Source organism: Saccostrea cucullata, unplaced genomic scaffold (assembly GCF_032062105.1).
Source record: "Saccostrea cucullata isolate Sc308-1 unplaced genomic scaffold, CSIRO_AGI_Scuc_v1 ctg510, whole genome shotgun sequence".
In the NCBI taxonomy this organism is placed as follows: domain Eukaryota; kingdom Metazoa; phylum Mollusca; class Bivalvia; order Ostreida; family Ostreidae; genus Saccostrea; species Saccostrea cuccullata.
Window position 1 is genome coordinate 237,973 of NW_026928379.1, and position 72,089 is coordinate 310,061.

General features: G+C 32.4%; 4 protein-coding genes and 1 non-coding gene across 7 annotated transcripts; 3 read left to right on the top strand and 2 right to left on the bottom strand.

Annotated features, from left to right (window-relative positions):
- Nucleotides 1-17,510: 17,510 nt before the first annotated feature.
- Nucleotides 17,511-19,427, top strand: LOC134277409 (serine/threonine-protein kinase TNNI3K-like). The gene is made up of 3 exons (XM_062759743.1): nucleotides 17,511-17,807; nucleotides 18,150-18,373; nucleotides 18,641-19,427. The coding sequence occupies exons 1-3, from the start codon at nucleotides 17,548-17,550 to the stop codon at nucleotides 18,832-18,834; spliced, it is 678 nt and encodes a 225-aa protein (XP_062615727.1). The 5' UTR covers nucleotides 17,511-17,547; the 3' UTR covers nucleotides 18,835-19,427.
- A 26,759-nt stretch (nucleotides 19,428-46,186) lies between these two features.
- LOC134277400 (uncharacterized) lies at nucleotides 46,187-48,913 on the top strand. Its single transcript, XM_062759733.1, has 3 exons — nucleotides 46,187-46,375; nucleotides 47,251-47,520; nucleotides 48,748-48,913. The coding sequence occupies exons 1-3, from the start codon at nucleotides 46,217-46,219 to the stop codon at nucleotides 48,910-48,912; spliced, it is 594 nt and encodes a 197-aa protein (XP_062615717.1). The 5' UTR covers nucleotides 46,187-46,216; the 3' UTR covers nucleotide 48,913.
- A 7,823-nt stretch (nucleotides 48,914-56,736) lies between these two features.
- On the bottom strand, nucleotides 56,737-66,129 carry LOC134277401 (universal stress protein in QAH/OAS sulfhydrylase 3'region-like). Of its 2 annotated transcripts, none has more exons than XM_062759734.1 (4): nucleotides 65,853-66,129; nucleotides 62,214-62,309; nucleotides 61,635-61,741; nucleotides 56,737-57,156 (listed from the first exon to the last, which is right to left on the bottom strand). In XM_062759734.1, the coding sequence occupies exons 1-4, from the start codon at nucleotides 65,935-65,937 to the stop codon at nucleotides 56,956-56,958; spliced, it is 489 nt and encodes a 162-aa protein (XP_062615718.1). In that variant the 5' UTR covers nucleotides 65,938-66,129; the 3' UTR covers nucleotides 56,737-56,955. The 2 variants fall into 2 exon arrangements, with proteins under 2 accessions (XP_062615718.1, XP_062615719.1); XM_062759735.1 differs by having other exon boundaries at nucleotides 62,229-62,309; nucleotides 65,853-66,123.
- Nucleotides 66,130-68,030: 1,901 nt separating this feature from the next.
- On the bottom strand, nucleotides 68,031-68,119 carry Trnay-gua (transfer RNA tyrosine (anticodon GUA)). The gene is given in 2 exon segments: nucleotides 68,031-68,066; nucleotides 68,083-68,119. It is a non-coding gene; the product is annotated as a tRNA-Tyr (tRNA).
- Nucleotides 68,120-68,290: 171 nt separating this feature from the next.
- On the top strand, nucleotides 68,291-71,782 carry LOC134277411 (peroxisome assembly protein 26-like). 2 transcript variants are annotated; one of them, XM_062759745.1, is made up of 6 exons: nucleotides 68,291-68,523; nucleotides 69,207-69,347; nucleotides 69,854-70,073; nucleotides 70,430-70,532; nucleotides 71,341-71,478; nucleotides 71,664-71,782. In XM_062759745.1, the coding sequence occupies exons 1-6, from the start codon at nucleotides 68,333-68,335 to the stop codon at nucleotides 71,699-71,701; spliced, it is 831 nt and encodes a 276-aa protein (XP_062615729.1). In that variant the 5' UTR covers nucleotides 68,291-68,332; the 3' UTR covers nucleotides 71,702-71,782. The 2 variants fall into 2 exon arrangements, with proteins under 2 accessions (XP_062615729.1, XP_062615728.1); XM_062759744.1 differs by having other exon boundaries at nucleotides 68,293-68,523; nucleotides 71,651-71,782.
- Nucleotides 71,783-72,089: the final 307 nt, after the last annotated feature.

Consider the following 72,089-nt stretch of genomic DNA (forward strand, 5'->3'; position numbering starts at 1 on the left):
TGAATTTTTTAAATTAATATTTTGTTACATTATTTAACAGTACAGGGTGATCAATCAAATTCAGGCCATATATAAAATGCACTTGTTACATAACAGGAGTTTGTAGAAGGTTAAGCATTCTAGATCTTATATTCTTATGAGTGATTGCAATTCAGACAAGTCGCTTAATTAAAAGTATTGGTCCTATCCTTGTAATTGTAATCCAATTCAAACCAATTCAAACCAACAATGTACAATTTTTAGATTTACTTGTGTAGGCCAACAGTATAAATATGTATGGACTGTCTCGTTTAAACTTGGATATCGGTAAAATATTAAGAACCAGTCATTTATTTTCAATTTATAAACAAATCATCATCATTATTCCGTAAACCACAAGAACAAGTGACTTGGTTAATTTTAACCTGACATAGACCTGATAATTTGATGTGAAGGTTCCTGACGCTGTCACAGACAGTTACTGCGGTTTTCTTACCAGAAGCTTCAAATCACCTGTAGTCTTCTAACTTACCAGAAACTTCCTTAGCTGTAATTCACCTGTCGAATTGTTACTTACCAGAAACGACTTCCTTACCTGTACGTAACCTACAGGATTGGACTTCTCTCCCCCTGTTAAGACATTGAAGACAAGGAAGAGGGGGTGTGGTGTGGAAACATTGCTTACTATTTGTTTATCTTTTTCCCAGTGCAAAATCTTTACATACATCAGTTTACTTATTTATATTTTCAGAGAATAATGTACTTCTTGTGACTTTTATCCGATTTCATGAGATGACAAAATTATTGGAGGACATAGGACCAGTGAATGTGATGGAATTTTTCAAACTTATATTTTATTTTACATTTAAAAAGATTAAGTGCGGTTGAGTATTCTGTGTAAGGAAATTAACATCTCAACACTAAAATTTTAACTAATTCTGACTTTGCTGTTTTTTTTCAAATAAAAATTTAATATAATAATGTGGTTTTACCAAACTTTCTTTATGTCTAATATGTTCTTTTTATACGCCCTCCCGCTTGAAAAGCGGGAGGGTATATAGTGATCTAGATGTCTGTCCGTCCTTCCGATATGCTTTGGGGTACCCATCTCTTATCTGCAACCCCTTATATACCGCTGAATGAAATTTAGTGAAACTTTCACAGAATCTTTGTTGCTATTGTGCACTTACTATTTTACTTTTTGATCGGACACATATTTCGGGTTTCCCATAGCAATACATTGATAATGCCATTCTTTCTATAGTATTGAAGGGTACCTTTATCTTATCCGCAACTCTTCCAATACCACTGAATACAATTTTATGATGCTTTCACAGATTCTTCATTACATAATTTCATTGTGCACCTTCTATTTAACTTTCTGATCTGATACTTTTTCGCATCTCCCAGAACAAAACATGGACTTTGTCATTATAATCATATGGCAGGCGGGGGTATCATCTATTGAGCTCAGTGCTCACAGTTTCTCTAGTTTTCTCTTCTATATGAGAAGTAGAAAACACTTTTGTAGCCTTAAACTTCAGCTCGACTTTCAGAAATAACAACACTTCATTAAACATCAATAGTTATTTCCATTCAAATGTCGACCCTATATTCCGGTGAACTTCAATTAACAGACACAAACGAGTCTGGCTCATCTTTCTTTATAATTGAGTATGTTAATTACTTTAGACGACAAGGCCTCCAAACAACTAAATTCTATGAAAAACGAGTCGAAGACTCTCTTTCCATCATCGACTTTCCTTTTCGTTTGGTAATATTCTGCTATTACCTGCATATGGTGTTTATATTGCCCAACCTTTTCGCTAATCAAGAGCCTTGTTTGATTACGATCAAACAGGGATTTATCTGTTTAGCTCAGCTAGCTTTTATAGTCATTATAATGACCTTATAACCAAAAAATATATATATATCTGTGTTGTATTACCTATGCCTTATTTAATACCAATTGTTAGGCCTCTGCTTTATATTGACTATGGAATGTGTCCCGTTTGCTTGATCAATAAAAAGAGCTTACGACATGTGTGATAGGTCAACAGCAAGAGATACTGTTACTCCACCTAGACCTGATCCCCCCCCTCCCCTCTGGGAATTTCCGGGGGACTGTGGTGTCCTGTTCAAAATTTTGTACGGTTTATAGTTTTTTTTTAATGAGACCGTCACTGATTGGTGTCTTCACCTTTTTGCATTATAATGAAATATAAATAACATTTATTCAAGAAATTTATTGTATAAATTTATAATATAAACAATTAAATTACTGGAACCAACATTCACGTGGAGGTTATTGAACCAGCAAAGAGAACACCTTATTTTGACCGACATTTGGTCGAATCTTCTCATTATGATGAATAAATTTCTATTCACTAAGGGGCTCTGTACTTTCACGAATCACATTCTAACGTTATGAATGACAAGGTTTGGGGTTTTCTTGACCTATTTAATGGATATTTAAATGAGGAAGAATGTTTTTATAACAAATAAGATGTGAAGTAAGCTTGGTATACTGAACAATATACTTGAAAGTTTTTAATAGGCTAAATAAAGTGCATAACAATGTTCTGAACACCATAAGAACTGTATATTCATGTAAATTATCAGACTGGGGTTTTTATTTAGTGGAAAATACACTTGCATGATGAAATAATATTTACATAATGTACATAATTATACTAAAAAATAATTTGACCCTAACTCAATTTTTTCAAATGAATATATATGAAAGATGTAATAACTTTTGTTTAATTGGTTAGCGTATTACAGAATTTGGTTAATTTTAGTTTAATATTAATCTATTATTGGAACGTTGTTTTTTTTCTCGGTTACACCCTTACAAATAATTTCTTTTTATATTAAAAGTAAACATTTTGATCTAATTCCTCAAGTGAATACAAAGTGACCTGATGCATTAAAAAAAATACTTTGATTTACTTTTAAGTCAAAGCTTTATATAATTTTGGTAAATTTATGTAAACACATTGATTAATTACATGTATAGTGAAAACTATTTCAACTTTTTTCTTTGCCAATCTTCTTAATTTACACAACAATATCCCGTTATCATCTACATACAGCGTTAACATCTCCCAAATTATTCGCTACTCCTCAGCATGCCCTGAGTACCATCAGTTTTTAAATCGAGGCAGGCTACTGAAAGATCGATTGACGTTACAAGTATTTCAATAACGTCCTTTGTAGCAAGCATATGGTAAATTTTATAATCGTTTCATGTTTAATGACCTTGTTGGCAATATAAACTTTAACTGGATTGCATTGTCAATACAAAATATTCCGTCTACCCGTTCAATATACAGGGCTTTCTGGGATTGTGTAAGGTCGAGTGGGGTTGTTTATTCCTTTTAGGCACGTGATTCACTGATTCTACCTCTGGAATTTACGGTGGGACCATGTTTATGCCTTCTTTACATATTTTTTTTAGATCGATCACTATTCGTTATCCTTACCTTAATTGCCTATTTCTCTTACACATCATACTATCACTAGAACTCATAACAAATTTTCAAAAAACAAATGTTTATACTAAGATCCTGCATATATGTCTGTGTATTTTGACATATGGATACAAATGCCTAAAATTTCGTAGAATTTTCGTAAGGAATTCGAATAAAGATTTTTTATGCATATGAATCCAGGTTTTTTATTACAAGAATAAAGTATATTATTAAGTTATTCTGCATTTTGTCACTCTGATATACATGTACGTGCATATATATATACATGTAGATAAATAGGGAGATAGAGGGTGTAACGAAGGTAAATATATAATACCTCCATAAATGTAAAGCAATATGTTAAAGTAGTTAGATCAATACCAAATAAAATCCTGTTTCGGGGAAGCAACAAGATTTTGAACGACGGATAAGATAAGTGATAATGTTCCATTAATTCAAAGAACGCGTTTTACATGTTTAGGATTTTGGAAACCACAAACACGCGAAAGTTACACTCAACATTTACTTATCATATACCTGTAAATTGGTAAAAATAAAATATATTTCCCACAATAATTCTATTCCAGGTTTTATGGATATTTAATAAAAGCTTGCCTACGGGAACTCGTACCAGCTGTTAGTTAAGTCAACACGGAAGAGAGTATAAGTTTAGGAATTCTATAGGGATATTTGTATATCCGGATGTCGGGAAGGTTTTATGTAAAATAGAATTCTATATCTCTTTTCGGATATCAGTATGTCATTTCTAGAAACACAGTGTGTTCCTTGTTTAGACATGTGGGTATTGAATAGGAAGAAGTTGCTATTGGCTAACAGTGGGCCTGTATCTTATAACAGATCATATGTTAATGATAAATAAATAATCTTATTTACTTAGAAAAAAAGTAAAAGAATGTGTTAAATTTAATAACCATAAAGAGAGGATTCTAATTATGATACTGTCGAATTAAAACATTGATAAATTGTTATTCTAGAAACTTATGTTTGCTTTAGACGTTTTTTCTTTTTATAACATTAATATTGTTTGTGTTATGTCCTTTGATGAATCCTGGTGTCAGCAAGACATTTATTGCAATAATACATGTAATATCTTTTAACAATCACTCATTTTCTTGTTTCGTTTAGTTAACTAAATTTTCGAGACTTCAATAATCAACAATGCATTATTTCTGCAGCGTTTAAACTATTATTTCTTGTTTTGCTATGTTCAGATTTATCTAGTTGTGTAAATCTAAAAGATGGTTAAAATGGGTAAAGTAAATTTCTAAATTGTTGAACTTACATGCGGTAAGTGTATTGAAATTTTTTTTCTCATACAACCTCCTTAATGCTTAGTGTGACGTCATAAACTATTTTTCTCTTTTTTGTGAATTGTAGAAGAGATAATTTTTTCTTTCAGATAAAAGAACCACATGTATCGCCGACAAAAAATTTAAAAATGGGAATTTTTAAAGGATGTTACTAAACATCTCTATTGGAGAGGACGGTGAATTGTCACAGTTATCTTAAAGGAAATAACCCCTAAAATAAGTGATTTTGATGCCTTTTCTGTCCAACTTAGAAATGAACCAAATTAATGACGTAGAATGGTTCCCCTTCATGCCATATTTTTTTATGATTTTCATGATAAGCGCATATTTGATTTAATTTGATATCGTTAAGAAAGCAAGAATTTTTTAGAGGCTCAACAAAACCCAAAACGCGGCTGTGATTTTCTAAAATATTTCAGAAATGTACAGGATTTTTATATTATTTTAAACAACACTCTCTAGGAGAATTTGATTTGTTATTTCTGAAAAAGAAATCCCTATTAAAGAAACAAAGCGAAAAGTACTGATTTTTTTGCTTCATTTTCTACCTATAATAGAATACTTAGAATTAACGCTTTCCGTATTGAAGAATGTCAGTGCTTCTATTCGATGATTTATAAAAAAAAATTAAATATTTTTGTTTCTCAGATTCTCTTATAATTATTATAAGACTATGACTAAGAATAAGATATAAAACTATTTGTACACTTTTATACCACTTCTAGTGGTACCGCTAGATCATGCAGCACTTCAAACTAAGTTTTAAAACAAAAAAATACACATAAATGAAGATAAAATTGCGTAAGAAAGTGTAAAATTTTTAAATGTCAAGGAGATGAAATTTATGTCCTTATTCTTACATTCTTAGAAAAATTTGCTTGATTTTGCAATGCATTTTTTTTATATTTGAGTAATCTGTTTATCCAAATTGAAAGTTGTATCATTTATTGGAGACCACTTGTAAGTGTAAGGAAAATCATAATAGATGATTTTTTGACTTCATTTGTCTACCTATTGCCAAGTTTACGTTTTCGAATTGTAGGCTTTCATGAATACATTGACACCTATTGAATTTTGATTGAAAACTTGTTTAGGAATTATTATCTTGCATGTCTCCGTTTCCCTTTCTTTTCCTTTATAAGTGGATTAAAGGGTTTTAAAAAATTCATAAAAGAAATATTTGCAACTAAAAATTATCTAAATTTTAATTTAATGACAAAACAAAACTGCTGTGCTTAGTTTGGGTCCCACAAGAAGGATTTCTACCTCATTTTTGACTCCTTATTGATCGTTAATTATCTTTGTATGGCATGATTGTGATTTAAGAACTAACTTATGATAATACAAATAACTTTCATCAAAACACACCAATAATGTTATTTCAATACCGATTCTAGTATATTTTGAAGTAGTATTTTTTCTGTATGATGCGTTAAAGTGCAAAGCATTTTTATCAGTTAGCAATGAAAGAACTTTTCGTGTAGAGGGGTTTGGAAATGTTCGACAAAAGTACATAAGGGTGTGTTTACTCAAGATTTGAGTTGAAAGAAAGGCATTGCTATAAAGTACAATATGTTATATGAAAACTGTTCTTAATGGACAATAACCTTAAGTTTGTATAATTCAATATCAATATTTTAACAAAAATTAAAGAAAATACGGATTAAATTTTATTATTTAGGCAATATTAATCATAATAAGTTTCTATGTGTATTTTTTTTCTAAAGAGGATTGTTACTGCAAATATTTTGTTAATAAAGAAAATTCTTGAAGTAGTGTGAAAAATTGAGATACTTTTGAGAAATATCCAGCAGGGGTCAATAACATATTAAGAGAAGGTCATCAACCTTGTTTTTAAAAGTGATCCATAAAGCTACAATAATAGTTCTACACTGTACAAAAGGTGGTTTTCAGTCTTGTCAGTAGATGTATTTGTCATTTGAGTAAAGGTCTTTCTTAAACTTATCAATATATACAGTTTTACGTTTGTTCTAAAACCTTATTGGTCAACAGGGTCAAAGTTTGCAAAATGATCGTCAGAGACTGCGTCTTTTCTGTTAACAGAATAAGTCTCTTAAATTATATCAGATAGTGATAGAGGGATTTGACCAATTATATACAGAAAACTGACAGGAATAATATTTTTTTGAAAATACTAAAAACCCTTATTAAATTGAAATTAATGAATAACCAACTAGCTATTGTTAAGACAAGTTAAGTTTTTTTCTATTTCACTAGAAGAAAATATAAAGTTTCCTAATCAAAGATTCGCATTTTATCCCAAAGATTTCGAAAACTAAGACGATATGCATACGAATATGTAAAGCAATCTTTATTTTTTTTTTATTCAGTGTCAAGTGTGTTTCCTTGATTAGACTTCCTCTTTGACTAAGCGGGGAATCATTAGGTCTTAGTGAATATTACATTGATTTTACTATGGTGATAGATATTCCTAATCTAATCTACAGTCTGCGTTTTATTGGAAGACGCTTTCAAGCAACAAAAAACTAAAGAAAATTGCCTTTTCCGACTAGGTACGCTCACCTGTTAATTGCTAGTTTTAGTGCAAGTTTGTTTTTGGATATTTTTTTCATCATTGATATTATTTTTTCTCTGGCAAAAACTCGAAAATGAAGACATAATCATCAAATTGCACATATAGTCTCACAGCCCTAACAAAAAGTACTAATATTAACTATGGTTTACCTTAAATCAAAGTTTTCACTATAGTAAATCAAAGTATATTTATAAAGAATTTCAGATTTATATATATATATATATCACTTTTTTATTTCCTACAAGTAATTTTCTTGTAAAAACGTATAACTATAGTTAACTACAGTAAACTAAAGTTAACTATAATAAATTTTTGTTTGGGAAAATACAACTTAATAATTTGTAATTTCTTTTATGAAATCCGGATCCCTTATGAAAAAAATATTATTGTTATAACTTTAGATAAAAAGTGATAGCATATTTAAAACATACAAAAAATAATACTAACTTTATTTTAATGAGGTTTTATTTAGCTAAAGAAACAGGTCCAAGAAATTCCTAGCGCCAACAATCCAAAAGGTATATCTATTGTTAATTTTTTTTTATGTCGAAGGTAGATGTTTTTCAAAAGTAGGCATAAATTAAAAGTTTTGATACCAAATTGTTGTTACCCCAAGAAATAAAGTCACCAGAAATCCAATTTTTATATAATTTAGAATCTTTATACCTTTTCAAACGTTTTGGTCAAAGTTAAAAATTTTTGCAGACAAAAAGACTTGATTACTTATAGATTTCTAATCCAAAAATCCTACAGTACGTTCTAATTCTTATCTCAATTATTATTCTTACACACGACGGATGTGACCGGTTGGCAGGGAATGCTGACTCCTCCATGGCACCTGATCCCACCTCTGATGTTTTGGAGGTCCGTGTTTGCTCTGCTCCTATTTTGTATTGTTTTATGGACTTTTGATCTGAAATATTATTCGTTGTCTCCATGTGTTTCACTCAATGCATTTCAAATGTTTACTGAAAAGCAAGAAATTTAAAGCTGCATTAGAGCAACACCTGTTTTCAACAAACCAAACCCTCACCATTGAAGAGACTCCTCGACTACTTTTTGGTCATAAAGTATCTTTGTGATTTTAGAACACATGCTAGAAAACAGAAATATCTTTCTTAAAGAATGACACCAGAAATGTTTATTTCAATACTGATATCAATCAAAACATCGATTGTTCTATCATCCAAGATATTATCGTAAAGATTCTTCGTGCAATTTTATAAAATTGGAGTGCAAAGCATATTTAACATTTATATTTAACATACATGTATTCTCGCAATTAATTTGAAAATGAAATGTTTTTTTAAAAATGCCTTAATCCATAAATGAAAGTTTGTGACCCTATCTGTCTAAAAAAAATAGTCAAAGCTTAATATTTGTGTCCCTTTCTAGATGCCTTTTCAAATTCGATCAGGAAATAAAATAGGGATTTCACAATGACACATGCAAACCAGAATTCTGACAGAACGACAATCAAGTATGCTTTTCAAAATGATTGGAACATTAAAATGAACACTCAAAATGCTAGAAAAAATTTAATTTTTCAGTAATTTCCTTATATGTTCATTCTACCTAAGACAAAGACAGAAACTTCATACGTTTTTGTTCCTTGACTTAGAAAAGTTCAAGGTTTTCCATTGAATGTATTGATATAAGATATCAGTTTTTTGGGTCACAAACTAAAAACACAGTGTCACGTGTTGTTCCTTAAACAGACTTCCGTGTTGCTTTGGCGGGAAATCGACATTTATTCTGAATATGACATAGATTAAACATAGATAATATTTATCTAATCTCCAGAATGTGTATTATTGGATGAAGATGCTTAAATGCAGCGACCAACTGAAATAATGAAATATATGCAGATAACGAACAGTATTCAAGCTGAAAAGTCCATAAAAAAATACAAAATCACAGTATCATGATCGGGAAAAAAAAACCCCGAAAATTTGTCGTCAATTCAGTGTGTAAATAATGTCCTGACTTTTACGGGGAGCACTTACTTTTACACTTGTCTGCTTACTTTTTCACTAGGACAAGCTGAAGCTCTCTTACGATATTAATACTTATCTAGACATTTAATTAAACGAAAATAATGGGTACGTTCAATGCAAAAATATGTTACCCTTGAACAAAAACGACAACCACCCTATCCTTAACTCCCGGCTTTCAGATGTTAACGCCCCTAATACCATACCTATGTTCAATAGAAAGGTTTAATTTCTTATCTAATATCAATGCTGTACCTCCGTACATTATCCAAATTAACCGTCATCTGTAAAAGTCAGCGCCTCTCGTAAAAATTCAATAGCATGAAGATTGATTGATTGTATACTGTTTAACGTCCCTCTCCAGAATATTTCACTGATATGGAGACGTCACCATTGCCGGTGAAAGGCAAGTCAGTCGGCATTTGTCTCAATGATCAATTATATTTGCTAACAAGGTCATTGTATCCACCATAGAACTTACGAAATAATGACTTTATACGAGACTGTTGATATTTTTGTTTTATCAACTTGTTTGGCGATAATTAACATCGTTTTAGAAATTGTTCATACGTACAGTATGCTCTTGCGTATCAAATCAACTGAGATATAAACCCCGTTGCAGGTGATGAAGGCATATTGCTGCTTAAGTAAGGGAAGTTAACGATTGGAAAGTTAAAGACATAATTATTAAACAACTACTGTTGTTAGTTTAAGTGCGAATTCGCTTTATAAAATGTATTTTAATTTGACATTTTGATTGAATGAAATCCATTTTATTATTACAGAAATTTTACATGTAGATTAAAATGATGCTTCATTCCTTAAATCATTTTATCATTATATGTACAGAAATATGGATAAGAATGATGCCATTTGAATTGAATCCAGCATTTTTTAAACAAAGACATAGATATGGACATGGAAAATCTACTACTACTCATTTTCGGCATCAGTGACTGTAGAAACTATAATAAAACAAATAGCATAAGGGTAATGATCCGTTTGAAAAGCTCATGGTCAAATTCTTCAAAACTTGACAATGAATTTTTACACAGATACAAATAAAGATGTCTGTAAAGCAATATGAGCTGCATTTTTGAAAAAAAATATTTTGATGCTAAAATGTGGTATTATGATAAATTTGTATGTAACTAAAACCCTTAGGATCAATGAGACTAAAATAAAGCAGAAGAGAGACTTCTATATACAGTCCAATATACAGTTTTATATAAGAAATTATTATACAGGACGACAATAATGTAATTTTGATTCAATCGAAGCTTATAAATAGTTCTTTCTTCGCTAATACGAATAACAAAAGTTTATGAACGCTTTTTTTCTGCCACTGAAATAGTTATTTACAATTTTGCTAAAACACATTCCGACATCAAAGTTGCAGCTCATATATTTTGCTTTAATTTGTGAAATACTGATGCCCCCGTATGACAGGTTTTGGCGAAAGTTGACATTTCTCAAATGGATGCCAAACTCCAGGACAAGGGATGAAAAAGTTTCAACCAAAGAATCAAACGACTTGTTCTCAATTGATATACCTGTGAAATATAAAAGCCGAAACACTGACCATTAAAAAGTTATGGAAAATATACGTGTGAAATATTAAAGCCTATAGCTAAAACAAATGTTTAAAAATTATGACCAATTTTTTTGCAGTATGTCAAAATGAAGGGTCAAGGCCATAGGTCAAAATTGTTGCTATCCAATGAAGGCCTTGTCACATGGAATACATGAACATCTGTGAAATATGAATGCCTTTGTATTAACTGTCCATCAAAAACAATGTCGAAGTTAAAAGTTTTTTTTCCAAGTAGTCCAAACTCTAAGGTCAAGATCAAAAGTATCTTTCTCCAAATCTCAAGAAAAAGGTCAAAGTCGTTGATACATGTACGAGATCTAGAGGAAGGTCTTGTCGCAAGGAATATACCTACAAAATAAAAAAAAAGACATAGTATTTAGTGATCGAAAGTTGTTGCCATGTTTGTAAAATGGATCAAACTTTACGGTCATGGTCAAAAAGTTAAAAATATCTAAAATAATTTTAAAGGTGTTATCACAATGAATACACAAGTGTGAAGCATAAAAGTTATGGTCAGGGATAAAAATTGGTATTTTTGCCAAGATCAAAAATTGGTATTGTTTGTAAAAAGTGAGTCAAGCATCAAGGTCAAAGTCAAGAGGTTAAATTAGCTGGCACTCGAAAAAATCTTGTCACTAGGAATACACCTGTTAAATATGAAAGCCATAGCACCACCTACTCAAAACTTAATTATGGGCAAGAGGTTAAAAATTTAACGGATAAACAGACAGATAGACAAACAGACACACTGAATGACGGACAGAGCAAAAAACTATATGACCCCTAATCTTTGAAAATGGGAGCATAAAAATACGGTTCAATGTTAAGAATGGTCTTTCTATATGTTTTGTCACCTCTGATCAAACTCTGATACTTGACCAAAACTAACCTTAGGCTGAGAGACTTTGCCTTATGATATGAACTGCTTTATTCTTTGAGCAGTTCTTAAATCCATTGATAAATCTGAAAGGTTTGATTAACATTTCAATCTATTTTTATAAATTCGTATATTTGTCAATATTTACATTTGCAAATGTTTGCCCTTATATAACACTATTTGCACAAGGTGTTTTTACATCTTGGTAAAACATGTTTGTCATGTGACCATAAACGATCTACGTAATTTCATAGTGACGTCCTAAGTGATCGACGTGTTCAACCATTCAAATATTGCCGTTAAGTTTTGAAAAAATGTAAATTTCTTATGGATTTAAAATTTTGCCTTACCCATTTTTACAAAACATGGACTTTATGACATTATATTCATATACAAACCCGTTTTCAATCCCAATAAAACTCAAAATATGATACCTTATTTCTTAAATATTATTTACCATATGATTTTATTGTGGCAATTGTACTTAATGTATTTACTAACACCGTGAGAGGATCTCTTAAGCTGTAAGAACATTTGTTCGATCCTTTTGTGTGTTACATGTACACAACAGAATATGTTTAAATTAAACAAAACATGACTAAAAGTAATTTGTCATAAGCAATACATTGCTCTCTCCAAGAACAATTTTATCAACTACATGTACTCAGTAGTAAATACACACATCTATGGCACTCCAAATTCACGAAAGTGAGCTAAAGATAGTTTCACAATTGATAAACTCTCTAGTTTACAAACCGTGAACTAATTTTATCTTAAAATAAAAGTACATTACAGAAAATATATAAAAATTAATTATAAGATTGATTTATTAGTTTATTACAACAATCCTTACATGGAAAACATAGTGTGAACATGACGGGAAGTTAAGATCTGTTTTGAAGTCACCTTTGAAAAAAATACTTTTATCGGTTATATCTAATTATGACCATATTTTTTTTTTCCATTAGTAGAATCCTAAGTCATGATATATCTTTTAAAAATTAAGAAATTAACTGAATATAATCCATAGTAATTTTTATATTAATGTGCAAAAATTCATATCAATTGCCCGTGTAGACTTTGTTGTGGAAAAAATGTGACATTATACAGGATAAATTTAATTTTTCGGTGATTTATAATGTGATTATTTTTTTGTGTGACCTAACAAAAATTATTTTTTAAACTTTTGAATTTTGATATCTTTAAAGAGAAAAAGACTTTGGGGATATAATTTGACAAAATACAATTTTTTTCAAGAAGAAAAACGAATATCTTTTTTTAGCGATTAGAACACAGCTTTAACAATTTATTAACTGATTTTTTTAAACAGGGTAAACTTTTGAGGTGAATTAAATTTTCAGGTTTTTAATTAACTTTTAAAATCATCTTTAAGAGCATTTGATTAAAATGCATGATGAGCCTCAAAAATTTGAACATCATTTGTCTCTTGATGGATTTCGCATGGAATTTCATCAGAGTGAGATCTTTCAAACCCTGGCTATGTATCAATGTAAACACGGCGTGCGCATGCGTGAATACCTTGCTCAAAAAACCAAATTTTGTTTTCTTTCAAATTTCGTATGAATGTAATGATTATACTCGTCTACTGTATAAATGGCTGTTTTTTTTAAACAAAACGAATAAGATTCAGTAAACCCTCTCGACAACGGGTAACAAGTTTTATGGGGGAAAATTTAGAAACTGCTTAGTAAACCGTTGGCCTTTTTCATTAATTAGGCAATTTACATTGAACTTCCATCAACTGTGCCAAGATTGAAAAAAATAATGCTTAATTTGAAAAACGATGTGCATACCTCATATATATAATTTTTGTAGACAAACTCGTCCTTATCAAATTGCACGTGTATCGTTTTTCTTCATAAATTTTTTGAGTTAACTGATGACAGTAACTTAACTTGGCTCTGTTCAAAGTTTTAGGTTTCTTTTTCCTTTCAGTATATATTTAACGGTTGCTTACTATAGTTTACGAATGCTTATCTAATTTTATCTGTCTGTAATTGAACATTAACAATAGATTTTGTTGGTAAACATAGATTCACGTCTGTTAACTATATTTGACAATCGTGAATTATAGTTAAGAGTTGTAAACCATGCATAGTTTACAAATCTTGAAGCTGTATTTATCAGATAATATATGTTTTGCAATCGCAAATGATTGTTTTCTGTGTTAAGTATAGTTTACAATTCTGAAACATAGATTATCGCGTTAACTTTAGTTTACAATGCATATAAATGATTACAATCCGTAAACATTATATAAACCTAGTTTATCGACTATGAAACTATGAATATTTTTGAATTTGGCGTGCCATATATATATACACAAAAATGCTACAATACAAATGATAAACTAGGTTTATCGACAGAAAACTATAGTTTATAAATCGTGAACTATAGTTAACAATTCGTTAACTGTAGTTTTCATCTGTAAAACTATATTTAACGGTTGTTTACTATTTTATCGACTGTGAAACTATGTTTAGCTCATTTTTGTGAATTTGGCGTGCCATACACATCCCGCACAGTGAGAAATGGATGACGTCACAATACCCATATCAATGACCTGGCCAAGTAGCCATTACGTATCAGACCAGCATGCAAAAATTCATATCAAGCCGGTAGTTACATTTACAGGTACGATGTATAATGTTAGTTTTATAGAAAAATACAATCATGTTTAATAATTTTGGTTCTTAGATAAAATTCATCGTTGCTTGTTTTGAAATGACCTAAATTGGTTCTGTTAAGTTTTAAAGAGAGGGTAATGTATATAAATGCACGAAACATTATGTGAAATCACATATTGAATATTTTAAAAACATTAACAGAATACAATATGTTTTCAAATCAACACTCCAGCCTTCGGCCTTCGGGCTGATTTAGGCCACACGGTTGATATGACATATCAACAGTTCCATATTGACTTTTGTCTGTTTGTGAGGGAGTTTTTTTAATCGTTAATATTTTGATTTAACAAATTTTAAAAGACGGTATTTGACAAGATACAGCTTTTGGTGGAAATTGTTTTGATCTAAAAGCCACGATAAACATCATGTCTTTCTAAGAGGTATCTACAGACCAGTATTCAGTGTGATACATGTTATAATAAAGCAAGTTATAATTGTAAAAATGATACAGTAAAATTTGAAGATTTCAGAGAAATTAAATGTATATTCTGTAATAAACCAAGTAAAAGTTGAAAACACGAGAAATTGGTATAAAAATACTGGTAAGAGTTTACTTTTTTATCAAGAAGAATTTTAACTGGGGTGGACCCCCATGGGGACCACGATAAAAACTTCTGGTTGTGTGTTTTTATAACCTGCACATTGACTTTTAATCTTAGTTCATATGAACTTTAAGTGCTATTCAAAATTGTCGAAAAGGTACTTAATTTTCTCCGATTTTAGCTATCTCCTATCAAATGAAAATCGTCTAAATCGTCTTCCGCGTTGGTTTTTGTTTGATTGAACTAAATCTACCTCGGCCACGGGATCGAAGGAGTAATTTACATGTTAACTTCAATTTAATGGTGGTTTTATGTTGCCCTGGGGTCATGTTTTAATAATTTTTTATGTAAACCGTATCTCTCAAAGTCCTAGCTGCGTGCATAATTGAAAAAATATTCAAATTTCACATATCTTCTCTTTTTAATTCTGTTAAATTGTAAATTTATTCAAATTCCATATATATCTTTTCGTTTTAGTTATGTTAAGTTGTAATATATATTTAAGTCCGCTAGCTAGCTTTTTTTGCGGGAAAGTATATTTATCGATTCTAGACGAAACCACATTTTCTATTCAAACATAAATTTCAATTAAATCGGAAAGACCAAAGGTTGAATGGAATCCAAAGGAAATTTTGAATTGATATTTTTTTAATGTTACTTTCTTTTCTTTAAATTGTACAAAGGTTAGTCAAAAAGGTGAATTGGAAAACTACAAAATAGAAATGTTCAAAGAGATTATATGTGTATTTCCTTGTAAATCAATCTAAACGTAACCAATATGTTGCATACTAATCAATATAAAGACAAGTGCAAAAAGTATAATGCTAACAAATCAATGATTTTGATACAAACATGCATATCAATTTATTTTTTTCTGCAAACTCATCTCAAAATCCAACTTACACGATGACATGTATTCAGAGGTTAGTAAAATGCTCAGATTTATTCCTATTGTCATATAGCCTTGGCATTAACTAACTGGATAGTTCGAATGAACAGAGTATCTTTTAGTAAGCTCTTGAAATGTTTTGACGTAGAATTTGTACTTGGACGTCGGATTTTAACCTTCCTTTATCCGATTAAAGAAGCATAATCATACATATCCCCCTTTTATTTCTTTATTTCCGAACTGCGTATTTTGAGGAATTCCTGGAAAGTGCTGAGCGATCATTTCCCTTCCAACACACAACAAAATAAACAAACAACTTGAATCAATATCGTAAGGCCTTTATCGATTCGGTGTTACATTCTTCCGCGTTCAGAGAAGTGCGCGTAATCTGCTGTAGCAGGCGACAGAGTGCGATTCAGATCTTACTAATAAATAAGCGAGATCGATTTCCCGCCAAATTCTGCTGATACAGGAAGTATATTACTGAATGATGCCGATTTTTTTTCTTTCTTTCTTGCACTTACTAGCAGTAGCAATTAAATATTTATACAAATGCAGGTTAAGCGACTGAAATTGTTTTTGCTCATTTGAGTCATGCAGTCTTCCTTGAAGTCATATTTATTTAGAGAGAGGGGGGGGGGGATGGGGTTAAAATCCTACTTTGTTTTACTGTAACTGTTTTAATTGAATTCTCAAACAATTGTTAATTGCAAACATCCAATTAAATTAAAAAGGTGCAAATAATGTATAATCTTTGGGAAACACGGATATCCTGAATTTCCAGACAAATATATCTAATTGTTTATCCAAGAAAGTTGTTTGAGGTAAAGGGCCTTTATTAGTTTTATGAAGTGTGGTTAAAGTTGATCGGTAAACAGGAATATGATCGATCAGACAAGAAAATAGGCTCGCCTTTTGATGTAAATTTTCATATCTAAAGCTCCGATCATATTAATACAACTTAATTACGTATTATCTTCATGTATTTTAAAGGCTCATTTTTTGTCGGGGCCAACAAAATGAACCTGAGAAATAAATCTCTAACCCTATGAAATTAATTTTTTTCTTAAAAAAACGTTTTTGCTATAGAACATAAATGTAATCTGAATGTTAATGTCATGTTGTTTGCGGTTAAAATTGATAACCCAAGGTCATGTAAAATAGCAAACAAATGCCGATCAAATGCATTTTAAAATACATGCCGCGGTGTGTGAATGAATACATTAAAATGAAGGCACACAGTAAATATCAAGGATACACAAAACAGAATATACATAAAAATTGTTTTTGAAGTCAAGGATGCACAAAACTCGCGGAGAGCACTTCGCATTTATGTAATACTTCCAAACTGGCAAAAACAACTGTGCTTGTCCTATCAATGAGTTTATTCTTATCGAAAACAACCGACCCTTTATTTTACTTACAAGTGTTTGTCATATATATCGACATTCTTACATCTGTGACCCACTTCCATATCATTGGTTAAAGGGCACGCTAATGATAGCGGTATTTTTTTTCAAGCTCCGCCCACTTTCTAGATTATAAACGTAATATCTGGCGTTTTGATGACAGAACAGTTAATGTTAGAGAGAGAGAGAGAAGGATGGCTATTTCGTTAATCGAAGCTATTCGTAGTGGCAATGTTACATTAGCAAAAAAATTACTTGCACAGAGGAAATTTTCGTGTTTGAATTCACAAACTGCACGGAACGACGGGACTGCTTTATACTGGGCGTGTTGTCTTGGATATTTGGAATTAGCACAGTCTTTATTGGAACAAGGGGCAAATCCTAACATACTTACCTCGTGGAAAGGATCCCCCTTACACGCGGCCTGTGACAATGATCAAGTGAAAGTGGCACAGTAAGTTCAATATTTTTATTTTAATTAGGTAAAAATTCATATCTGAACCAAAATGCATTAATTGCAGTTTAATGATTATATCCATTGCTACAGGGCAAATTTTATAACGAGCTATAAATAAAACTTACAATAAGACTCAAGTGTAGGCTATATTTTAAGGTTAAAATGTAACCTTCATTAATTTATAGATACTTTTTAATATGCATATGATGACTGAATAGAAAAAAAAGTGCATGCTCGATTTTTTTAACACGACAGCCAAGAATCGCTGAATATGTATATTTTACCCAGATTTGGTTATTTCCACTGTAATTTATATGTTTCTTTTTTATCGCTTTCCAGGCTGCTTTTAAGATACGGAGCAAACATTAATCAACAGACGAAAAGCGGGGATACCCCCTGTCACCTAGCAGCCTATAGGGGGTTTTCCCTCCTGGTTCAACTCCTCGTGGAAAGTGGTGCATCCCTCCGTATTGTCAACAATAAATCCAGAACCCCGCTAAATGAAGCTCAAAATAAGGGGCACCAAGATATTGTCCGCTACATCTCGGCCGTTAATAATATACGTAAGTATCATTTGGATCTTTGGATCCTCCTCCTTCTTTTGTAATGTTAAACTTGTAAATCTTTTTTGATCCTCGCCTGGTGGGGGATGAATTGCTAAAATCGTGTACCTTGCATATGATATTATTGATATAGCATTGAACAATAAAACTTTTTAAAAATCAGTTTTTACTTTAAACATATTCTGTGGTTGATAATACAAATTAAATGTATGTCAGCATCATTTCTCAAATCCTTCAGGCATTGATTTTTTCTTTATTGCTTTGCAGGCTCTGAATCTCAGTACTCATACTCAAAGACAGATTGGGAGTCACAAATAACGGTGCAGCATCTATACGCCTCCGACAACGGGAACGGATTTTACTGGGCACCAAATCCGGATTTTTCAGTTCCACCAGAAAATAATTTATCGCTTTTATCCCATAATGGGCCTTCCTCACAAATGACTTTCCGGAATCTTTAAATCTTTTCCTGGAGTCAGTAACATTAACAATTTATTATTTTGTGGAAACATTCGAGCGAAAACGCTCCAGGATTCTATAACAGGTAGTTTGTTGATATTTTCCGGATCGGTATTGGATGAAGTTACTCAATTGTGTACAACAAGGATGTTAAAAGAGCTGCGATTGGTTGGATTTTTCCAATTCATTTCCTGGTTTAAGAGTGATCTTTCGCGGCACTACATAATGAGACTCATTGATTATTTGATCAATGGCACAAGTCATTCCCCTTTTGATTTCGCGGTGCAGGAGAAAATACTCTTTGGGGAGACTGCTCTGTGATTTGTTTTCGACATTTGTCGAATTTTTCCCTCTCTTTGGATGTTGTTATTTTCTTGTTGTTTTTAATGGTGCTAACATTTTATATGAAGAGTCCCAGACAGCCTTGTATTTTAATGCTACATGAGGCCCTTGTCTTTCAATGTGTATATTCTAAGTCAGTTGAATTCCGATGTTGATATATATTTATTGTATTTATTGGATACACAATGTGTGTTCGTATTGTTGTTATTAATTGAACATATTGTTACACGTATAAATAAAAATTTAAAATTTATTTCTTTGTCTTGAATTAAATTCTTTACAAAAGCACTAGATGCCAGGTCGTCGTCGGTTTTCGCTAGACATTGACTTGTAGATTTTACATTTATTGTTTTTGGCCGGTAGTATTTTGATGAATATATTTTCAATCCTTCCTTAATTTAGCTAGACAATTAGCTTTTAATTATTGTCTATTATAAATTTTGAGCCTATTACATTGAAGAACGGAAGTCGTGACTTTTAATAAAAGCATTTAATGAAAGGAACACGTGAAAATTGTTCTTAATGTAAGATATATGGAGATATATTAATGAATATTGTGACCTACTTAACAGCTTTGCTAAACCACGTTGGTGTTTTGTCACATGTATAATTCACGCGTCACATAAAATACGGCCTATCAAATACATGTACATTCATAAATATTTAGTCATCAACAAATTGCTTAAGTGCTAAAGAATTATTTTGTTCTGTTCTGCAAAAAATTAAAAGGATCTCATACCTGTAATGAAATTTAACATGCAGTTATATATAATTTTGATGAGAATAAAATACTTAACTGAGAATAGAACGTTTTCTCCATTTGTAGGTATGTTTCTGCCAAAGTGGGAATTTCTCTTGATGTATCATTGATTATTAAGTTACTTATAAACAATTTCTGAAATAAGCACTTAAATTAGCAAATAAACTTTCTAGCATATACTTGAAAACTAATTATGAGTATGTGCCCTCCTAATCAGCCCCTATAGCTCCCTCAACGTTTCAAATAAAAGAAGTCCAAAAGAAGTAATTAGCAGGGCAGCGAAATCGCACAGCTCCTTACAAGTACGAAGAGAGTACTGCAAAGGTATTATCGTACCCCCCACTTGAAAAGTGGGAGGGTTTATAGTAATCGGTATGTCCGTCCGTCTGTTACGCTTTTGGGTACCCATCTCTTATCCGCAACTCATCTCATACCACTGAATGAAATTTGATGAGACTTTCACAGAAACTTTATTACATATTGCCATCGTGCACCTACTATTTTACTTTTTGGTCTGACACATATTTTGGGTTTCCCATAGCAAAACATGTACACTGCCATTATATGGGAGGCGGGGGGGGGGGTTATTTAGTGCGGTGATTGCTCACAGTACCTCTAGTTTCCATTAAAACGACAAAATAGAATACTCCTCTAAATGAAATTCGTTTAAATGCATGTATGGGCATTGCATGTCTATTTGTCCAATTTATACAGTTTTCGAAATAAATATTGTTTAAAAGAAATCATATTGAGCCTTAGTTTCACAAAAGCATCACTGAATATTGGTTTAACTAATACCAGTTAAAGTAACAGACTTGCCGCTCTGTTAATCTTGTGTATAAATATGTGTGTGGGCGAGAAGGGGATATGTTCTGTTAAAAATGCACAAACACATGCACATAGTTCAATTTCACTATTAATCATATGCTTGATTTGAAATACATCTTAATGATAGGAAACCAATACTAGTATTATTTTACACTATAGTTTTGACTTCATTAGTTTCTGTTTGGTTGTGACCCCAAAACTTTGCTTCCTACGTGCTTACATGTAATTAACAGAAAAGAATGTATGAGTATACAGAATTTCCATTCGATGAAAGAGTGTAGACATGCTAATATCTACGCGCCTACATATGACTATGACACAATTATCTCTCAATCTTAGCGAAATAAGGTACCACTTTTAAATAGGACAAACTACCTACATGATATCTAAAATATTCATTCACTTTAGCATTTAAATATAAACTAGACGTACTGTGAGCAATGAGCTAATTAAATGATACACCCGCCTCCCATATGAGTATAATTGGAGTGTCCCTGTTTCCCAAAATATGTATCGGATCGAAAAATAGAAAAGGAGTTGCACAGTGGCAAAATGTAATAAAGATTCTGTGAAAGTTTCATCAAATGTCATTCAGTGGTATGGGAGGAGTTGCGGATAAGAGATGGGTACCCCAAAGCGTAACAGACAGACGGATGGACGTTCAGCTAGACGGATATACAGATGGACGGACGGACGGACATACCGATTACTATATACACTCCCGCTTTTCAAGCGGGAGGGGGGTATAATGACGCCCTCATGTCAAAATCATCGGAAACATAGAATTTATGAACAAATGTACATTTAAAATTTTTAAAACATATTTTTGATTTAAAGAGTAGTACGCCCTCGTATATGGTATATGGGTAGACTGGGCGATTCCCATTGTATATTAATATTAATATTTTTGCAAGAATGATCTCCTACTGGTTAAAATTGCTTACCCCGAATTCTTCAGAAAACAAAATAGTTTGTGTTTTGTATAAATATCTATGTTCTCAATATTTTCAAGGAGGTCCTAAAAACCCATGGGTAGATTTCATTTATAAAATTTTAACCTCTTGTGGGTTCTCTAACATTTGGTATGAACAAAGTTCCATTGACAAAAATTGGATACTTGCAGCAGTGAAGCAAAGATTAAGAGATCAGTTTATTCAAAAATGGCATAGTGATATTAATAATCCATCAAAAGGTCAAATTAACAAAATTTTTAAGAATGATTTTGGATGTGAAAAATATCTAAGTAATTTACCTAGTAAACTCCAAAAAATATTAATAAAATTTAGAACCTCAAACAACTTCCTCCCAATTGAAACTGGTAGATGGTCAAATATTCCATTAGATGAAAGAGTTTGTAAATTGTGTAATACAGGGCAAATAGCAGACGAATTTCACTTCATTTTAGAATGTAAAACATTGAATAGTATCAGAAAGAATCTTTTACAACCCAGATATTGTAAAACGCCAAATACACTTAAGTTTTGTGAAATTATGTCAACGACAAATTTAAAATCTTTAAAAAACCTTTGTATATTTATATCTAAGATAAACGACACCGTCTGTCCTCCATAATTTAAATGTTACCATACCCTCTGTTCTTTTTTTTAATTATTTTTTTTATTGTATGTTTACTGCTACATGTATACTTTGCACATATTTACGCTATTGTATCATAATTATATTTATCATTTTTCTTACAATTATGACGACTAATTCATATATTGTACCTCATGTACCACTGATATTGGTGTGAGTGAAATAAATGAAATTGAACTTGAACTTGAACCTTTATATATTAAGAGTAATATTATCTTTAATTAATGTTTTTCTATCTAATTTGTCATGTAATCATTTTCAACTTTGGATTAAAAATTAATAAAAGACAATATATTTCCATTCTTTACTGGTAATTTGTTTCTCTTGGGAAATTTTGAATGCCGTTTTAACTCAATACAAAGTATATCATGACAACTTCATAATTATAACTAATATTAATTATTAACTTTATATCAATGTATTATTTAGTGTTGCATATTTTGTAACTTTGATCATAAATGGGGCTTGTTTAATCAACTCAATCCATCTTTTTTAGTTACTGTATTATGAATATGCCTTTAAGATGCCTTTTGTTTGGTTTTTTTTTCAATACAGCATCACGAGTTTATTTTCTTTTATACACTTCAATTGAAACTATTGTAAACATGTTTTGTTAAAACTTTCAATTTAGGCGAGGTAAAAAATATCAAAAGAAATTCAAATTCAACCCATTTACAAATAATCATTTAAAAAACACTTGAAATTGGTCTGACATGTTTTAAATGTTGAATTTACTGCCACCCAGTCAATTTAAAATCTAAAGCGTTCAAGTTTCACCAACATAAAGCTGAAAAATTACAAGTTTGCTGCTAAATTTTGAACTTCTTATTTCTATGTAACAAGGATCTGGTGAAAAAAAGATAAAAATTGTTTTGTGAAACATTGATGCCCCCGTATGGCAGCGCTTATAGAAAAGATTGAAGTTTCTCAAATGTAAGTTTAATCCCAAGGTCATGGTGAAAAGGTCAAAATTGTTTTTATTCAGAATAGAAAACCTTGTCACAAGAAACACATCTGTCAAATATGAAAGCCCTAGAACAAACTGTTCAAAAGTTATCGCCAGGGTTAAAGTTTGTTAACACAATGTGTCAAACTCTAAGGTCAAAGTCAAAAGGTCAAATATATTTTTACCCTTAGAAAGATATTGTCACAATGAATACTGATGTAAAGTATGAAAATTCCCGCATCAACTGTTCATAAGTTAAGGCGAAGGTTAAGGTTTGGAAATTTTTGGTAAAAGTGGGTCAAACCCCAACGTCAAGATCAAGAAGTCAAATTTGGTGGTGCCCTATGAAAGAACGCACCTGTGAATTGTAAAAGCCAAAAGCCGCAGTCTAATGCATTAAAAAGTTATCGGCAATGTCAACGTTTTTACGGACAGACAACAAGATGAACAGACAGAGAGACAGACGGACAGGACAAATGCTATTTACCCCGAATCTTCGATTACGGGGACATAAAAAATGTCAGAAACTTAAAAAGGGTCTGCATACTGAATCTATGTCATTTTGAATAAAATTTCCAATTTGGTGTTTTAATTAATTTGTTACCTCCTTATATATATACATGTACATGTACACTAATGTCATGTTTTAAACCTTGAATTTACAGGGTGGTAGTAAATACGAAATTTACAATATGACTGTTAATTTACCGGATGGCAGAGAATTTTACAAAATGACAACATTCAGCACGGACTGACAATACTGGATGGGCTGGGTTTGCTTTCTAAAATCTTTGGGTAATATTCATTATATTTCTTTCATTAATGCAAAAAATCCACTTTTTAGATATTGAAAATCAAGTATAATTACAGGGATATTTGGTCAATTAAACGCGTCCTGAAATTCGTTGTTTTAATTTTGTATCATGTAAATTTTGATTTTACTAGGGGGAGGTAAATGCAAATCATCATGTTGTTAATTTTGTATTTACCTAACCCTAGTAAATTTAAATTTACAACATGATTTATGAATGCCTTATGCAACGTCGTCCAACATCTTTTTTTTATTCAATGAAATGTTTTTATTCAAACCATAAGCACACTATTCGTGATATTTTTCCCCATAAAGGAGTATACGAGGGTTGTTCAATAAATAATGTCCTCGGTTCTCGTAAATTTTTTTAATGATTTAGTCCTTATGATTTCACTTAAATATTCACTTTTAATTAAAACACATCTCCAAAACATTTTTATCCAACTTCTGATTGTTTAAGAACACATTTTTGAGTATGACCTTTTGTATACTGGAATATGGCAGATCCTTCGATTTCCTGGACTTGTTTCTTCTTTCTGAAAGGTGTTTTTATAAAGTTTGGAAAATAAAACAAGTCAAATGGTGAAAGATCTGGCGAATAGTGTAGGTGTGACAAAACATTATGTATCCGTTTATCCCCAAAACTCCTGTACTCCTCATGGCGTCTGTGTTTGGACGCTGTCATGAAGAAATTTAATGGATTGGATTCCTGATTCTGGTTCCATCCTCTCATAATTATAAGCCTTTCAATCTTTTTGCAAAAATTTGCTTTCTATACTTCTCCAGAATTGAACTGTTTCCCTGAATATGAATTTGAACAACAAAACCACTAATACTTAAGAAAGTGGCATATAAAACTTGTTTTGTGCCTCCACAATTCTCTTTTCTCAGACCATTACTGTTTTTGTCAAGTGTATATTACTGTTAATTTGTTTTGAGGGTATAGATCAATGCATTTCAAGTTTAATTATCTGTTTGAATTTGAGACAAACGCTGATTACTACAATTTTTTTTATTTTTTTTTTAGAATAATTGTTTAGATATTCTTACACACTGTTGTTTTCACTCATTTTTTCAAAACATATAGGGTGATCATTGAGTACCAAGCTTTTTACTATCAAATGTTTCTTTAAAACAGTGTAAACTACCCCCCAAATGAGGCATATCAATTTTGTTATGTGTCTTAAGGTCAATCAAACATAGTCAGTGATAATTTGTTTACTTTTGGCAAACCTTATATTGGTTGTTGTAAGTCCTTGTTGCCAAGGACTGTACCCATTTTTGATGCACATTATATCATTTTTGTTCATTGAAATCCACCTGCTCATGAGTCTATAAAACAGATTGCTGTAATTTTCACGTTTCAGTGAATATTTCTTTGGGATTCTGAACGAGTTTTACAGCAGCTCTAATGAAGCGTTTAATTTCATTCTACTTTACTCATCTTGAATCCAGTGTCATGAATAGCACTTGTTTTCTAGCTTCTTACAATGAAACCATGTGATGAAAAGTGATCACTTTTTAAAGTAAACTGTAATCAATTTATTAAGATTCAATCATGAGTAAAAATCAAGCTTATGTCAAATGAGATTACTATATTGTATGTCAAAGAGCTCAGGACATTATTTATTGAACAGCCCTAGTAGATACATTTACGAACTAAAGAATTCGTATGTGTTCGGCTAAATGAAGACATAGTGAAGAGTAAATGTCTGTAAAATCGTCATTCTTGTGCACTGAAATTACGTACACGTATACTTGTAACAAATAATTTTAAAAAACTTATTCATAACATACACATTAGGTGCTGAAAGACAGATTGCTCAATGTCTATGCGCCCACATGTGTCATATTATGCTGACTATTCCCTGTACCATTACACAGAGCGCTACCAGTGCTTATGCGTCATATGTAAAACACCCTATCAAATTCATGTGTGTAGTGACATCAAAAACACTAATAAGCAGTCAGTCGTTGATATTTTGTTTACATGCACTTATCTGTGTAAACAATCCACTAACCATACAACTCATAAAAAGAGCGTGGATTTAAAACTACGTATCTGAGAGCGACATTTCAAAGGTTGAAAAGTTTTGAACAGTCATACCCCTATACTACGGTTTGAAAAGTTTCACTAATCCCCTTTTTCTCGTATCTGTGGAATTTTTGTGAAGTACCGACTCCCCCATTTTGTTTTTTTTGTTTTTATAGATTTCGTAACGTGCAGTGCTCTGACGCGGTCAAATGGAGGAGGTGTTTGTATATTCAGTGAAGAAAAAATGATAATATGAAAATGAAAGAAGTAAAGAATTTGATTTTGAAATGTTTTATTTTTGATCATTTTTTAATTTTTTTTATTTTCTGGGTGGAGGTGGATTCAGAATTTACGAAACAATCATTAGATTTTCAACACATTCTTCACATTCACAAATAACCTTTTCTAAAAAAAAAAATTCTACGCAACTTCGTTTCATGTAAAGCTTAGAAAACACAAGAAAGGTTATGTAATTTGGCAATTTATGGTTAAAGAAACGAGATGTGTTTGTGAAACACTGATGCCAATGTATGGTAGCTAATGGCGAGGGTTGAAGTTTTTCAGATACAAGTCAAACTCCAAAGGCCAAAAAGGCCAAAATTGTTGGTATCCACAAAAAGGTCTTGTCATATAAAATACACCTGTGAAATATGAAAGCTCTAGTTCTAATTGTTCTACAGTTATGGTCGAGATTAAAGTTATTTTGTCTTTTGAATTGTCAAACTCTAAATTCAAGGTCAAAATGTAAAAAACATTTATATTCATTGAAAAGTCTTGTAAAAATGAATGCACATGTAGTGTGGTAATGTTTTGTATAAGTGGGCCAAACTCTAAGGTCAAGAGGTCAAATTGGATAGTACCCAAAATAAAGATCTTGTCAAAGGAAATCACTTGTGAAATATGAATGCCATACATCCATTGACTTAAAAGTTATAGACAACGTTAAAAGTTTTGCAGACAAACAGAGAGATAAAAAGACAAACAAAAAGGGCATTGATACAGAAAATATGGTTTTCGATTTTGGGTATTTTTCAATTGTTTTATTTATTTATTTATTATACCTTTTTTTAAAAAACGCTTTGTTAGCGGATTTGGAACAAAAAAATTTTGACAATATGAGCTGCAACTTTGTTGTCGGTTTTTTTTTTTTTTTTTTTTTTTTTTTGAAAATTGTAAATAATTATTTCAATGACAGAAAAAATAGCGTTAATAAACTTCTGCTGTTCATATTTGCGATGGAAGAACTATTTATAAGCTTCGATTGAATCAAAATTACATTATTGTCGTGCTGTACAATATGATTTCTTATATAAAACTGTATATTAGATTGTATATAGAAGTGTTTCTTCTGCTTTATTGTTGTCGAATTGATCACAAACTTAAGGTTTAAGTTACATACAAATTGATTATAATAACATATTTTAACATCAAAATATTTTCTTTCAAACATGCAGCTCATATTGCTTTAAGGCAAAATGAGCTTCATTTTTTGAGAACTTAATTTTGCTATTAAACTCGTAATTATGATAAATTTGTAAGCATTTAAACCTTTATGATAAATCAGACAAAAAAAGTATTAAATTGTTTTAAAAGAAAGACTTCGGAATGTTAAAGCAAATATTTAGTACATGTATTTTGAAAGCAATATCGTACAGGACGACAGTTATGATATTTTGCATTCTAAGAGCTTGTAAATAGTTCTTCCAATACAAAAATGAACAACAGAACTTTATATAGATGTTCATTTTCTCTGTCCTTAAAATAGTTAATGACAATTTTGCAACAGAAAATTTTGACACCAAAGTTGCAGCTGATATTGCTTTATACTGCGACTGAAGGGGAACCCTTTTACAAGTGTATCAATTCAGCCTTGGACGTCAAAAATCGTTGTAAAGTGGTGACGAGGAGAAAGCAGGGGAGAGATTCTCCGTCTCCGAATCTTTTTTTTTTTTTTTTTTTTTGTATTTTTGATGAATGAGAACATTTTTGTTAGGATCTTTCATAGTATGGGTCATTGAAAAAAAAAAATAAAAGCCTACAAGCATAATTCTTCAAAGATATTAATTATTCATTTATTTCATCATTAGTATAATAGAACTGGGTGCGTATTATTACCGCTACATTTTCGAAATTTTCATTACCGCTACATAGTCATTACCCATAGAACTGTACATCACTGACGATAGAGACTTGCATTGTTTATTACATGTATTTATTAAATTTTTTGGATTTACCTGTTTTAAATATATAACGTACTTGTAAAATATAAAGCGGGGGTGTTTGACAAAAAAAAAATCTAATGCTGAATAAACCTTTAAACATCGGGTTCTCATTGCAGCATTTATACAAAGTTCACTTAAAGTTGAAAAAATTCTTATATAGATTTTGGATTTTCTTCGCTGATAAAGTTATGAGTTTGCATTTTTGACCTATGCATATTTATTATTTATACACTATAGATCTAGACTGACACATTTCTTGTACAAGTTCAATTACGTTATTTACTGTACTTGAAATAGAAAATTATACAACTTTAACAGGTGATGGGGATATGAAGCGTGTTAACTCTCTCCCAATTATCACCTCCTGATAATAGTTTGTAACATCTCGTCCTGCTCCCATTGGCTAATTCATCAGCCAATCAGCGAGGAGATGCTGACTGGTCATTACACCCGGTGTTCTGATATCCTATGGGATGCTTTCGTACACGTGTGTTTTATGTGTTTCTTTAAAATTCGTTTGCGAACTGACATTCATATTTTACTTTCTTATCCTGAATAATTTTTAAAAATATATTATGCTTTACATTTCTTGTGGTCATTTTGTTGAAGTGGAATCAATGGAAAGAATTAAATTTTTAGTATTTTTAGTACACTAATATATCTCTCCCAAAGTATATCTACATATGTCATTTGCGTATTTTATAAGGGCATGACACAGTAAAAAAAAATTTACAGGTGAAACAATGCTGTTTTAAATCGACTGAACATATAATTACGTATTATTAATACATGTATATGCCATGGTTTACTGCACTCTTGGGTAAATACATGTACATGTGTATATGTAATTACTAAACTCGCCGTGAAACACCGCGATAGGTAATGCAAATATTTCCTTATCTTTTTTTCTTGGAGTTTTCTCAGCTCTCTCTCTCTCTGGGTCATCGCCTTTGAAAAAAAAGCGTTACCGAGTCCCAGAAGATAATTTGACTTGTACAGGACATTAAGAATTTTTTTAACGAACAAAAATAGGATAGCCTCAACAATTCCTCATGACATGTACTAATTTGATGATTATATTGTAAACACTGGAAAACTTGTTTAAGGTTGCCCTCTGCAATATTGAGGTAATAATCTTCACCATTCGAAAATGTTACATGCAGTTAATAAATATAATGGAAGAAGTTTCAATATTTAATGAAAGAAGTTTGTGCAATTTAATTTTTTTTTTTGATAGGTCGTCTTAAAAATCTGCGAATTTTTTCCTTATCCCGATGCAACGTGAAGAAATTTTGTTTCTTTTTTTTTTATTTTGAACACTGTTTGAATTCTTAAATATTTTAAAAGGTGCATTTTAAAAATATTTTTTTCTGCTTAAACATGGAGAAAAAAAGTACATGTACACACTGCAGGCGCGGATCCAGAATTTTTTTCCAGGAGGAGTCCATCCCAGTCCAACAAAAAAAATCTAACTCAGAAATTTCTTGACAAGCAAAAAAATAAAAATAAAAAAAGAACAAGAAGAAACGTAAACTCGCCCCAACATAACCAATTTAACACATATTCGCGTTTACCGGGGGGACTGCAATTTCCAAGGGGTTCAAGGTCACTTTTTTCTTGCTTTAGTATATAAATTTAATAACCTTGCAAATTCCAGGGAGGGGGGGGGGGCTGACCCCAACGGTCCCCTCTAGATCTGTGCATGCACTGTAAGGCGTAGATTCATGTGAGGGCAAAATAATGGTTCCTCAGTAAGTCTTCCATTTTGCTCTAGAGGAGAGAGGGTCTTTTTTTTTTTTACAATAACTCGCTTTCAGTCTTAAATAAATTTACAATCAAAGAGAGATAACTCTAGCACACCATTATGCATTTCATCCTTTCTCTTGTTACGTTGCTTTGCTTATTGCAAGTCTGACGGCACAACGATACGCAAAGAATGAGAGTCAAGTAGAGATTAAAATATATATCGATCATTGTTATATAGAAATCTGCTGACTTAGAACTTATTTCGTTTTTGTCATTTTATAAGATAATTTGATAATTCATATGAGGTTAGCAGAGCTCGAGTAAGAAACAGACGCCACTTTTTTTTTTATTCAGGTGATATTGATTTTCTGACCAACATAATATTTCAATTTTGGAAAGTTGATTGAAGTAAACGAACTCTAAAATATATATACATGCACTAAATGTATCTGAATTTAAAAAAATCGGGTTTTTCACCCATGATGCATATACAAATGAAGTGAACTTTTCATAAAGACCTTGTAAACATGCTTCTTTATTTCTACATGAATCTCCTGAACTTTGAAAATTACATAATCTTTAAATTTAAAATGTTCTTTTTATGATAAATACTTCATTTGAATCAAAGTTATTGGCATGATCCAAAATTTTCAAATCATTAGAAAAAGTATCGAAGGACTGATCGCCTTCGGGAGATATCTTTTTACTGCTTTGTTTGCTTGTTTATTCATCTTTATATTAACGTGATATTTTTCTGCATGCTATTTAACAAATTTTCCAATCAGATAAACAAAATTGCATTATTGGAGGTAAAAAAAAATCCTATATGTTTTATAGGTAGCCGATTTTATAGGAAGTTGTAATAATGCACGTAAGCATGGGAATTCTCCAACAGAGTAATTAATATTAGCAATTTAATTAATTGGATTTTTCCCATTTACTTATGCATTTTCCCCGTACAGGTATATTTTATCTTACGATTAGGCAATTGTCAAGGTAAAGTTTAATTTGTGTACATGTAAACAGAATAATAGTTTTTTTTCTTTAATGGAGTATTCATAGGAGATTTTATTTTATTTGTTTATTTATATAATTATTTTTTTGTCAGCGAACTTCTAAGTTCTAACCTACAGTTGTATTTATAACGAAATTCTAAGGAGCTGGTGTCTGGATCACAGGCGCTGGACGTTAACCCTTCCTTTCATAAATCAAAATATTTCCTAAACTATAATAATTGTATAGGGGATATATTTATTTATGAAAAGAAAGGTTGAAAACGTCAAGCGCCTGTGGTCTCGATAATTTATCAAATGTTAGTGAGATACTGATAGGACTACCGATACTTAATCTAAAATTTATACAGATTATTCCATTTTGTTTATGCAGATCTTTTGTTTCTTAACGATAATCTTGTGCATTTTTTATCATGTAAGGATAGAACGTATTAGCAGACCTATTTTTGTATATGAAGCAGAATTTGTGCAAAATCTTATGCGTGAAAAGAAGAAAACACTTGCTGTGGCTACAACTCAACATTTAGATATATCGACGGCGTATCGTCAATTAACAATGGTAATTTCCATTCCTATGTCGATACGATATATCTTGGTGAGCTTGAGATAGAAGATACGTACCAGAGTCTGACACACCAGTTTCATACTTGGATATTTTACTTGAAAAAGACGTTTATTGTAATCTAACAATCAAGCTCTATGATAAACGTGATGACTTTAACTTTTATATCGTCAACTTCCCTTACTTAGGCAGCAATAAACCTTCATCACCTGCATAGCGTTTATACATGTATATAAAGCATGCTCTATACCTACGTATAAACAATTTCTAAAACGAGGTAAATTATTGACAAGCACGTTATTGTATATTTAATATGCCATTTTTAGCAATCTTTTTTTTACAAAGATTTTTCAACAAATTGCTCTCTCTCTCTCTCTCTCTCTCTCTCTCTCTCTCTCTCTCTCTCTCTCTCTCTCTCTCGGTCTCTCTCTCTCTCTCTGAAAAAAACCCCTAGCTGAGTCCCTGAAGATAATATGGATTGTATAATTGTGAGGAGATTTCAAATTCCAAAACAAAAGAAATCCTGGATAATCTTCAAAAATCCCCCGTTAATTAATTTGATGATACATGTAGTAAATAGTGTGAAAATTCCGTTAAACGTTGTTCTGTGAAATATTGAGGTATACGTAAGCTTCACCATTTGATATCCTTACAATTAATCAATATATCTGAGGACTAAAGTTTCAGTGTGAATTTTCAAATATTGAGTGAAAGAATTTTTTTTTCAATTCCTTTTTTTTACTTAATAAAGTCACCTTATATGTGCCTATATTTTGCATATCCTGACGTCTCAAGATGAAAGAAAAAAAAACGTTTTTTTTTTATTTTTAACACTAGTACTAATAAATATAAAGAATTTTAACACTAGTACTAATAAATAAAGTTCTGAAATATTTTAAAAGTTAAATTTCCGCCTATTTTATTTCAGCTATTCCTAATGTGACAGAGAAATTAATTACCCAGTGAACATTGAGAATCAAAAGTACACACTGTAGAGCATGGTATTTGTCAATCAATGTCTCTAAAAATAATAAAATGGTAAGAAAATAATCAAATTAATGCTTTAAGATTTTTCGAATATAATAGACAGATAGAGACGCCTGATATACAAAATATGTTTTTCCAGCTCAAGGCTCTTCTTCTCCATGAGTAGAGTCACGCAAGTACCAAATTAATGGTCTGATATGAAGATTCTCCATTTTTTGACATTTTTTTTTAATTTTATATATGCATTTTTTAAAAAAGTTCTCCTAAGATTTACATTCGAAGAGAGATAACTCTGCCACAATATCATCAATTTCATACCTTTCTCTATTACGTTCCTTTGCTTATTGCAACGTCTACATTTGAAAAGTCATTGTCTGCAAACGCTCTATTGACATTCCATTGAATTGTTTTCGTTTGTTTGATTGTTGTTTAACACTCGAGAATTTTTCACTCGTGTGACAGGAGACGCCGGTGTAAAGACGAATAATGACCCCCATCGAATAATGACCGGAGGTCATTTTTCTACAGCGAAAAATGACCCCCGGTCATTATTCGACGTAGAAAAATGACCCTTTTGCCCGTATAAAAAGTGTCACCACCCTAAAAATTTGCAGAACCCACGTGAAGAAAAATGACCCCCGTAGAAAAGTGACTCCCTGTGGATTAAAGCTGAAATTTTTAGGGGGGAAAAAATTAGATAAAGACGCATATTGGCCAAAATGGTCACCTGAGCTTATTTGGAATAAATTAATGATATGTTGATCTCATTACATACGATTATAGCTATATTTTAAGGTCAATGCAATGATTCAGAATCTAAAGGAGTAAAGATTTATCGAGCCTAAAGGGTTAGGTAAACATTGTTTTTCGATAGTGGAAATCATCGAACTGACAGAAAAAATCAGCAGTATCATACATTATTATATCATCCGCTTGAAAAGCGGGAAGGTATATAGTGATCGGGACGTCCGTCCGTCCGTCTGTTACGCTTTGGGGTATCCATCTGTTATCCGCAACTCCTCTTAGGTTTAATGTAACAAGGATTACATTTGTGAAGTATGAGAGTACTAGTATCTACCGTTTAAAAGTTATAGCCAAAGTAAATTAAAAATTAAAAATTAAAAAACTCCAAGGTAAAGGTCAAAAGGTCAAATTTGGTGGTACCCAAAGTAAGGTCTTGTCACAAGGAATATGCACATATTGAATATGAAAGGCATAGCTACAATAAATGAAAAGTTATGGTCAAGGTTTTTGCGGAGAAACAGACCGCCAGATAGACAGACAGACATATAGACGGACACGATAAAACTATATACCCCCGAATCTTCGGTTACAGGGACATAAAAAAAATGGTCTTCAATTAACTTTTCATATTATGATACAGTTTTGTACAGTATAAAGAAGACGTTACAAAAATGAAAATGTTTGTTCTGATTTTCATATTAAATTCTCTGAAAAATATACTCAGAACTGGGTAAAAGGGTGGAGTAAAACAAGAATTAAGAAATGTAATGAATACTGTGTGCTAAATCAAAAGGTTATGTCTACATGTATAGTTTTTGCATTAGAATGTGTATTTTACACTAGCTCATAGCTTTACAGAGCATGTTTTTAGGTGTTATACCCACCCCACCCCCTTACTTATTTCGGAGGAAGTCGATTATCAACAAAAGCAACAAAAAAAAAAACTACCCTTCCTTTATTTTTCTATAAGGAGGGACTAAAATAAGCTTAAACTAATCTACTATTCTATTAATTTTCAACTGTTACTTTGCCACAATACTTTCAAGTATACCCCCACCAACATTTAAAGTATGCTTTAATCAAGGCGAAGTAAATTATGATATGATAGAACTTGTGTGAAGGCTTAACTTTATTTCAATATTTTATCTAGAGCCTCTTTCAGTATTATTGAAAAGTATAGAGTTTTATTTATATTTTTGCTTTTCATTTATTTATTTTTTTGTTTTGATTTAACGTACTTTTTTTTGGGGGGGGGGGGAGGGGGGTAAAAATTTCCTCCTCTTTCATTGTCAAATAGGATTTGCCAAACTTATACAAGCTAAAAGTTGAAAGGAAGGAAAAATTAATTTTTCTAGTTAGTGATATTGGAACCTGATTGTTGCATGGTTTGATTTCTAAAAACAAGTGGAATATCTTTCTTTAAGCAAATATTATAAGGAGGAATATTTTAAAAAGAAATTTTATTACTTGACAATTAAAGAATCTCTTCTCACTTTAAAGGGGGTCATTTTTCAATGGGGGTCAATTTTTTATAGGACTAACATATAAAATAATGACCCCTATGACACTTTTTCTACAAAAAATGATTTTTTTCTACGGGTAGGGGGTCATTTTTTGTCGTTGAAAATTGACCCCCGGTCATTATTCGATGGGGGTCATTATTCGTCTTTACACCGGCACTTGCCGGTAGAGGGCTGCAAATTTTGACCTATACTCGGCATTGAGGGCCATTGATCATGGGAGGATCTTTTTCGTTCCGACACCTCCTGCAATCCGGGACCTCTTATGCCATTTTATAACAAGCCTGAATTGTTCTTGTGGGATGAAAAAGGATAGTCATCATTTGTCTTTGTGTGTAGAAAATATTTTGAACCCGGACGTTTAATAATGATTAATAATGTAAAAATGATTAATGTGCATTTATTGCTATGATTTGTTATCTTTGAAGGAAAATGGAAAAATATCTGGTTTTAATGGAATTTTGCGAGAAGCACTTTTGCAGTTGACGGTTTACTTGGACATTCAAACCACTTGAACATTGATATAATAGATGAGAAAATCTTTCTAATAATTATAGGTATGGTGTTAGGGGCACGTACATGTGAAGGCTGTTGGTTGAGGATAGAGCGGTTGTCGTTTTCTTCAAGAATAACTTATATGCATTGAAATAATCCGTTATTTACGTTGAATTAAATGTTGAGCTATATATTCATATCGTAAAAGAGCTTCTATACATTATCCTGTATTGTAAAAGTAAGCCGTCAATTGTAAAAGTCAGCGCTCCTCGCAAAAGTTCATTGTTCAAAAATTTGTTCAGCATACGGGTCGTTTTAAAGGGACATGGACACAGTTTTAACTAATTTCTTAAACCAATTTTAATGTTTATAATTCCTAATTAAGGCAATTGAAATGATCAGCAAAAATTTGAACATCAAGTGTGGATTTACAGAAGACTGTTCAATAAATAATGTGCTGAGTTCTATGACATACAGCATAGAAATCATATGACATAAAGCTCGATTTTCTCTCATGATTGAATCTTTAATGAACTGATAGTTTTGAGAAGCTGGAAAATTGATAAGTCTCATTTTGGGGGTATTTTATACTGTTTTAAAGAAACATTTGACAGTAAAAAAAAGCTAAGTACTCAATGGCCACCCTATGTTTAGAAAAATTAGTAAAAACGAAATCGTGTAAGAATATCTAAACAATTATTTTTAAAAATCAAAAATTGTACTTTTCAGCGTTTGCCTGACATTCAAACAGATAATAAAACTTCAATCCATTGATCTAACCCCTCAAAACGAATTTACAATAAGATAAACTTGACAAAAACAGTTATGGTCTGAGAAAAGCAAAGAATTGCAAAGGCACAAAACAATTTCTATATTCCATTTTCTTAAATAATAGTGGTCTGTTGTTCAAATTCATATTCAGGGAGACAGTTCAATTTCTGGAGAAGTATAGAAAGCAAATTTTTGCAAAATAATTTGAAAGGTTTATGAGAGAATGGAAACAGAATCAGGAATCCACTCTATTAAATTTCTTCGTGACAGCGCCCAAACCACACACCATGAAGAGTAAAGGAGTTTTGGGTATAAACAGAAAGTTAATGTTTTGTCACACTAACAGTATTCGCAAGATCTTTCACCATTGACTTGTATCATTATCTAGACTTGAAAAAAAACATCTTTTAGAGAGAAGAAACACGTCCAGAAATTCATAGAATCTGCCATATTTCGGTAAAGGAAGGGTCATACTCAAAAATGTGTTCTAAAACATTCTGAAATTGGATAAAAATGTGTTTTAATTAAAAGAGTATATTTAAGTGAAATCATTAATACTAAATAATTGAAAAGCATTATTTTCCTTCCGAGCACCGAGGACATTATTTATTGAAAAGCTCTCGCATATTATTGTAAAACTTTGTTAATGATGTATTGCTATTTATATTTTATGTATGAGAAAAAAACTATCTAATTTTTTGGAGCTTGTGTCCGATCCCTTTTGACATTTTGTCAATAAAATATGTTCAAAACAAAAACAAACAAACTCATAAATGTTTTATTGTAAAATTGTTTAGAGGGCCCCGAGGAAAACTTTAGTGCATAGCACTTATTGCGTATTTTTTCATTATTTTTTCATTATTCTATAATGTTGACAGCAAATAACAAATAATTAAAATAAAGCTTGCTAATTGAATATCAAATTGTTTTCATGCAGGTATCTTGGTCATTATTCTGCATCATGTATGTATTGGATACAGCTGATGCGCTGAAGACATTTTACATTTGCTATAATATTTATGCATTGTTTTGTTGATTACCATAAGTATCTGTTCACATATAAGGAAATACTCCGGTATTGATATAAACCCGTCGAAATAAAGATATATCTCATTTAGTAGAATCAATAGATATATGACCTTTTGACTTTCATTAAGTAATATAAATAGATATATGTCCTTTTGACCCTCATTTAATATAATCAACAGATATATGTTCTTTTTGCTCTGAGTAGTATTAAATCTAACGAACTGAATGCTTTTGTATCAAAACAGTAGAATGAAAACAACATTTGCAAACCCAGTATTTCTCTTCTTTTTTTACACTGGTTAACAACCCTCTCTCTCTCTCTCTCTCTCTCTCTCTCTCTCTCTCTCTCTCTCTCTCTCTCTCACCAACACACATCCACACACCTCGAACACACAGAAAGAGTGAGAAAGAGTGATATCGTAGAGAGAGAAAGTCTTTTAAGTACAATATATCTTTTTTTCTGAATTTTACCCTCTAGCGCGGTTTGCTGTTTTTCATTACTTATTTATTTTAGCTCAGCTAAGCTTTAACCTTTCTGACTGTTATCTGATCTTTTATAAGTTAATCCTTTTGTCCTTCTGTTCGTCCATATAATATTTATTTATTATTAACATGTTTAAAGAGATAAAAGCATCTGTAACAAATAGCATTGACGAATTTACAAATTACAGTTAAAAATACTACAAAGTGAATGAAAAATATGGACATAACGAACAGTATTCAAGCTCTAAAGTCCATTAAACAATACATATCTGAAGCAAAGCAAACACAGAACTCAACAACATCAAGGTGGGATCAGGTGCCATAGAGGATGTAATTTCAAATGCCGTGTAGGATACGCAACCACAGTTGGGACTATCACTGAATTAAGGAGGCTCATTACACCACTTTTTGATGACGTACTACACAAAAAAATAAACCTCCATTGTGTCGAACGGTTTCCTCTGGGGACGATTTGTACAGGTACCTGTATAATATGACCCTGACCTTTAAAACGCTTTAAAAATAGATGAAACATGCGGTGTTATAAACATTGATAACAAAGTAACGGATTCATTATGCATACACCAAGAAGAATTGCTTTTAAGCAGAAACAAAAGAAAACAACAGTCAAATCTTCGCCAAACAAGTAATGTCAATTTCATAGCGATGCATGCAGTGAGTTCTATCAATCAATGACATGTTTGTATGGAGGAAATTCGAGTTAAAATCTACAACCTTGTTGAACATGTTGAAATTAAAATTTTATTTAGTTGCACTATTTACTGTGTTGGTGTTAATTTATATATTTGCTTTATTGATTTAAGTGTATACTCTGGCAATTTAAAGCTTTGTTCTGAATTTTAGATGTAATGTCAAACGTTCCTTAGTGTTTTGAGTCTTGGGTAATTAGGAAAGATAACTCTTGAAAGTGGACTTTTTATACCCAATATTTTTTAGATTGGATTTATCATTTCCTTTAAACATTCTTCATTCAATTTGTCAAATGTAATTCATCGAAATACACTCCTTGTCTCTTCAGAACTCATTTTCTTAATGTTTTATGCATAGATTAAAAAGATAATGACATTAATTGTTTTTAGGATAAAATTATTTTTTCTATTAAAATTATTATAAGGTATTATGATGTATTTTCACTTTGTGTACTTGTCTTAAGAAGATGCCCATCATTTGACACTGAAAGTTCTGAAATTCTGTTAATAATAAACTTGAAATGAAACATTTCACTTAAATTAGACAAAAACTAAAAAATTCTATAAAAAATATTTATGATATCAATACCCCCATCTGGATATTTGACATCTACATTATAAGTGGTGCTGTATTGAAATCTAAAATAAACTGTGGATGTAATGAGCCACCTTAAGAAAACAAAAAGAATCATGTGACATTGCATACATTTCTGAAACAAAGTATGAATAAAATGCTTCTGAAATATTGTGATTTTTTCCTAGAACTTGCGATCAAAAATTTTTATTTTTGTATACAACTATAACCTAAAGTATTTTCTCTCTTTCCCATTCTTTCCCTCTTTCTGATATCTACTTGGGCCAAAATATTTTATTGAATAATATAAAAAAAAAGTTTCAAGTTTCCCCCGCGTTACGAATGATATCTGATAATAAAACATGTGTTTCACAACTATTCTGGATACTTTATTTGCCATTCAACGGTTTTAAACATCCCTTTATGTTTTTGAAATGCCGCGGTTTACAATATTTCCATTCCGATGTTCATGTTGGATTTCGTAAGTAAAATGAAGGATATGGAGATAACGATCAGTATTCAATATCAAAGTCCATAATACTATACAAAATAGAAGCATATCAAAGACGGACCTCCAAAACATCAGAGGTGGGATCAGGTACCATGGAGTTGTGAGCATCCCCTGTCGACCAGTCACACCCGTCCTGTGCTCATTGTCATGATCTTGAAATAACGGGAAAATCCGTCAATTCAATGTATAAATTATGGACTTATAATAAGTATGAAAAACGTCAGCAAGCATTTGACTTAATAAATTGTATTTGCAGACAAGGCCATAGTATCGACCATAGAACTTTCTAAATAATGACTTTAAACGACACTGCTGATAGGCTTGTTTCATCAACTTGTTCGTCAATAATTTACCTCGTTTTGGAAATTGTTCATACGTAGAGCATGCTCTTGCGTTTCGAATCAACTAAGGTATATAAACTCCGTATGCAGGTGATGAAGGTATATTGCTGCATAAGTAAGGGAAGTTGACGATAGAAAAGTTAAAATCATAGAGCTTGGTTGTTAAATTAACATTAGTGTCTTTTTTCAAAATATCTTTCAAAGAACATACAATTGCTTAAAAATGGGAGTAAAATGTATAGTAAATGATCGGATACTAGTTTTAAAGCAGAGAAAAGAATAAAATGCAAGAAAAAAAGTTCGAAGTGAGCGACTTAAGACGGCGGGTAAATCGGCAAATTTTCTCAAGCAGAGAGCTACAGTAAATGCTTAACAAGCTGATGAAGCAAGAATATCAACAGTCTAATTTCAATTCATTATTTCGAAGTTCTATGGTCGATACAATGACCTTGTTAACAAATTCAATTTATCAATAAGGCAAATGCTGACTGACTTTTTCAGTCTGATTATTAGGCCATTATGTACATACTGAGTTTACAGATTTTTCCGTTTTTTCCAACAAGGACACACGGCAGTTGTGACCGGTCGGCAGGGGATTCTCACTCCTTCATGGCACATGGTCCCACCTCCCTTTTTTGGAGCTCCGTGTTCGCTCCACTGCTATTCTCTAATGTGAAAGCTGAACACGATCCGTAAAAGGAACGTCTCCGCCATTTTTATTCGAGCTCTCGCTATATCTGCAGACCCCTATAAATAAAGTAAATCACTTAGTCACTGTTCAGTGTAAGGAATTGTCACCGGTGTACCCAGACGTATCCTTTACAATACTCAGTAGCGACAAAAATAACGGTGTACTTCTTCCAATGCAGGAAAGTAAGATACCAAAGACACTTACAACAGTTGCACAGGTCAGTGCAGTATACCAACAAACACAAATATATGCGTAACTGCAACAAAATGAAAACAAAAGTAATGCAAGATAACCAGCATGAACACGGGTCGCCATTCCTCGCTGATACCCGTGTCAATAAGGCGTTCAGGTGTAAGGAAGAGTATACCCTGTTATGATGTATCGTAGATTAAAATATCGAAAATGGCTTATGCCTATTTACTAGTCGTGTTCAGCTTTAAATGGACTGTTGAGCTCGAACACAGTTCGTTATCTTTACATATTTCATTTATAATATGCAACTTTTTAATTGACACCTGGAGTACAAGTAGACTAAACTAGGTACTTAATTCTGTTTAATTTAGTATCGGGTTTTGACTTTCTTGGATACTGTTCCGATGGTCAATAAAAATATTTTTTGTGAAATGCATTCCAACTGCTACTCCTCCCATAGTTTTGGTTCAATTTCAATGATTCGTGCAAAATAAAAAAATATCTTTTAATATTTACATTTCATGCATTTTTCCTTATGAAGTTCATTAGAAATCCACGACATTCAAATTTCTATAACACACACAAAACCTTGTCACCGCGCGTTAGAATACACAGTAGGAACTATATGCATTTTCTATAATCTGGGAACACCAAAATGCACAATGTTTGGACTCAATTTAATTAAAAACTATAATCCTGTTAAATTAACGTAAAAATACTACAAACGTGCTTTTAAAATTAATTTGTCACTTTTTTTCCTCGCAATGTTTGTTTGTGTTATTTAACTTTGCAACGTCATCTGACGTCACAAACGGCTCTTACGTCTATTAACCGCGTCAGTTTTGAAGGTCGTTAAATTCACATATAAGATAAACGAAATAAGCAATTATGAAGAAGGAAAATTAGAGAATGTAAATATAAGCATTGAATTCATATTTTTGGCTGCCTTCGGTCCTATAACACACCTGGCCGTGCCGACAAAATTTATCATACCGCGCTAACGCGCGATATTCAATTTGTCGGCACGGCCAGGTGTGTTATTGGACCGAAGACAGCCAAAAATATGAATTCAATGTTTAAATAATGCATTTGACTTAGTCTTTATCAGTTTTTGAATTCCATGAATGATGTTGCTATGATACAAAAAGTGAATTAAAAATGCAGAACAATTTTTGATCTAGGATGAAAATGAAAATTCCAAAACCTTTTTGCGCCTCAACTGGACTCCGACAGCCATCTTCCAGTAGATGATTAAGTTTCTGCATGAAATATAAAATGTAACAGAAATTCTGGGAACCAGGGACTATATGAGCCTTCCCCTACCGGGTGAAGATGAAAATACCAAAATCATATTCAACAACTTCCAAAAGATGATTTGGCTACTGCAGAAAATAATGGGAGAATTTCGGGAACTAGTATGCTTTGCACAAAAAATCGTCATTTTTGACCCCAGGGTGAAAATGATAATACCAAACATTTTATTACACACATGTAGGACACCAATCCTCTTCCAAAAGATGACTAGGCTACTGCATAAAATGTCAGAGAGGTTCTGGGAATCGAGTTTTCGTAGGGGAAAAAATCGATTTTACCCTCATTTTGCCCCTAGAATGATACTAAATTCCAAAACTTGATTGCACATCTATACAGCATATACCGCCTATCATATTCCAAAAGATTGATTGATAATAATTATAAATAATAATTTAAAAAAGAGAGGTTTGGGGAAGACGAAAGTGTGACAGACAGACAGACGGACGGACGGACTGGGGTAAAAACAATTTGCCCAAACTTTCTTTTAATTAGAAAGTTCTTGTAAGATTTATATGTAATATATAATATGTGTTATAGGTACTTACAAGCACTTTGAATGCATACTTTTTCTTCATACTGTAAAGAAAATTAACAGTTAATTAGACAAAAACAAGAATCAATAGCACAACTATTGAAGTACATGTAGGCAATGCCTGTTAGAGAATAACAATAAAGTTATTAGATTTCAAAATGCTGAAGAGGAACTTAAATTTAAAAATATTTATATGTCGATATAAATTAAGTATGTTGCCATCAAAATCATTACTTTAAAGTTTTAAAAAGTATCATTTTGTTTTGTGAAACCTGTTTTTCTTTTTTCAACATGATGTGAGACCCTCATGCCAGGTATAATCTAAAGGATACTGCATAAGGCTATACACATATTTTCTGGATGAATATGAAATTTAAATTTTATTTTATTTTTTTTTAATTAAGAATAATAAATTTTGCTCACATTTCTGTCAATGGAGTTAACGGCTTTTTCTGCATTCATTTTGTTGTTTACACAAATGTTCTTTGAACTTAGTTCACGTCAAGGACTCTATCGCACCAGTGACAATAAAAAAAATGTATTCTACAAATAAGTTACTCTAAAAGCGGGTGTTTTGGAATTATGATTTAATTAACTTGGCATATGGTACCGCTAAAAGGTAAATATTTTTGAAGTCCAGTATCTGAATTTCAAACAGGTGTTACAATGTACAGTAGTCGTAAACAGTTTAATTGGTGGAACAATGGAGGAGGTAAAGGGAGGGATATTATAAAAGCATGAATTCGAAAACAGAATTTTTGTAGAGGCAAAATGAAGTTCTTGGCCATATTCCTGATCCTTAAAACAAGTAAGTTGGAATTCGATTGCTAATATACGTGTACAATTTTTTACAAATATATTTCTTTGTAATACTATTTAATATTCTTTCGGAAGAATAAAATTCTTTCGAACTAACTCCATATTTGTTCAGACGAATTAGATTTTATCCAGGAAATTAGAAATTTGATCTGACAAATCAGAAATTTATTTAGACAGATTAGCAATACTTTCGGATACTCTTAGATATTTGTTCAGACAAAGAACTATTAATAATGAACGCTATTTGTCGCCGGCGTGTCGCAGTGCTCTAGATCTAAAATTGAGGAGTAAAGAATTCATCCAAATGCAACTTTTCATTGAGTCAAATGCTGACTGACGTTTTTCATACAAATTGTTAGTCCATTATTTACACACTAAATTGACGAGAGATTTTCAGTTTTTTTCCCGATCATGACAAGAAGCATAGGGCAGCTGTGATGACCGGTCGGGTGGGGATGCTCACTCCTCCATGGTATTTGATCCCACCTCTGATTTTTTTGGTATATTTTTTGTATATTTATCAAAAAAATCCCGTTAGTATCACAACTCTAAATTTTTCAGAACGCAGGAATGAAATTTGAGAATTCTAGCATGAATTTGAGTTTATTTCGACCCTGTCTTTCAGTACTGTCTCAGTACATAAAAAATATCTTTATAAATTTTGTGATTTTTTTTCAGTATGCTTTGCTAGTTTGGGAGCAGTATCTGATTCAGGTACGAAATTCTTTGTATCAATCATTTTTTTTAAAACAACTTGTAAATTTGTGCATTATCTTTTGAATGTTTTGCCTTTTAAATATACCTGTTTCTTATATATCAAGGACACAATAACAATGAAAGATTTCATGTTAACGAAGAAAACAATAATTTTTTTAAGGTCTATGCTGCTTTACATGGAAACTACTCTTTGCATTATATTCTACACAATGCTAAATTTAAAAATTTTAAAAATCATTTGAGAGATTAAAACAAAGTCGTTCAAACTTCTGGTCCATAACACGAAAAATTAGATATTACTATGTAATTATTGGTTTACAATTTGGGATAATGGTTTTTGGGGTAAATGGTATGAGGGATTCACTTCGGGATTACATCAAACATCTTCCATCTTATTTTCAAATTACATGAAAAACTTTTGAATTTGAACCAAGGGAAAACAGAATTTGCTTAAATAATACAGATTGTTCTTTACTGCAGAAGTCTTAAAAGGATATAGAAAATGGAGACATCTTGGGATTTAAAAACAAATGGTAGAAGTGTTTTTAATATTTCCAAAAGATGTTTAAATGATGTGAAAATTAGTAGACCATGACATTTAAAATTGAAAACTGAAAAGTCAGCTGTAAACAGGCACGTGACGTGAGAAGAGGGTGCGTAGGGGGTGTCCCCATCCCCACTATTTTTCAGACATAGCTTTTTACAATAGAAAAAGTACATTACAAGTCCGGTTGTCCCCCAACTTTTTCGTTTGCACAGTGTAATCAATTGAGGTCAACTACTTTGAAGTGTAATGTAGAAAAAAGTTGGTAATGAGGGTAGTTTTGGACACACACACCCCACAAAACAGAATTTTGGAACTTGAACAATTTATCTTCCCCTTTCATTGCTTGTTAAGTTTTTCTGGTAGGTTGGATTTTTTCTAGGTTCCCCACCTCCTTCAAAAGCAACATAAATCAGATACATTTATAATAGAAATTATGTCTTCTGTTCTCAGACTATTTAGGATGCTACCAAGACAAACATTACCGAATATTGGGTGGAAAGTCTACAAATAGCAAAGGCATGACTGTTGAAAAGTGCAAGGATATATGTCGGAATGAAAATAATAAGTTCTACGGCGTTCAGGTACATTAATTTATTAGAGAAAATATGATTATAACTTTTGTTGAATTGTACTTGAAATCAATGAATATGCCATAAACATTTCTTTGTCATTTCCTTGCAGGCTTCCACTTGGTGTTTCTGTGGAAACAATCTTCGACATTCTGTGAAAAAACCAGAGGGAGAATGCAATTATAAATGCGACGGAAATAAAATCCAAAATTGTGGTGGGAATATGAGAATGAGCATGTACAAAATATCAAACCCAGAATATTTAGGATGCTACCAAGACAAACATTACCGAATATTAGGTGGAAAGTCTACAAATAGCAAAGGCATGACAGTTGAAAGGTGCAAGGATATATGTCAGAATGAAAATGATAAGTTCTACGGCGTTCAGGTACATTAATTTATTAGAGAAAATATGATTATAACTTTTGTTGAATTGTACTTGAAATCAGTGAATACGCCATAAATATTTCTATGTTATTTCCTTGCAGGCTTCTACTTGGTGTTTCTGTGGAAACACTCTTCGACATTCTGTGAAAAAACCAGGAGAATGCAACTATAAATGCGACGGAAATAAAAACCAAAATTGTGGTGGGAGTTGGAGAATGAGCATGTACAAAATGTCAAACCCAGAATATTTAGGATGCTACCTAGACAAACATTACCGAATATTGGGTGGAAAGTCTACAAATAGCAAAGGCATGACTGTTGAAAAGTGCAAGGGTATATGTCAAAATGAAAATACTCAGTACTACGGCCTCCAGGTACTTTAATTTATATGAGAAGATATAATCATAACTTTGTTATATTGTACTGGAAATCATTGAATGATGCATAAACATGTCTTTGTCATTTCCTTGCAGGCTTCCACTTGGTGTTTCTGTGGAAGCGCTCCTCGACATTCTGATAAAAAACCAGAAGGAGAATGCAATTATAAATGCGACGGAAATAAAAACCAAAATTGTGGTGGGAGTTGGAGAATGAGCATGTACAAAATCGCAAACTTAAATTATATAGGATGCTACCAAGACAAACATTACCGAATATTGGGTGGAAAGTCTACAAATAGCAAAGGCATGACTATTGAAAAGTGCGAGGATATATGTCGGAATGAAAATACTCAGTACTACGGCGTTCAGGTACATCAATTCATTAGAGACTTGATGTATTTGTAAAACACTGATGCCGCCGAATGGAAGCTTATGGCGAAGGTTGAATTTTCTCAATTGCATGCAAAACTCCAAAATTAAAGGTCATGGTCAAAAGTTTTAGTACCCTAAGAAGGTTTTTTTATAAGGAATACACCTGTAAAATATGAAAGCTCTAGCTGTAACTGTTCAAAAGCTCTGACCAAGGATAAAGTATTTTAAAAAGTGGGTCAAACTCTTAGGTCAAGGTCAAACATACTTATACCAGCTGAAAGGTCTTGTCACAATGGATACACATGTGAAGTATGAAAGCCCTACCTCTATCTTATCAAAACTTATGGCTAAGGTTACAATGTGGTATTTTTGTAAAAGTAGGTCAAACTCCAAGGTCAAGAGGTCAATTTCGGTGGTACCAAAAGACAGATCTTTTCACAAGTAATACACCTATGAAATAAGAAAGCCATAGTCCCACCCTCTCAATAGTTATGAGCTTCATAAATGTTGACAACAAACAATCAGAAAAACAGACAGACGCGACAAAATCAATATTCCCCGGGATTTTTCGATCCAGGGACATAAAAAACATAACAATAACTTTCTTTAATTTACTGGAAATCATTGAATAATGAATACTGTATACAGGGTTATTTTCGCCCCGTGTAATTTTCGCCCTTTTGAACTTGTGAACAATTTTGCCTAGTTTTAAATTGGCCCAGTCATAGTTCTGTTTAAGAAACTATGAGGTGTAATTTGAATTTGCCCCGTTTTAAATTCGCCCAATCAAGGATACGGCGAAAAGGGCGAAAATAAAACGGGGGCGAAAATTTTCCTGTATACAGTAAACATTTTTTGTCATTTCCTTGCAGGCTTCCACTTGGTGTTTCTGTGGAAACAATCTTCGACATTCTGTGAAAAAACCAGAGGGAGAATGCAATTATAAATGCGACGGAAATAAAAAACAAAATTGTGGTGGGAATATGAGAATGAGCATGTTTAGACACCCAGACTATTTAGGGTGCTACCTAGACAAACAGTACCGAATATTGGGTGGAAAGTCTACAAATAGCAAAGGCATGACTGTTGAAAAGTGCAAGGAAATATGTTGGGATGAATATAATCAGTTCTACGGCCTCCAGGTACATTCATTTATTTGAGAAAATACAAGTTGCTGTCCTTTAAAAAGGACTGCAATACGTGAACCATATGCATGTGTTTCTAACCGAAATTCAATTAGAGAAAATTTCTAAATTTTGTGAATGTTCATGTAGGTTCGTTCACATTTATACAATGATCTGCCTACTTTGACTGATAGTACTTTCACAGCAATCTTGTTTAATTTGATCTCCGATTAGATTTCGTTTTATTTTTAAAAATCGGGCTATTTTGATAAATTAATCCATAACCGCTGGAATTTGAGATCTGTTCTGGAAGAAATCTATCATTGGAAAAAATATCTGATGGTACAAGTGTAGCACAGCTCTGTAGTGCAAAGATTTTTTTATGGTCCCATCTCCACTCCCCCACATGGAAAACCTTTGCTACAGGCCTGTATCAAGCTGTGTTTGGAATTCTGCAAATCAAATTATTTTGCGAGTCTTGATGGTCAAAACAAACGCCTAGAAAACTTGTTCTATCTTTTAAAATCTAGAACTAGTCGTTGAATGAAGTTTTTAATACATGTTGTTAAGTTATCTAAATACTGCAAGTTCTTCTTGCTTTTTAAAATGCTTGTGCCATATAATCAATGTTTAGTTTGTATATCAATGTATATGATTGATTGATTGTATGTTGTTTTACGTCCCTCTGGAGAATTTTTCACTCATATGGAGACGCTACAATTTTGCCGGTGGAAAGCTACACATTTTATCTTTTACTCGGCACTTACGGCCATTGAGCAGTGAGGGATCTTTTTCGTGCCAGCACCTACTGCGACACGGGACCTCGGTTTATACGGTCTTATCCGTAGGACCGGTCTCCACGTCCCACAGTGGGATTCGAATCCGCGACTTAAGGATTGACTCCTTACTTCGCGACTCTAGAGCGGACGCTCTAACCACTGCTCCACGCGGGCGACAAGCATATGTATTAGAGAGAAATTAGGATCCGCAATTAATATTTAAATACGATATGCAGATTTAAAAGCAAGATTTGCCAATGATTGGCATATACTAATTCGAAAAGGGCGAAATCTTTTACGGGAGAATTGTCTTAGGGGCGAACTCTCTAGCATTCTCGCGCATGCAGTTTAATCTTGCTAGTATATTTTCTGCGTGGACATCAGGATCCATGCAATAATTATAAATATGTTAATTGTACTGGAAATCACTGAATGCGCCATAAACTTTTTTGTCATTTCCTTGCAGGCTTCTACTTGGTGTTTCTGTGGAAACACTCTTCGACATTCTGATAGAAAACCAGAGGGAGAATGCAACTATAAATGCGACGGCAATAAAAACCAAAACTGTGGTGGGAGTTGGAGAATGAGCATATATAACAACCCTGACGTAGACTTACTAGTCTGCCAATAAAGAGGACACAGGTGTGTAATTTTATTTATATTTTTTTTCAATATACTGTATACAGGTAAATATCGCCCCTTTCGCCCTAGCCTCATTTGGGCGAATTTAAAACGGGGCGAATAAAAAAAGAATACGGTATAATTTATTGAACAAAATTACCACTGGTTGAATATAAAACCTGGCAAAATTGTTTGTAAATGTGAAAGGGCGAAAATAACACTGTATACAGTATATATAGTCGCATAAAAAAATTAGTTTGGCGTATACTGTGAATTCACTAATTTTCATTGGGGTTTAATTTTCGTGGTTTTCAAGGTATGATTGATTGATTGATTGATTGTGTATTGTCTAACGTCCCATTCGAGAATTTTTCACTCATACAGAGATGTCAGCGTATGCCGGTGAAGGGCTTCAAATTTAGACCTATAATCGGCACTCAGGGTCATTGAACACTGGACAATGAACAGTAAGGATTCTTTATCGTGCCGATGCCTACCGTGACACGAGAACTACGTTTTTAAGGTCATGTCCGAAAGACCCGTGACTTTCACTTCTAGTGCCGAGCGCTTGGCGAAGGAACAGTCAGTACCTATATTTATGCCTAACGTTTGACGCGGCGCCGCTAACGAGAATCGAACCCGGCCCTCCATATCACGAAGCGAACGCTTTTCAAGGTACGAAGAGACCTAGGATTTTATGTCCACCACGAAATGCATTTTTTTTCACATAAATTACTACTGAACAATTATTCAACCGTGAAATTAAATCCCCATAAAACAATATATTTTCCTCAAACCTCCAAAACTTCACCCCTCGAAAATAAGATTTTTACAGTAATTTCGTTGATAATTGTTTACAATGAAATTAACGAATTTATTCTCCAAAGAATTAATGTTTTTATCATTCAAAAGAATGTTGCTTTGCGTTTAATTTTGTTTTTTCTTTGAAGGTTTCGAGTTGACATTGAAATAAATCGATGCACCCAAGAAAACGGACATCTTTTTTTATGCCTTTTCTGTCAACTGTTTTAATTATATACGAAATAAATTCTTCAATTATTCCCTTTTTCTATTGTAAATTACAGTTTTTTAAAAGCAAATTTGTTTTGTTTTATTTTTTCCAAAATTTGTTTTTACATTAAACTATTATTAGCCACTTCTTTGGAACCGCTGAACTGCTGAACTGCTGAACAATATCAACCAATTTGAGCATATCGCATCAATGGGAACAAAAACAATAAAAATTAATGGAATCTAAAAACCTTCGTTTTCATTCCTGAACTTCAAACATTAAATTGATGACACGACTATGATCAGCAAGAAGCCCTTTATTAAAATTGTAAAATTCATAGCCCCAAAGAAGGTAAATCTGTTGTTATGGCAGAGCTATGTAGATCATATAATGAAAGTGCATATTAATTATATATACTCGCACTTTCTAAATAAAGTACGGGTATATATTCGTCCGTCCGTCTGTCACACTCTTCTCCCTCAAACTGCAAACATTTTACACAGTATTCTAATCATCTTTTGGGATATGGTTTTTGGCGTAGATGTGCAATAAGGTTTCGCAATGTTCATTTTCACCCTTGGATCAAATGGGGTTAAAATTGATGTTTTATGGAAAAGGTTCTGGTTTCTTAAACTCCTTTTACATTTTAAATAGTAGCCTAATGATCTTTGGGGAGATGGATGATGGTGTCTTGTAGATGTGCAGTAAGGTTTTGGAATTTTTGTTTTCATCCTTAGGGTCAAAAGTTGCGTTCTAATAAAAAAATATCTGGTTACCAGAACTTCTTTTACATTTTATGCTGTAGTACAAATCATATTTTGGAAGATGATTGTCAAAAAGTTTCAAAATTTGCATTTTCACGTTGAATGGCGAATTGGGGCAGAAAAAAGCCCCATCCTATCCCACAGGGTATTGATTTGCACAAATATGAATCTACACTACTTGTTGATGAGAATGTTTCCATATGATTAATATGATAAATAATCATTGTCTTGATGTTCTTCTGAAGAAGAATTTTGAAGATTTTTTTCTTGATGTCTATATAAAACTTTGATCCCTTATTCTGGTCCCACCATACTTCTAGATCTGAAGGTCATAATTTGAAAAAAAAAAATATATGAAGTTTTCTCCCCTAGCTGCACATTTCCATGTAAAACTATGGATATCCACATGTGGACTGTTCTTCCCCAGGGATCATATTTTGAACAAATTTAATCTACACTTTGTCAAGAAAGTTTTATATACGAGGGCCGTTCAAAAATTACGCGGACTGTGCTATTACGAGTATTTACTCTTACACACGTCATATAGTTATGAAATTTCACAGAAATATGTATCTTAAAGATTTCAATAAAATTTGGGCAAAATTTCTGTATTTTAAAAACATTCTGCGAAAATTATCGGTATGTTGATATCGCTGATGGAGAGGTACGGAGCACGACAAAAAAATTGAAGCAAAGGCATGCGGAATCCAAAATTTAACTCATTAATTTTCTATAATTCGCGATATTTTTCGACAATTTTCTCAAGTATACCTTTATATTGTTCAATTATTATGTATTTAGATTTCTGACATGATATTCGAAGTACTAACAGAAATATAGTGATTTTTCCCGATGCAATTCCCGTGAAAATGACGTCTCCTGAATTGACGGCGCACCACACTTTTGTTAAATTATGTGTAATGCTCAAGATATCGCCAACATAGATCCTAAATATGCATAATAAAACATGTAGTAAACTAGGGTATTCGTGACATTCGTCCACAAATCGCAAAATGAAATTTTAGACCGTTAGACCTCTGTAAAAAGGATATACGGGAGGACGGGGCGAAGATTATCGACGAAAACTTTATCCGGACTGTAAAGAACGTGATTGAGAGTCACCAATATCACACTATATCTCATAAATACCTGCAGTTTTTTGTTTTAAAACAAAAAAAAAATTCTTTACTTGTTTAATAGATTTTAAGCTCGACAAGAAATGGTATTTGGATATTGAGTAGATAAGGTAACTCAAACTGTACAGGTACTCTTGGGAAAATGTTGAGAAAATGAAAGCTCAATCACATATTTTTAGCTCAGCTGGTCAGAGACCAGAAGAGCTTATGCAATAGTAATGCGTCCGTCGTCCGTCCGTTAGCTGTCCGTACGTCTGTCTGTCTATAAACAATTTTTCAAAATGCTACTCCTCCTACAGTTCTGGTCCGATTTCAATATAACATGGCACACAAGTAGACTACACTTAGATACATAGAATAGTGCATCGGTTTTTGATTTCAATGAACAGTGTTGCCGTGGTTACTAAAAATAGAAATTTCTGTGAAATTCTTTCAAAATGCTACTACTCCTACAGTTTTGGTCCGATTTCAATATAACTTGGCACACAAGTAGACTACACTAAGATACATAATTCTGTGCATCGGTTTTTGATTTCAATGAACGGTGTTGCCATGGTTACTAAAAATAGAAATTTCTGTGAAATTCTTTCAAAATGCTACTCCTCCTACAGTTCTGAGACCCATTTTACAGAAGAACTCACGACTAAGACCAAAAACTTCAGATGATTGTAAAATTTTGCAAACTTAATAATTCTCATCAAAATTACTTGTGTAAAAATATCTTACCACATTTCTTTTAAAAAGTTTCTAATGATTTTCTATATAATGTTTATTAAAAAGTAATATGAAGAATTAAATTTGGTCTTAAGTCGTAAGACATTTAGTAAAACGGGCCCCAGGTCCAATTTCAATATAACATGGCACACAAGTAGACTACACTACACTAAAATACATAATTTTTATTTTGATGAGTGGCAAGGATCATTTTTCTATTCATTGCTGTTTTAAATTTTCAAGTCCCAACTGCTACTTCCTCTTCCTTTGTTCTAAGTATAAAAGAGTAGAGTGACAGTCTTGATAGAGACTTCTAGTTTTTACAATGCCTGTGACGTCGAAGATTTTGCTGCTCCGTGACTTAATGATATGTCCTGATAAATCACTCAAAATTGTTACCAATTTACAACATTTTGATATGAAATTTTGAAGACCATATAAGTAAAGATTCATTGATATTATGTGTGACATTTTGCTTGATTATGTCGTCAAATATTTTTTCTGTGCAACAAGTCCGCGTAATTTTTGAACGACCCTCGTAAGTTTTTTTTTGGTTCCAGTGGTTCTTGATTACAAGTTTTAAATGACACCACCAAATTGTCACCAAGTCTTAATTACCGTATAAGTGGAAATTTTAACGAGACGGAAATTTAGTGATTTGTCCTTAAAAATTGATATTTTACGTATATTTAGCGAGATTTAATTTTAGCGATTTAAAAAAGCTCGCTATAGAAGCTTTTACAAATAAAGCGCAATTAATTTTTAGCGATATTCAATTTTTAGCGATCTTTGCATCCTCGCTAATAATGCCAAATTTAAATCCTCGCTTAAAATTCTGCTTATACGGTATCTTCCCTTGAAAGAGGGTGTTGTCCTTATACAAACTTTAATACCCTTTACCCAAGTATGCTTTGTGGCAAGGTTGGTACAAATTGGTCAAGTGGTTCAAAATGTAAGGATTTTACAGACAGACAGACAGACGACAGACAAAATGAGATCAGAAAACCAGAAAACTTCTTAACAATTAAGACATGCAGAGATGATGTCTTCCTCTCAGTTTCTAAAAGGTATACGCATGCATTGTTACAACACATTTTGAAAAATTACGCACCTTGAAAAAAAATTTATTTTTGTTCTTTTTAAAGTGCGTTACAATCGACGATATTAAAGCACTTAGGTTTGGAGGAAAGCTTAATCTATTTTTCATTAACTTTACATGAACTTAAGGAGGTTGGTTCCTGTCATCAAACGTATTGAGAATTTTTTGTCAAGATAATTTTTAAAATCTACACTTAGCTTAATTTAAAAAAAACCAAAAATGTGGCGGGGGGTAGTGCACTCCTTTTACACGAAGCACTACGGAGCAATTAAGAAGACCACTGTAATTACTTCTAGTTCTGACACATAAATAATTTTTCAAAGTTTTTTCTGTAATATTATTTTAGTATTCATATGAAGCAGAATTTGTGCATAATCTTATGCGTGAAAAGATGAAAGCACTTGCTGTGGCCTTCAACTCGACATTTACATATATCGACGACGTACTGTCAATTAACAATGGTATTTTCCATTCCTATGTCGATGCGATATATCCTGGGGAGCTTGAGATGAAAGATATCACAGAGTCTGACAGATCTGTTTCATCTGTTTGGATATTTTATTTGAAAAAGACGTTAATGGTAATCTAACAACTAAGCTCTATGATAAACGCGATGACTTGAACTTTTCTATCATCAACTTCCTCTACTTATTCAGCAATATACCTTCAACACCTGCATACAGAGTTTATATAACTCAGTTGATTCGAAACACGACATTATGCTCTACGTATAAACAATTTCTATAACGAGGTAAATTATTGACAAACAAGTTGATGAAACATTTTTAAGAATATCAGCATTATTGTATAAGGTCATCATTTCGTTAGTTCTATGGTCGATACAATGACCTTGTCCGCAATTACAATTTATCATTGAGTAAAATGCTGACTGGCGTTTTTCATACTAATTGTTAGTCCATCATTTATACACTGAATTGACGACGGTTTTTTCCGTTATTTCCTGATCATGACACGGCGGGTGTGACCGGTCGGCAGGAGATGCTCTCTCCTCCATGGCACCTGATCCAGCCTCTGATGTTTTGGAGGTCCGTGTTTGCTCTGCTCCTGTTTGGTATTGTTTTATGGACTTTTGAGCTTGAGTGCTGTTCGTTATATCCATATGCTTCATCCAAATGAATTATTGGAACAAAAACAGTCTTTTTCATCTTACATAGTCACATTAAAAATTGTTACAGTAAAAGCAATTTCAAATTATTTAGCATAGTCAATTGTTTAACCTTTCTGGACTCAAAAAGTATAATTCTTTTGGAGATAAAATTTTAAATTTTAAAAAGCTATAGAATCATTTGAAAGTAACGACTTTTTTTTAATTTAAGGACAGATACAAACAAACTTAATATGTCAAAAAAATTGAAAATAACAATTTTGTTAATGTTCAAATGAGTAAAATGAATAAATGTCACCGCGTAGTTATTAATTTTTTATTCAAAGTTATATGAAAATGGGATTTGAAGTGAAAAATATTTGTATATATTGATAAACACGGTTTCAGATGGACAGACTTTTGAACATCACAGAAGGTTTATAATTTCTTTATATTCTAGAAATTTATTATTTGCATCATTCGCAATGAAATTAGGCCAAAATATATACCAATCCAGACATCCATTTTTTTGGTATCCACTGTCCTTAAACAGAATGGTTAAAATTATCTTATTTATTCAGAAAATGAACTAAAAACTGGGGGGTCTGTAATGTTAATTTTTGATATTACTAAAAAAGTGTTAATTTTAAGCTTAAATTGGGCAATTTTTTCGATGGACTTTCACGATATATTTGATATATTTGCTAAATATGATGATAGAATTTAATATATAATTAAGGACCAACACAGAGCATTTCACTGCACAATATTACTTTGTGTGCAAGTTGCATGTAAAAATAGGAATTTAAACTTTTTAGTATTAACAATACTGAATACTTCAGGATGAGAAAAAATGATCTCTTTCTTCTAAAAACACCTTCCGCGACAAAATATAGTTCCTCACTTAATGTCTTTGGTATGGAATTAAATACTTTTTTAATTTAATATGTTCTTTTTATAATAAATACACATGTACTTGATTTGAATCAGAGGTATGGGCAAGATCCTAAGCTTTCAAATCATTAGAGAAAGTGTTAGAGGACTGTTCGTCTTCAGGATACCTTTTTTATTTGCTTGTTTCATTGCCTGTTTGTTCGTTTGTTTATTTTTAAGTTAACATATTTTTCTGTATGCTATAGCAAAATTAAGACGTAAACTGTCAACGTTTTCCAATCAGGAAAACAAATTTGCATATTAATTGGATGACAAAAAGTCCTGAATGTTTTACAGAAAGCTGTAACAATACATGTAGTCAGCAGATTTTCCAAAATTTAACAAATATTTAAAATTTAATTAATTTGATTTTTCACAAGTACTTCTGTATTTTCCCTGTAGATGTATTATTATCTCACGATTAAGGCAATTGCAAAGGCCGGTAAATTTAATTTTTTGGCCATGTAAACGGAATAATATTTAATCGTATTTTCTTTGAAGAGCTATTTTTCGGCGATAAAAGGGGGTGACACTGTTACAAATTACTGCTGTTCGTAAATAACTCTGATAATTATCAAAATAATTTCGAGTTGTTCGAGAAAAATTTGCAATACGATAAAATACAGAATAAAACTTTTTCGTTTATCTAAGGATTCATCACTTGTTCGCTATAACGAGATACTGTCTTTGTTAACTAACTCCGAAGTTTTTAAAGTTGTATTTATAACAAAATTCGAAAGAGGTGGTGCCATGGGGATCTGTCAAATCTACGTAAAATACTGACGATACACAGATACTCAATCTCAATATTAATTACTAATGATTCCAATCTGTCTCAAGTTGACTTCGATTAGAATTTTCTGAAATATAGAAAGCATAAAACATTGCAGTATAAAATGGAACAAAAGCTTCTCTGTAGTTACACGTAGATTTTAGAATTTAATATATGATTATCAAAAGCCCGTATTTTGTATGATTTTTTCCCCTCTTTTTAACAGAAGGTGCTAGATCAATTCAAGATAATCATGACGACAAGTATATTTAAAATGTTATGAATAACTATTCATAAAGTTGTATCTTATCAATTTTATTCAGAATATTAAATATGTAGAATATGCGAAGTCAACATAAATATTTGTATAAAAAGGCGTTAAAAAATAAGAGACATAAACGAACAAATAACAAAAAGAGGCAGTTCAGAATACCCATATTTAAGACTTTTGCGGACAAATTCTTGTGAACACATTCCTTATGCGAAACAGCTTTTACGCGCGAAAATATCAACCAATGTTAGTTCTCTCTTCTGCATACAAGGACCGGAACTGGGGAATGGTGCATGACGTAGTCACTAACGCTGCCCAGGAACGTTCTGCGCAACTTGCTCTGTCCTCTACTTCCGGTGATGATCAATGACGCATTAACTTCTTTTGCAATATTAAGAATTCCTTCTCCTGGTTTTTCTGCGTGTGTGCTTTTAACTGTTCCTTCCAACTACAATCACAAACAAGAGGCCCATGAGCCACATTGCTCACCTGAGCACTTTGGCTAAGAAAAAGCAAAAATCAGTCTTAATTGAAGTTGAAATGTGAAAAAGGGAGAGGTGGTCATGATTTGAACAAACTTGAATCAACTCTTCCAGATGATCCTTCCATAATATGAAAATGACTAATCATGGCTTATGTACATTTTTCAAGATTTTTACCTTTACGTTTATCTGCTATTCTCCTGTAAAATTTTTATCCCTCGTGTGATCCCACCCTACCCTCGGGGTTAATGATTTGAACAAATTTGATTTTACAATACCTGAGGATGCTTCCATAAAAGTGTCCATGTAAAGAAAAGATTTTTTTCTTATAACGGTTGTATCCCTATAGGTAAACCTTACTGATCCATTGTTTATTATTACCAATAAGGGTTTCTTGAGAAGAAATTTGTTCAGGGTTTTTCCCAAATACTGTAAATCACGTTTATCTTCGCGTAATTACGCAAGACAATGAGCTCGCGAAAATTTCACTCTCGTGTATAAAAATATTCCTTACGATTATATACAGAAAAACAAACAACAATTCGTGAAAAATATGTCTCGCTAATAAAGAGTCAACGGCGATCTCGCGAAAATAAGGTGTCGCGAAAATTTAGTGATCTACAGTAGACAATGCATTCCTTAAACTTTGAATGCCCATTGTTAAACACCCTGAACACCAGGGATTATTATATGAGCTTTTGATCTACTCGAGAATGCCTTCATATGAAAATGATCAATCATGTTTTTTGCTGTTCTTGAAAAGATTTTTAAAGATTTTTACTATACATTCCATTCCAAAACTTTTATGGCCCATTGTGGCCCACCGGGGTCATGCTTTGAATTAATAAAATAAATACTACACTACTTCAGGATGCGTTAATATATAAACCAACAATCAAGACTTTATTGTTCTTAAGAAGATTTTTCTCTAAATAAATTTCAATGTAATATTTTGATTCCTTGTTGTCTCCCGCCTTACCCAAGAATAAATTAGTTGAGCAATTCAGAATGTATACTATTTCAGGAAGATCCCACATTCAAAAATGCAAATTTCACATTTTCTGGCAAAGTGGTTCTTGAGAAAAAAATCTTTATAAACTTTTCCTACATATTTCATTTGAATTAAAGGTTTATGCCCTACATTGTGAACGTACTTAATCCCAGGAGGGCATCATTGGAACAATTTGGGATCTACACTACCTGAGGATGTTTAATTTGCACTTAAGTTTCACCTTTTCTGGCCCAGTGGTTCTTGAGAAGATTTTGTAATGACATTAACCTGTTTTTCTCTTTTATTAATTGTCTCCCCTCGTCTTGGAAGGAGGATTTGTCCTTAGGTTTTCACAACTTAACTTCCTTTATACCAACTTTGTACCAACTATCGTTAAAATTAGCCCATTCGTTCTTGAGAAGAAGAGAAATAATGAGAAAAGTTCAAAGATGGACGGACACGGACAAAAGGTGATCAGAAAATCTCACTTGGACTTCCATACAGGTGACTTAAAAAGTTATAAAGAATTAATAATGCTGGTAGCAAAAAACAGCAAAACGGAAATTAAGTGTTTTTTTTAAATGGATTAACATTAAACAGACCTTAGCATAATAGTTGCAATTACATTGCAGAGGACAGATTTAACAGACAAAATTGTGATACAGTGTACCATTTTCAACAAAAGTGATCTATATTACTGTGACGTTTGCTTAAATTGCTTGCTAGATTTCAGTGTAGGATTTCATCATTAAGTCGTTTTCTTTAACGATAAGAAAGTTTGATCGATGCTTCGCCAACAAAAGAAACATTGTCTCCTGCCATTACGATTCCATTTAATGTCACATGACTAATACTGAACTGATCTTTCAAAGAAACGCTGTGTTACGGCAACAATACACATAGAATTTGTACAATAAAACGAAAACGTTTTATAATACTTTCTATATAAATAATGTTTTCATCACAAATAACTATGGTATACATTTAAAAGTATTGCAAAAGGTATATACATAGTTTGGACTCTGGGGACAATAACGTAAGCCTGGCCTGTTCATCTCTTTAAAATTGTATCAAGTGCACCTCATTAAATTCAAGATGTTCATTCATTTTTTTTATATACTTTGTCTTATTTTTGTTAATACTAGACGGGTATACAAAAAATAGGAGGGACTTTATAAATCACTGGGATAGAGTGGGGATGATGGGTCAATCCCTATGAACTATTTGACAATAAATGATGTAAAATGGTACAAAATGCCTTTGAAATATATACAGCATACATCAGTGCTTGTCATATACAGGGGTTTTGTGAAAGTTTCACTATATTGTACTTCATTAAAGCTGTACACGATTCGTAAAAGGAATTTGTCCGCCATATTCGTTTATTTACTCGCTAAATCTGAGGGCCTTTATATAAGACACTCACTTCGACACTGTTTAATGTAATCAGTGAGTCACCTTTGTCGGCGGACGCATGCTACATGTAGCATTTAGTAACGCCAAAAAATAACTATGTACTTCTACTATGTCAGGAGAGAAAGATACCAAAGAAACTTACAAAAGTTGCACAGCTCGGTACAGTATACAAACAAAGTTATCACTTAAAAACATGTAAATGCAATAAAATGTAAACAGTGGTAATGTAAGAAAACCAGCACGAATATGACTCACCATTCGCGCCGATATTAGTACCCTTAACAATAAAACACGAGTAACAAATGCGAAAGGTATACCCTGGTGTTAATATATAATCAAATATGGTATGTGCATGCCTTTTTAGCGAGGATTTAATTTTAACAGAAATTAGCGTTATAAAATCAGATCGGAAAAAATTGATTATCGCTAAAAATCAATTTCGCTTTATTTGTAAAAGCTACTTTAATGAACTTTTTTAAAATCGCTAAAATTACATCTCGCTAAAAATAGAATACCAATTTTTAAGGACAAACAGAAGTTAAATTATAAATTCTGGCTAAAATTTTCACTTATAGATATAATAAATGTAAGTAATTACGTTATAAAACATTATATTTAAAATCTCTTGAAATATCACTGACATTCAAAATATTGAAATTAAAACGCATTAACAAAGAAGTTGTCGGATACTAGTATTCTAATTCACTTCGCACATCAATGTATACGATTTCGATGTAAGGGACACAGAAGTTAAAGGGTTTTATAAATTCTGGAATGAATTAATTTCCCATTCAAGATTACATAAATGTAAGTATTAGGCAAACATTTTATTTAAATTTATCTCTTTCAGTATCACAGACATGATAAAATTTGATATCGGGTTCTTAAATCACTCAACAAGAAAGAGAGCCACTCTCACTGATAAAATAGCTATATAACTGTAATCAAGTCAGCAAACAGCTATAATGGGGGTGAATAGGTGAAATAAATAAGCTAGAATGTGTCTTCTGGTCCACATCATCCAAAGCTTTGTAATCAATAAGGGCATGGTTTGGTCCTTTATCAAACCTTTATATTATATTTACTGATTAGAAATCATCCTATCATTGTCTCAGGCGTACAAATTCGTGTTTACTTAATTAACTTTATTTACTTTCATGCTCTCGTTTTTATGATTGTTTGACGTACCTTCGAGCATTTTTCACTCATATCCAGACGCCACCACTTGCCGGTGGAGGGCTGCAAATAATAGACCTGCAGAGGGCGCTTACGGCCCGCTTGGCACACCTCGTCCGATTTGTCCCTCATCTAATGTTTGGTGGAGGGGACGAGGTTTGCCGAATGGATTACACGCCCTTGGGCTAGATGTGAGGGATCTTTTTCGTGTTAGCGCCTATACTGTGACATGTGACCTATATTTATACGGCCTCGATCCACGTCCTGCAGTGCGATTCGAACCTACGACCACTCAGAGTTCTTCGGATGGCTCGTACCTTGCACACTAACCTCGGACGTCAATAATGTTCTACCATCTTGCGTATTTAGTCATTTGATCTTTTTTTGAACTTCATTCAATTGTTAAACATTTGAAATCTGAGTTACTTTGTAACACGCCTAACACTATGTTCTACATGTAGCTATCAAAGACAACTAACATGGTTGTAATTAAAAGCAATATACAATGAAGAATTAGAAAGGGTAAAAACCCTTTTTGAAAAACTTTATGCAGAGTGAAATATATGAAATGAGTTATAATGCAGTTTCCTGCGGAGAAATGTATATGGTATTCCCGAATAAATTACTCCCGAGGTTTGAATGGAGCCTAGCGGAGTCAGCCGAGGATCGCCGATCGACCTACGACGGAAGACTATTCATCTCTTTATTCCGCGGTTCAAGAGCAAACGCTCTAACCACTGCGCCACGGACGCAGGCTATCTAGTGTATATATTTGGTATCCCGGTATTCCATCTTCTTCTTTTTTTTTGGGGGGGGGGGTATATTCATTTGTATATGCTATCTCTCAATAATTCTTCTCACCTTCATTAATCGGAGATATTTGGCGAACTCTACTAACTCCCCCTGTATTCGTTTGACTTCTTTCTGTACGAGGTCTTTGAACACTTCAGGGTCCATGTTAAATGGCGCTTAATAAACAAAGATGTGATATTTAGACACTCTATATATTGCTTAAATTGTTATGCATAAAAATCGGTCTGTAAACGTATTATGATCAAATCGTACACGTATATTTTCATATTGTATATTATGAGCATGAAAACAGAAAAAATAAAGTATATTTTTATAAATATTATGAGCATGAAAACTATATATGAACAAGACATCCTGACTTTACTAAAATGCAACTAAATGCTTTGTAGATTTTACAGAAAAGCCCCATTCTCTTTTTTTATATTTCCTTATATCATTGTCAGATACATGTTCACAAGGCTACAAATTCACACTAACAACAAATCCACGAAAATTGACATTCTTGAAAAGAAAATAAAGTTGACAATCGAACACTACCACAAGACGAGACACGTGATATTCATACGTCACAACAACAACACGTGACACGTGACATACGTATAACGTACCTGTGGTTGTGTTTTATACCTGATTGAACTTTACCTTGCTGTATGACGTCACTGACCTCGACACTGTACACAAGGAACACGTGATCACCGGGCATGTGCAACTTTTCGGCATAAACTATAAAATAAAATTCTTTTGTAAAATCAAAATTTCTAGAAACCTTCAACTACTGGGTTGTTTTGTACAATTTTTGGTATTTGCCCCTATGGCGTTAAACAAAACATTATTGTTTAAATGCCTTCAAAAAAAATTGCTTAGACATTGTTCAGTTTTCACCTGCAGGTGTGAGTCTCCCCTAAAGACATTAGATGTTCTTGCAGAATAATCAGTAATTGAGCGATTTGGCAAGTAGTTTGGTCTAACAATAAGTGCGAGGAGTATAAGTAATAACTGTGTCTTAATTGGTAATCGTATATAAATTAATGAGAATCACACATAATGTACAAAACAATGTTCGAGGTGGGAAAGTTTTAAAGCAACAGTGTTTTTGAAAAGAGGGTTTACTAGTATCTTACGAATTATCTCTAGATTTCCATAACCCCTAGACACAACAAAAAAAAGTATAAGATGAGGTTTTTTGCTCCCGTAATCGACGATTCGGGTGCATATATTGTTTTGTCCTGTTCGTCCGTCTGTCGGTCTGTCTGAGATTATAAAAAGTTCGTTGGAATTGGCTCTGGTCCTTTTCATGAATCGAACTTCATCTCCCTTTCGCAACTGATTGCTCAAAATATATACATATATTTATATCTTAAGTATTTTATAAGTTCGTAATTTATGTCCTTCGATCATTCACCTTTTCGCTTAATAAACTCTCAGATTTAAGAAGTTTAACACTCACAAATTTATACACACGCAACAGATGTGAAAGTTAAATGTTCATTCACCCAGGTTCATTCGTATATCCTGGGGATTTAGAAAAAAAAATCAGATTGTCAATAGAAACATTAAGCATAAGAGGCCTATTTTTTGTTATCGTCTTAGTAAGATTGAATCATCTCCTGTTCATCTTCTTCATCTTCGGCAAGGCTGACAGAACAAACTGCTTTCTTGTGTATTTACAGCGTATTATGATATTGAATTTACAGATATTGACGCTGACGTGCGGAATTTTAGTGAAGGAAAAGCAAAGAAAAACAGACATGCATTTGATACATGTACGTTTTCTGTGAACCAAATCTTATGCAATCTCTGTTGGTAGAATACATCACTATTTTTCTTTTTAATTTTGCGGAAGGAATGGGTTTTGGATAAGAGATGAGAGTGAAAATTATATTTTCATTTTTAAATTAGCGTAATGAAATACGCTGTTGTATATCTCCTTACTTAATCAACTCTTTCGAAAATTTAGATTTTTGTTGAAGGTTATAGCCTCAGCTGCATGTAGCACAATATGAGTTGTATTTTCATATTCTCGCTATCTGCTTTAGCGCACCATAAAAATAACATTAAGTCCCGTGGATGTTTTCTCTTTAAAGTCAGCATCTATTATCCAGATAAGCAGATCAACTTTGTGATAAGAAGAAATTGTCTATTTTAATGGTCTGCAGTACGAGGGTTATGGGCAGGTTCTAGATAGAAAGCAGCGGTTCTTCGCAGTTTCTGGTTTATTTGAGAGAGAGAGAGAGAGAGAGAGAGAGAGAGAGAGAGAGAGAGAGAGAGAGAGAGAGAGAGAGAGAGAGAGAGAGAGAGAGAAATGGGGAAAGACAGAGATTGGGGAGTGGGAGAGACAGTGGGCCACTGGGAGAGACAGTGAGTGGGGAGAGAGAGGGAGGGGTAACTAACAATTCAATAATGAATTTCAGTCGCCTTATAAATTTGATATTCGAAGCATTATCGAGATTTTTTCGACAATTGAACGTTAAACTGTATAAAAGTAATTCATATCGATTTATCTTTCGAAATAAACGTTTGAAAGATGTATGGTTCGGCCAACAGCAGTTCGAGCTATCGTTATGGTCTTAATTTCAAATTACGATTGCTCTAGATTTATTCAATTCATCCTTAAAATTAAATGGGAATACGCTTATTCTTAAATCGTATCCATTATTCATAGAACCAAACAGTCTAAGCCCAGGTTATGTAAATGTCATGGGAACTGTTTTCAATCCGTCTTAGACCAACTCCGTATCAATACGCCGACGTTAATCTTATATGAATTGAGAATTCATCAAATTGCGTCAAGCAGAGAATTTTCTTTAGACAGGAATATTATCAGAAATAAGATTTTGAGTATAAGAATCAGTTTTTTTTTTCGTTTCGTTTCTTTATGATACAGTGTATTCAATGCATGTTATCGATAATGTACCAGTAATCATATTTCCTCTCTATATTAAGCTTCCTAAAAATCTCGTTTTCGCCCGACACATATTTTAATGTATCAGTCAAATGAAACTGTAGGAAGAAATAAGTCTGAAATCATTATGTCCAATTGGATAAAGATGTGAATACATTTTTTTCTATAATTATTATGTAAATATATATACTATACACGATCGAAACATTATAATTTTGAATTGTGGTGTCTCGACATGGATTCTGGTATAATATATGTACCACCATCTTAGAGGATCGGAAGATATCATATGTTTGGATATAATCTTCATCTGGCGTCAATCTTGACGCATTATTGCTGTACTTACTGCGTTTATATTTATAGGAGAATATGTATACATTCAGTAATGAACTCGAGCCACCCTTTATAAATTGCTCAAGGTGTACACACAGTAGACAGAGAAAAAAAAGATACGTAGAATCATTAGGAATTGCCATATTTATTGATTTTCTCTGTTCTTCGTTCTCTCAACTGTTTTGTTTCACATGGAATGAAATTAAGTGCATACAGGTCGACAATGCATAAATCTTTCCCAGTATATTCTATTTCTTTAGACGATTTAAAGCAATTCGTTCGATTCAGACAAGCAAAAATACAATAACAAACAGTTCCATGGAAAGAACTTTCGGAATTTCTTTTTCAAAAAATAGATAAGTAATGTAGGTTTCCAAACGTCAGAATGTCAAATCTCTATATCACGAGATCGTCCCAAAGACAAGTACAAGTACAGCGAATTCTGGGTTTGTTGTCCTCCAATACATGAAATATTAGCTACAATTTCTCGTGTTATGGTTTTTTGTGAAATGCATTAGGATTAATTCAAGAACAAGCATTGTTGCACTGTAGGGAATTTCATAATGGCCTATTGATGTTTCTGTCGCGTAGCTGTTTATCGCCCTGATGATTGCTTAGATTCTTCACAGAATACTAGTATATGATTATTGCACATTACAATGTAACTCTGAGAGAGGGGAGAAAGAGAAAGGGGCGAACAGAGATAAATTATATCTTTGATCGAGTAACAGTTAATGATATATCTCCTGTCCTATGCATTTTTTTCTCTTTAAGCTTTAATCTAGAATACTCAGACATTCAGTAAATAAAAGAGAGGCAAGGAACATTGTTAATTGGTACCCCCTCCTCAAACTCTTTCCGACATTTTATATATATAGTTGCATGTTTGCTAATCATTTACACAATGTATAGCCTTTCTATTTGCACTTATACTGCAGATGTTACAATGCAGATCATAAAACCATCATCGACATTCATGTAACAGCAGAATAACTTATTTCTCTTTAAATATCAACAAAAAAAGTACTCACATTTCAGTGCGTGTTTCGCGTGATCGCTGCCATCAAATGCTATAACAACATTCTTAGGTAACCTAGAATCTGAAACTTCAGCCATTTCTTTTTATCAAAAAATAAATCACACTTTCATATAAAGAGATACATTAATCACGTAGATATATATTGTCCAAGCTTTCGTATATTTCCTCTGAGTGATGTCTGAAGCCAAGTGCCTTGGTCCTGTACTATGTAGTAACTAGTGAGGCTGGTAGACGGGTTGGCTTTGCCATATTCTGGGAGATCTTACAGATCGATAACAGAATACACATCCTAGTCCCTCCCTAAACCCCCCATCACCGCCCTATAGTATCGATTATGTGTCTGCGATAAAGAATTGTTCTTTCATATACGTGTATATTATTGCAAACTATCGTGATGCATCGTTAGTGTAAATAGACATTGACGAATTATATCCGAATAAACACTTCAGTGAAAGATTTTATTTCTTGGGCTCTTATTAAGTTGTCTAAACATCCTTTTTTCAGAAAAAAAATGTTCATATATGAAAGATTCTTTTTTAATCTATGGGATTTGCATGCTATCTCTTCTCTTAGTTATCTTAATTTCTAAAAATAAATCAACTTGATTCTAAGTTTTTGAAAAAACATTATATTAAAAAATACTTTTTAAGAGTTCGCTGAACATTGCTCTTCAAGATAGATAATGTTTTACCCCCTGGCGGTGGCCATGAAGGAACCGAATTCTGAATGAATTTCCTGCATGCTATGGTTTTCTCTAATTGCCACTTGATTCTAAGAATAAATATTTATAACTGTTAATGTCGATAACTTCGAATTCTGTAACTGGGTGATTGTGGCATGTAAATATAATTACCATTTGTCCTACACAGATGAAGATGTTTCTAAATAGTTCTTATTATAAGTGAGGAAAATTTGTAGAAGGGGTGCTGGGTTAAGAGCATCTCTCTCTCTCTCTCTCTCTCTCTCTCTCTCTCTCTCTCTCTCTCTCGTTTATATTTTAAAATAATTCCATTTCTATTTCTAATTCTCTGTGATAAATCTTTGAAAGTTAGTTGATTCCTTGATTATTCTACCGGAATGTAAATTTCGCCAAGCGTCTCTCCTTTTTAACATAAAAGTAGTGCGCCATTTTTTTATTTAAATATAATGAAATAAGTTTCATTCCTTATAATTTAATTTCAGTGCAGACAATGAGACAATTTTCACCCAGAATAAGGCTTCAAATTGCTTAAATTTTAAAAGTAACGTCAAGCGGAGTAATACGTTTTTTGACGTAACTCATTGTGACGTAGGCAAGTTATGTTATACAAAATGGATAAAATCTTTTATCCAATCAAATGACGTGTTACAAGTAAAATTAAATTATTCTAAAATAATTCCATTTCTTTTTTTTTATTCTCTGTGATAAATCTTTGAAAGTTAGTTGATTCCTTGATCATTCTACCGGAATGTAAATTATATTGTTAAGGTCAAGATCTAGTAAATAAGCTAATTTTTTGGTGCTAGATCCATTATGACGTCATAATCTCTCCTTTTTAACATAGAAAAAAAGTGAAATCATATGCGCCATTTTTTTGTTTTTTTTTTAAATTAATCAAAAAACTCAGTGTTCTACATGAAAAAATTTACAGCTGTCCAAGCTAAAGTTGTAAAGCATCAATAAAGGAATTTATTTCTCAAGTTTGATAAATCTGTAGACCTTTCAAAATCAATATACAGGCATTCACTAATCGAAAATGCTCACAAAAATGTCTCTGAATTCTCATAGTAATGTGTTTTTACCCACAGTAGTTCTTCAAACTTCGTCTTCAAAGTTAATCATATTATAAAGGGAAAAATAGTAAATCTCAAATTAATTTTCAGGAAATGCTTTTGGTTTATGCTTTGTAGTGGTTTTTCAGGATAGAAAGGTGGGATTCGGGCCGGATCTGCAGTCCCTTGGAATATATTGCATGGATGCAAGTATATTGTTAATTGATAAAAAGTCGTCAATATACATGTACATTATAATTATAAAAACGTTAACTACGTATATATGATGATTGTCTTATTCATCTAACAAAGTATTCAATAATATAATCAAATAAATGTTTTATTTCAATGTTTAAATTGCAAAGGATTATTCGGATCTTCTCATCAATCACCCTTTTAGGTGGGAAAAAAAATTTCATCCCGCGAGGCGGATTTGAACCACCGACCTAAGGATATCGACAGTTTAACCGCTACAGTCCTCCGCTCTACCAACTGAGCTATCACGGGATATACAATTCTGGAATAAATATAGTATATAAACATAAATTAAAGTCATTAACTTAATAATAGTCTTTTTGTTGCCATGTTTGACCTATTATTAATGATTACATATTTAAGGATAGTAATGTAGCAATTCGGTTTATCGATTTTAAAATAATCGTCTCTTATAAGCATACATCTTCATTCTTGTCGTTTCAAGCTTAGTCACATGATCAAAACATGGCCTCCATGGAAGTCCGTCATCCACAAGAAAATTATCAGACAGGATTTTCACCCGATCAAGCGACCCTCAAGCAATATTTAGAAAATGCAACAGATGCTTTACTATTCAAAAACTTTGATGCATGCATTGAAAACTGTGAAAACGGACTAAGTCGTGTAAAATTGTGTACGGAACTGGAGAATTTCAGGTAACTGGGCAACACTCGGGTAATGCATACGACTGTGGCATATTGCATACAACTTTGAATAAACAAGTAAAGACTTCAGCAACACTGAATTCAACTTATACTGTTATGTGTAAATTTGGCATTTCTCAACGAGGATACTACATTTCACTAAGTATCATGAGTACACTCATTCAGTGGGTCATGTATGGTGAATTTTCAGAACTTAGGCCTAGGGTGCACTGCAGACAACATGATAGAACCAATAGCATTTTTAGAGTTGTCCATGTACATTTCTGGAAACTGAAAAAAGTAAACGCTGAATACTTTAAACAATTATGTAGTCATGTATTAAGGAAATTAATTTAATTTTTATGCTTGAATAGTCGTGTTACTTTTACTTCTTCATGATACAATATAAATTTGCTATTGAGAAATGTAGTTAATTCTCTTCTCTTCAAAGTAGTGGGCAAACTTTCACCTACATCCAAACATCCTTTCTCCATAGAGAATATTGTTATGATGTATCTCATGAATTTTTATAAGTTAAAAATCCATGTCATAATTTTTTACAATGTTATGTAACCTTACAATTGATTTGGATTTTTGACAAAGAAATACGATGCAGTTACATAATTTATAAATGTGTGAAGCTATATATAAAAGAAAAAAAACTGTGCTTATTAAATATTTTATTTTTTTACCAGTGCTAAGGAGTACATAGAGCGACTCTGTGTTCTGGCTGTGCAGGCTCACGCTGAGAGAAACACATGGCAGGAAGTGCTGCCATTTGTTCAGAAAGTTTACGGTGACATAGAACATTCCCCTGCAGCAGTGCTACAGCTATGGTAGGTTATGGCTACTTGTGTAAGGGAAATCTAATTTCTTCTGAAATTTTGAAAAAATGTGACTCAGAAGTGAAATAAATTGAAATCATTGCAAAAATTGAAGAAAGTTCTCAGAGGAGAATTTTCATTAAAAACTTATGATTTATGTGAAAATTTATCTTATGTGAAAGAGGGAAAGGTTAGTAAAGGGTTTGTGGTCTTTATATCATGTTCTTTATCAAGCAGTTACACAACATACTTAATTTTCTACTAGGAGTTGTCCCTCTTGACACAGCTTGCTGGGCCACAATAAATGCAAATATTCTGAAAATACTGGCACTCTTGCTTATATTTTGAAAAATTCTATTTTTCTTTCTTTAATTTCTGTCTCAAAACCTCTGAATATTTAACAAATTTTTGCTCTAATTAATGTTCCGGCCCTTACATGTGAGGAGTATCATGATCTGAATTTTGGAGTGTAGATGTTAAACAATTCTACCATGTTGATGAGATGATTTTGTTTACAGCTTACTGCTGTATGCCAAACTTCAAGATTACCCACAATGCCAGGCTCTGGCCAACATTTGGCTTCGTAACCAAGACAACTTCACAGATCCTGAGTACCCACATATTGTTGACATTTACGTGCAGCATGCTATGTTTCCACGGAAACTTCACAGTCTAGTCCCAGCATTCCTGGATACTTGTCATGGATTGAGTGCTTCTCAAAAACAACAAATGATACAGGTGCCAATTAATTTATTCTTGTTGTTTTTTTTTTAACATGAGCCACATGTTCACTTAATTGTTTGTAATCAATTTCAAATTACACATAAATGTATGTTTCCATACAGTGTGCATTGCTTGTGGACTTTTTCTATGGAAACTTTGGGAAAATTTATATTTTTAACCACATAATGAGGTCAAATAATTTATTGAAAAAGAAAATGTAGAATTTTAAAAAGCTCTTATAAAATTCAAAATTTAAAGTATAAAACTAATAAAATGGGAAATATTAGTAGCAGTATAAACTAATTCATAAACCTTAATGTTAGGAGATTGTTGTCATTTTATTTTGAAACGTGAAGTATTTATTTGAACAGCAGTATGCCATTTCCATTGAAAATGAATTGAAGAGTAGCAGTGAAGAAGGTTCAAAAGGTACAACATCACCTGATAGAAATGTTGTCAGAGAAGATGAAAGTGGTAAGTAATGCTATACTGTAAACCAACTTTTATTTGCGTGTGAGAAATTTTTGCAAGAGCTTTGTCATCGCGAATATTTCTCGCTGTGAACCAGTCCTTAAAGTCTCTGTCTATATATTACAACTGATCCAAAAAGGCTTGATCGCAAAATTAATCATTGCAAACTAGTTTACCCCCACTAAATTGCGAAATAAAGTCGTTGTGAATAAAAGTTGGTTTACTGTATTTTGCAAATTGCTATTCTGCAGAAATGTGACTTTGAAGAAAAAAAACTTTATTGTATATGGATTGAATGTTGCATTCAGCTTGACAGTGCTCTTACATGTAAACATTAAAATAACAAAAACTTATTGAGAAATATTTTTAAAGAAGTAAAATTAGATCACGTTTAGACCCCCAAATTGTACGTCTATCAGAATTTACTATTCCAAGAAACATCATTTTCAGAACTTGCATGGGGCAGGGAAGGTGTTGAATCTCATTAAATTTATGTATGTTACACATATTCACTAGAATGTGAAGTATTCTTTATTGACAGTGAGTTATATTCTTGATATATAAAATCACACACTTTGGGGGTCAGATTTTCGAGTTTGAGAAAAAAATATTGGATTGTTGGAATTTGATTTCGAGGTTAGAGAATAGTTGAGTAGTTATGCTTAATATGAAATTTTATATTTCATGGTGGTCATGAATTCAAGAGTCTCTGCATTTCTTGAAAACAACGAAAAATAACCCCCAAGAAAATTTGTGATTTCACTGTATGTGTATCAAAGAAGCAGTCTGTACTAATTTTTTGTGTTGGCAGGTGAGCCAGAGGGAGTGTGGGCCTACATAAAGAGACTGAGCCTGCTGTTGTTCCAGAGAATGAAGCCCTACAGTCTGTCGGCCATTATCTCCCTCGCAGTCATTCTTCTGGCATTTTTATCTCTCCGATTTAACAAAGGTATAACTGAAAACGATAAGGAAATTCTAAACACTTTTGAGAAAAATATTTTACACCTCTTGACTTTGAGTTTGACATAATAAAAAAAATAACCATTACCTTGATGTGCCATATGGGCATCACTGTATAATATTTCAGATACATGTAATATTCTAAATATAATTTATTTTAGGTCCTTTTTCTAGGATTCAGAGTGCAGTCCTACTGTTGTGGCAACGATTAGTCTGAACAGCCTAAAATGAGAGCTAATTGGCCGAACTTGGCTAAATGTACTGCTAGAAAAATTAATTATCAAAAACTTAAATTTCAGACAAATATCTGAAAGCATTTAGGTGGTGCAAAGAAAAACAGAAGAGTTGTGATTTTACAATGTAGAATTGTACATGTATGGGATATCCCCTAAACTTGTAAATTCCTCTAATTGTGGAGTTTGACCTATTGATATGAAAAGGTATCGATGCCTGCAAATGTATTTTAAAAAAATTACCTGGTAAGTTTCATTGAATGTACATGTATCACTGAATTAAAACCTTAAACTAGTAGTAAGACACATTGTGTTAGAACAAGATTGATCTATTGTTTAAAAACATGTAACAGTTACTGAATATCTG

What these genes read in the sequence shown, in the direction of transcription:
- LOC134277409 (XM_062759743.1), top strand. Translation starts at nt 17,548, where the DNA reads ATGGCTATTTCGTTAATCGAAGCTATTCGTAGTGGCAATGTTACATTA. An exon ending in GATCAAGTGAAAGTGGCACA is followed by an intron (nt 17,808 to 18,149) that starts GTAAGTTCAATA and finishes ATCGCTTTCCAG; the next exon opens with GCTGCTTTTAAGATACGGAG. An exon ending in CTCGGCCGTTAATAATATAC is followed by an intron (nt 18,374 to 18,640) that starts GTAAGTATCATT and finishes ATTGCTTTGCAG; the next exon opens with GCTCTGAATCTCAGTACTCA.
- LOC134277400 (XM_062759733.1), top strand. Translation starts at nt 46,217, where the DNA reads ATGAGCATGTACAAAATCGCAAACTTAAATTATATAGGATGCTACCAA. An exon ending in CTCAGTACTACGGCGTTCAG is followed by an intron (nt 46,376 to 47,250) that starts GTACATCAATTC and finishes ATTTCCTTGCAG; the next exon opens with GCTTCCACTTGGTGTTTCTG. An exon ending in ATCAGTTCTACGGCCTCCAG is followed by an intron (nt 47,521 to 48,747) that starts GTACATTCATTT and finishes ATTTCCTTGCAG; the next exon opens with GCTTCTACTTGGTGTTTCTG.
- LOC134277401 (XM_062759734.1), bottom strand. Translation starts at nt 65,937, where the DNA reads ATGGCTGAAGTTTCAGATTCTAGGTTACCTAAGAATGTTGTTATAGCA. An exon ending in GCAAGGTAAAGTTCAATCAG is followed by an intron (nt 61,742 to 62,213) that starts GTATAAAACACA and finishes TTGTTTATTAAG; the next exon opens with CGCCATTTAACATGGACCCT. An exon ending in AATATCTCCGATTAATGAAG is followed by an intron (nt 57,157 to 61,634) that starts GTGAGAAGAATT and finishes TTGTGATTGTAG; the next exon opens with TTGGAAGGAACAGTTAAAAG.
- LOC134277411 (XM_062759744.1), top strand. Translation starts at nt 68,333, where the DNA reads ATGGCCTCCATGGAAGTCCGTCATCCACAAGAAAATTATCAGACAGGA. An exon ending in GCAGCAGTGCTACAGCTATG is followed by an intron (nt 69,348 to 69,853) that starts GTAGGTTATGGC and finishes TTTTGTTTACAG; the next exon opens with CTTACTGCTGTATGCCAAAC. An exon ending in ATCTCTCCGATTTAACAAAG is followed by an intron (nt 71,479 to 71,650) that starts GTATAACTGAAA and finishes AATTTATTTTAG; the next exon opens with GTCCTTTTTCTAGGATTCAG.